At 37.3% G+C, this 72,089-nt stretch overlaps 2 protein-coding genes across 3 annotated transcripts; one reads left to right on the top strand and one right to left on the bottom strand.

Annotated features, from left to right (window-relative positions):
• The first annotated feature begins 11,904 nt into the window (after positions 1 to 11,904).
• LOC124827894 (protein TIC236, chloroplastic-like) lies at positions 11,905 to 68,440 on the top strand. Of its 2 annotated transcripts, XM_088100615.1 has the most exons (23): positions 11,951 to 14,121; positions 16,628 to 16,826; positions 16,924 to 16,983; positions 22,235 to 22,339; positions 23,583 to 23,723; positions 24,537 to 24,599; positions 30,129 to 30,359; positions 30,461 to 30,544; positions 38,646 to 38,803; positions 39,568 to 40,087; positions 49,810 to 49,980; positions 50,131 to 50,190; positions 50,781 to 50,903; positions 51,608 to 51,880; positions 57,988 to 58,053; positions 58,226 to 58,357; positions 58,441 to 59,262; positions 59,341 to 59,621; positions 59,797 to 60,056; positions 61,945 to 62,192; positions 62,332 to 62,523; positions 67,042 to 67,314; positions 67,951 to 68,440. In XM_088100615.1, exons 1-23 carry the CDS (start codon positions 12,179 to 12,181, stop codon positions 68,095 to 68,097), a joined length of 6,552 nt encoding a protein of 2,183 aa, XP_087956741.1. In that variant the 5' UTR covers positions 11,951 to 12,178; the 3' UTR covers positions 68,098 to 68,440. The 2 variants fall into 2 exon arrangements, 1 of the variants encoding a protein (XP_087956741.1); XR_015782628.1 differs by lacking the exons at positions 67,042 to 67,314; positions 67,951 to 68,440 and having other exon boundaries at positions 11,905 to 14,121; positions 61,945 to 62,006; positions 62,087 to 62,192; positions 62,332 to 62,470.
• On the bottom strand, positions 35,772 to 38,636 carry LOC148204924 (uncharacterized). The gene has a single exon (XM_088100629.1). The coding sequence runs from the start codon at positions 37,546 to 37,548 to the stop codon at positions 36,838 to 36,840; it is 711 nt and encodes a 236-aa protein (XP_087956755.1). The 5' UTR covers positions 37,549 to 38,636; the 3' UTR covers positions 35,772 to 36,837.
• Positions 68,441 to 72,089: the final 3,649 nt, after the last annotated feature.

The raw sequence follows: 72,089 nt of genomic DNA, 5'->3' as shown, positions 1-72,089 counted from the left end.
CGTTCTGAAAAGCTTTTTTCCAAATGTATTTCATGTATTGTAGAAAGTTATTTTTGGAACACATTTCGTATTTCTTATAAACATATTTCATAAGATACTATATGCATTTTAGAGAGTTTAATCTGAAAAATCCATTCCAAAATATATTTCATGATTTTCGAAGATTCTGTTCAAACAATAACAATTATATATTTATTATGTTTTTAAGAATTATTTATATTTTTTAATATCCATATATCACATATCATTCTATTATTTTCAAAATAAATGTTATAACATATTAAAATATATGTAGTATTTGATACATTTAGCGTATGTATGCATCATAGATTCTAATACAAAAAATAGATAAATTAAAGAAAAATAATTTTAACAATTTTAAAATGATATTAAAATAATATTTTATTAATAGGTATATGTAGTGTATAGTATAAAATATTAACCGAGTGGTTACAAACAACCAACCGGATATTCAGGTAATCTGTTTATATCTTATTCTGTTTATATTTTATTGGGCTTATATCAGCTCAGGATCCATGAGATAAATTATAAATACAAAGCCAGGGCCAAAAGCCAGGTACGTTCCACTTACGCATTATTTACTCTACGTTACTCTCAAATACTCAATAGTGATAATCATTCACTAAATATTCAACCAAGAGCCGAGGCTCTTCAAATCACATGCCTAACTTGGGCGTCGGAGTACCTTTTGCAGGTACATCCTCCCTCGTCAAGAAGGAGACCGATCGGTTTGTGCCAACACCGATCGGCCAATAGCAGGAGTTTGGAAGCGAGCGAGCGGCCCAGACACGTCAGCAGGTTAGTCTCTCGGTCCCCAAAAGTATCCACCGAAACATTTTGGCGCCCACCGTGGGGCCGAGTGTCAAACCCAATGATGACCACGAGGAGCATGGAGGAACAACAAAGCACCAGAAAGATTATTAGAAACCACAAGAAACCAAGACGAGCGTTCGGTCTCGACATCACTATTTCGGATCAACACGAGAAACTTTCGACAAAGTAAAAACTACACGTGAGACGTCGTCAACAAGATAAGTATTTTTTGAAATATGAATATTTCATAAAATATCTAATTGATAATAGATATTATAACAACTATTTTTATGTTAAATATATAATATAATCCAGAATATATTATATGATATATGATATATAATATAGTACATAACTATAAATATAGTTATCTAATTATTATAACCGAAACATTTTCTGGCATGATTCAAATAGTCAAATAAATTATTGTGTTAGAGATAACTATCAACAACAATATTATAAAATCTCGAAACGGTTTTGATACCTTGTTTATTATCTATGTTATTTATTCGGTGCAATTCATAATATCTGGTAACCGAATCATTTATTATACGGTTATATACCATAATATATATCATCATGAGAATTTCAGCAATGAACATCTTGAACAAATATATATCGAAATCCACGCCATCAACTATGCAAGTGCAGACTAAGATCTAGTCATAAACGAACTTCATGCTTAAAGTATCATGGAATTCAATTAACGAAGGGGAAGTCTCCTATTGCAAACACTGATTGCCAATTTTGTCAGCAAAGTTCATAATTAACGATCAAGTCCAAGACCGAGCGGTAAATCCCTCTCGGGAGAGAGGTAAAGCCCTCTCAAAGCCGAACGGTAAAGCCCATTCCCTAGAAAGCACTCCTAGGTCGAAGACCGAGCGGTAAATCCCCCTCGGGAGAGAGGTAAAGTCCTCTCAAAGACGAACGGTAAATCCCGTTCACTAGGAAACAATCCTAGCTCAAAACAGAGGTAAAACCCTCTCAAAGCCGAACGGTAAAGCCCGTTCCCTAGGAAGCACTCCTAGGTCGAAGACCGAGCGGTAAATCCCCCTCGGAAGAGAGGTAAAGTCCTCTCAAAGACGAACGGTAAATCCCGTTCACTAGGAAACAATCCTAGCTCAAAACAGAGGTAAAACCCTCTCAAAGCCGAACGGTAAAGCCCGTTCCCTAGAAAGCACTCCTAGGTCGAAGACCGAGCGGTAAATCCCTCTCGGGAGAGAGGTAAAACCCTCTCAAAGCCGAACGGTAAAGCCCGTTCCCTAGGAAGCACTCCTAGGTCGAAGACCGAGCGGTAAATCCCCCTCGGAAGAGAGGTAAAGTCCTCTCAAAGACGAACGGTAAATCCCGTTCACTAGGAAACAATCCTAGCTCAAAACAGAGGTAAAACCCTCTCAAAGCCGAACGGTAAAGCCCGTTCCCTAGAAAGCACTCCTAGGTCGAAGACCGAGCGGTAAATCCCTCTCGGGAGAGAGGTAAAACCCTCTCAAAGCCGAACGGTAAAGCCCGTTCCCTAGGAAGCACTCCTAGGTCGAAGACCGAGCGGTAAATCCCCCTCGGAAGAGAGGTAAAGTCCTCTCAAAGACGAACGGTAAATCCCGTTCACTAGGAAACAATCCTAGCTCAAAACAGAGGTAAAACCCTCTCAAAGCCGAACGGTAAAGCCCGTTCCCTAGGAAGCACTCCTAGGTCGAAGACCGAGCGGTAAATCCCTCTCGGGAGAGAGGTAAAACCCTCTCAAAGCTGAACGGTAAAGCCCGTTCCCTAGGAAGCACTCCTAGGTCGAAGACCGAGCGGTAAATCCCCCTCGGAAGAGAGGTAAAGTCCTCTCAAAGACGAACGGTAAATCCCGTTCACTAGGAAACAATCCTAGCTCAAAACAGAGGTAAAACCCTCTCAAAGCCGAACGGTAAAGCCCGTTCCCTAGGAAGCACTCCTAGGTCGAAGACCGAGCGGTAAATCCCTCTCGGGAGAGAGGTAAAGCCCTCTCAAAGACGAACGGTAAGTCCTAGGTTAAAGTTGAAGACCGAGAGATAAATTCCTTTCGGTTCCTGTTGAAGGACGAGCGGTAAATTTCGCTCGGTTAATGTCGAAGGCCGAGAGGTAAATCCCTCTCGGTTCATGTTGAAGGACGAGCGGTAAATTCCGCTCGGTTAATGTCAAAAGCCGAGAGGTAAATCCCTCTCGGTTCATGTTGAAGGTCGAGAGGTAAACCCCTCTCGGTTAAAGTCGAAGGTCGAGAGGTAAATCCCTCTCGGTTAAAGTCGAAGGTCGAGAGGTAAATCCCTCTCGGTTAATGTTGAAGGTCGAGAGGTAAATCCCTCTCGGTTAATGTGGAAGGTCGAGAGGTAAATCCCTCTCGGTTAATGTCGAAGGTCGAGAGGTAAACCCCTCTCGGTAAATGTGGAAGGTCGGGAGGTAAACCCCTCTCGGTTAATGTTGAAGGTCGAGAGGTAAATCCCTTTCGGTTAATGTGGAAGGTCGAGAGGTAAATCCCTCTCGGTTAATGTCGAAGGTCGAGAGGTAAACCCCTCTCGGTAAATGTGGAAGGTCGAGAGGTAAATCCCTCTCAGTTAATGTTGAAGGTCGAGAGGTAAATCCCTCTCGGTTAATGTGGAAGGTCGAGAGGTAAATCCCTCTCGGTTAATGTCGAAGGTCGAGAGGTAAACCCCTCTCGGTAAATGTGGAAGGTCGAGAGGTAAATCCCTCTCGGTTAATGTCGAAGGTCGAGAGGTAAACCCCTCTCGGTTAAAGTCGAAGGTCGAGAGGTAAACCCCTCTCGGTTAAAGTGGAAGGTCGAGAGGTAAATCCCTCTCGGTTAATGTCGAAGGTCGAGAGGTAAACCCCTCTCGGTTAAAGTCGAAGGTCGAGAGGTAAAACCCTCTCGATTAAAGTCGAAGGTCGAGAGGTAAATCCCTCTCGGTTAAAGTAGAAGGTCGAGAGGTAAAGCCCTCTCGGTTAATGTCGAAGACCGAGAGGTAAACTCCTCTCGGTTCCTGTTGAAAGACGAGCTGTAAATCCAGCTCGGTTAGTGTCGATCGTCGAGCGTCGATCGACGAGCTGTAAATCCCGCTCGGTTAATGTTGAAAGACGAGCGGTCAATCCCTCTCGGATAATGTTGAAGACCGAGAGGTAAATTCCTCTCAGTTCATGTTGAAGGACGAGCGGTAAATCCCGCTCGGTTAAAGTCGAAGGCCGAGAGGTAAATCCCTCTCGGTTCATGTTGAAGGACGAGCGGTAAATCCCGCTCGGTTAATGTCGAGGGTCGAGAGGTAAAGCCCTCTCGGTTAACGTAGAAGACCGAGAGGTAAATTCCTCTCGGTTCCTATTGAAGGACGAGCGGTAAATCCCGCTCGGTTAATGTTGAAAGTCGAGCGGTAAAACGCTTTCAATTCCGCCAACACAGCCTCCCTCAAACTCATCAGTCCTATAGTTAACCACGGCTAAAGCCAACCGCTTAACTCGGACTTGGGGAGCATAATGTATAGTATAAAATATTAACCGAGTGGTTACAAACAACCAACCGGATATTCAGGTAATCTGTTTATATCTTATTCTGTTTATATTTTATTGGGCTTATATCAGCTCAGGATCCATGAGATAAATTATAAATACAAAGCCAGGGCCAAAAGCCAGGTACGTTCCACTTACGCATTATTTACTCTACGTTACTCTCAAATACTCAATAGTGATAATCATTCACTAAATATTCAACCAAGAGCCGAGGCTCTTCAAATCACATGCCTAACTTGGGCGTCGGAGTACCTTTTGCAGGTACATCCTCCCTCGTCAAGAAGGAGACCGATCGGTTTGTGCCAACACCGATCGGCCAATAGCAGGAGTTTGGAAGCGAGCGAGCGGCCCAGACACGTCAGCAGGTTAGTCTCTCGGTCCCCAAAAGTATCCACCGAAACATGTAGTAAAAAGAAAGATATGAAGTGTGGTAACTACCACAAAACAGTGGTATATTTCAAAAAAATGGTAAGAATTTAGACAAAGTTTATATTTAGAGTTTAATTTAATATAAATTAGTCATTCTTATGTTATTTTTATTAATTATAAATTTCTTGATAAATTTGTAGAAAAAATAATAATATATTTGTATTAACTTATAAAATTAAAACTTATAAGGACATAGTCAATTATTTAAAAGTAAAAGTGGTATAGAAATATAAATATTTTATTATTTAAGTGCAAGGTTTATAAATAGAAAAAATTAATTACTGAGAAAAATCACCATCATCTATAAAACCTCTTTCTATTTATCTTATATATTTTCTTTCTAGACTTTTTTTATTCTTTCATGAATCGTCTTGCTGATTCTAATAGATAATAAAGCAACGTGTCTGACCAAAATTTGTTTTAGAGGAAGGTTTTCTTTGTACATGTTTTTGGGTTGGTTTATGGTAAAAAGTGGAATTTAAGTCTAAATAAAATGGTTTAATCTCTAGTCGACGTGGGACTTCTAAACATCATTTAAAAAAACACATTTATCTAAAACAATTTCTATTTACCTTATCTTAATGATTATAATAAAGAATAGAGCAAATATGTCTAATCAAAATTTTAGAGGAAGTTTCTCTTTGTACATTGTCGCGGGTTGGTTTAGGATGTTTTGCATGCATGTGACTAGGTGTAAAGACCTGAAAAATAGTATTACAAAGCAGATTGGTGTATTAAAATAATGAGATAGATTATTTACTTTAAAATAATCTTATAATATAAATAGAATTTTTATAAACACTTCTCATTATTCTAAGAACATTCCATCTCTCTAGAACTCTATTCCTCAGAGTTCTCTGAATTCTCTCTACAATTTCTCTCCGCTGAGTTTTCTGTTCAATGATCAGGAGGTGCCTAGGCGATCCTGGCGTTGAGAGCTTCATTTTCGACCGATCAATTTCGTGTTCTTCAGTTGGTAAGTGGTTTCCATTTCTGTTCGTTCTTCTCTAGATTGTGAGCATGCAATGACTCTGTATTGCATGTGGTTAACTGATCCTTTTTCAAATTCTAGCTCAAATTAGGTTCTAAGTGTTGTTCTCTATCACCAATCGGTGAGTTGTAGGTTTCTGTTGAGTTTCCTTGTCGTGCAAGGTACGGTTGGAGAGTTCTGTGTTTGGGGTTGTTTATCTCTGAGGTAAGGGAAGCTAGGTTGTGTTTTAATTATCAATTTGTGCTGTATGTGATGAATTTTGTGATTAAAGTGCTGTGTAGTTAGAATTTCAGCTTGTGAGTGTATGTTCTTGAAATGTTAAGATAGTGGAAATTGTAGAATGTGATTGATGAACTGGTTTGGATGAATCTAAGTGTTGGGGTTGTGCAAATTGGAAGTGATTATTGTATGTAATTTGTTGTGATGGTGATGAAGTAAAGTGTAAAGTGAATTTGAGCTGGTTTAGTGTATTTTAGAGGAAGTGAGGTAGTGAATTTGAGTAGTAGTGGTCAAGGGCTGTTAGTGACTGTTGGGGTAGTGTAGATAGGTCACATGTGACTAGTTGGAATCATCAAAATGGTCAAGAACAGGTTCAAAGTGGTAGAATTGGTTTTGAGTCTATAAGTTGAGGAATTGGAGATTTTAGAGGAGAGTTTGGTGCATAAATACTTTAGATTGGGGTTAGGAAGGTGTAGAATCACTTAGTCTAGTCCAATTAAGTTTATACATCAAATTAGGAGTGTTAGAAGTTGGCCAAGTTGAGTAAAATTGGTAAGGAGTGGTTGAGTTGCATAAGTCTGCAGAATTCGTTCTGCAGATTATGCAGACTCGCTGTGCGAATGGATTCGCACAGCGAGTCACCTTGGCGAGGTGCTCTCTGCCAATGCACTTGCATAGCGAATGGGTGCATTGTGCGAGTGAAGGGAGAGGGTTGCTCTCTGTTTGTACATCCGCATAGTGAATCTAATCGCTATGCGACTGGCTAGAGTCTTGAACTATTATTCATTTTATTCGATTAGCGAGTGGGTCTCACTCTACGAGTGTTTGGGGGGTCAAGTCTCTGGATGAGGTTCTTGCGTAGCAAATTGGGACGCTATGCGAGGGGTTGGGGTCTGTTGTAGTTCACATTTTTATTCGCATAACAAGTTTAGTCGCTATGCGAAAGATCCAGAGTAGTTGGTCTCTGTCTAAGGTTTTCGCAAGGCGATTTAGGTCGCTGTGCGAGAAGCTTATAGCCTCGCTATGCGAAGGTGTGCGCTATGCGAGAGGTACGTTTTAGTTCAAGTCTTGTGTACTCTTATGTTGTTTGATATGAATCAATGAGTGTTGTATGAAGTAAGTTGAAGTTGTATCATGTAATATCTGTGGATTGTGGTATGTTGTATTCAAAAGTGTAAAGTTCAAGTATGGTTTGGACGTAATTCCATGATTCTCAAGGAGAGGAGACATGGTGGTGCCCTTGTTATGATTCAAAGTAAAATCTCTAGTTGAGATTCAAGTAAGTTTAGAATGGATGCAGGAGCTTAGTCTTGGGGGTTATCCTAAAACTCCAATGGTCTTTCATTCTCAAGTATAGAGGATTGATTCATGTCGTGAGGAGTAGCAAGAGGTCCTAGTCTTGGGTGCTTCCAGTATGGCCCAAGGTGAGTGATAACGGACTAACCTCGTGAGTGTGGTAGGGTGAAACCCATTGGCAACGACTTTGCAAAGCATTAGAAGCCACCACGAGTGCACGACCCGCCATAACTCGGCAATCATTCTAAGTCCGGACAGTCAAAGTCAGTGTGATGTTATGTGTGAAAAATTTAAGTGATGTGAATGAATAATATGTTTGTATGAATTTTATTGATTAGATGTATGATTAATTTTGTTTTAAACTAGCTCACCCTGCTGTATGCTTGTGTTTTGTATGTTTCTGTTGTTTTTCTTTTGCGATGACCATCCTTTGGATGTGAGCAGCGGAAGAAGAAGTTTCCCTGGAGCAAGCTTTGGAGGGAGGTGATGTTGCTGAGTAGTTGCCTAGTTCAGTAGAACCTTGTGTATAGTTTTGAGTAGACTTTAGTCTGTGTATAAAGTTTTAAATTTATAGTTGTTTTGGATGACTATAAAGGTATCACTTTATGCTTTAGATGGATAACTGTACTATTTTATCATGCATGTTGCTTCTCTTTAATATAGTTTACACTATATATATTGGGATGTTACAGCATGTGACACCCGGGCACTGACGAGGGCGGGGAGTGATCGTCGGTGCAAGAGGCACGAAATGCCAGGGGCACTGACAAGGAGCGGCTCCTAGCAGGCTTCTAGTGGAAGGGACACATGGATGAATCAAACATACACTGGAATGAGAGGGATCTAGAGACTGTATAGGTATGGGACTATATAGTTGAAGGATAACTTAAAGGGATTGATTTAGCTACTCATATCACCAAATGCATTTGCTTTTCGGTAGCCTAATCCATAAGAACTCCATGGTTAAGCGTGCTTAGCCTGGATTAATTTAGGGATGGGTGACCTTCTAGGAAGTTTTCGCAGAAAGTGTGTGAGTGAGGACAAAGCACATTGAAAATTGAGTTTTTTGTATTCAAGTTTGGTTTTCGTGTGTTATAAGAGAAGTCAGAAGTTCTAATTTAAACAAACAATATTTAATAAGGGAAGTTATTTACGTTTTTCATGAAACCTTATAATAATCTAAATGTCAGAGTACTTGGTCACAAGATTTTGGGTTCTACACAAGTTATTATATTTTATATGAAAATAGTTTGAATATTTGAAATTGAGTGTTATTTGAATTTTTGTTGATATATTAATATTTCATAAAGTTTTGATTTGGATACTAGTTTGAGAAATTGATATAATGGCTAGATTATTCATGTTAAGATATAAAGTTTCTTAAATTGAGTTTTGCATATGTTTAGATGAATGAAGTTAGTTTTTATGACTTTCCACATCTTAGACTACGAGTTTGATATGAATGAGAACATAAATTGAGTTTGAATGATTAAAGTTATATTATAATTTGAAAACAATTTTGGTTTTTCTATCTGAGGTTGATTTTTCAATGTTTTTCACTTAAGTTGAGGATTTTTGCTTAAGTAAAAATATAATTGAAAATCAACCTTGCTTTCAGTCTTATTTTTTCTTAAAACTAAAAAATGCATGTTCTTTTATTGAAATTAAATATAATTGAATGGTTAATGCAATGTTAAGACAATCAAATCATTTTGATAATTGTGAAAAAAGTTATGCCTTAAACAAACGACAAAGGTCAATATTATGAACCACCTAAACTACTGGAATATTAAGTATAAACTTGTTCTAACTATAGGTCTCTAATTAAAGATCTAACCAATCAAAATAAGTAAAAATATATCTAAAACCTACGGTAAAAATTTTAGTTCGATCCGACAGTTAATGAAGTGTAAATCTTCATTTTATCGAGATGGTTCAAAGATAGAACTAAGGTGGTGATCAGGTCCTTCAAAATGCACAACTAATTTCTCTAAGCTCAGGCATCCAATTAATAATCCAAGTGATCAAAGTGAATTAATATGTCTTAGGGTCTATATATCAAAGTTTCAGCTTGATCTGACGGTTAATTATGTGGAAATTGAGGTTTTTCCAAGACAACTTTGAAATAAATAAAGTAATTATCAACTCCCTCCAAAATGTGAAATTAATTTCTCTAATCTCATTCACCCAATTTATAATCCATGCGATTGGAATGAATCAATATATCTTAAGAACTAAATATCAAAATTTCAAGTTGATCTAACGGTTAACTAGGTGAGAAAAGAGATTTTATCAAGAAGACTCAAAAGTAGAAATAAAGTAGTTATCAATTTTCTCAAAATGCAGGATTAATTCCTTTAAGTAAAAACCTCAAATTAATAATTCGAATAGTCAAGGTGAAGTAATATGTCTTAGGAATCATATATCAAAGTTTCAGCTTAATCTATAAGTAAATGAAGTGGAAACGAAGGTTTTACCGAGGTAACTTGGAAAATAGAAAACATGGAAAACATAGTCAAGAAAACCAAAACTCACACAAGTTGATAGATAGCTACCCCTTACTAAAACCCAACATGTTCATATCTAATATAATGAGATTCATGATCCTGAAATATACAATTATCATGCACAAAAAAAAGAGTCAGTGATGAGTGCATATTTATACCTTCATTTAACCTTTAATATTGTATTTTTAATTAGTTTTTGTACTTTGCTGGAATGTGTTAATTAGGATCTGTTATAATTGAGTTTATTTAGCATGAGATAGAAAAACATGTTAAAAATAGATTTTTAGTTGCATAAATGTTCTTTGGATATTTTGATACAATTAAGTTGAACTCATTGAGGTGTTGAAATAAATTAGTTAAAGTTTCATGACACCATAAAAATAAATCCAAAAATAAAAAATAATAAAGATCACAAGAATTCAATCCAAGCATAGCATAAAAAAAAACTGAAGAAATTTGACTAAGTCAAGAAGAGGGACAAACAACAAAAATTGGACTTTGCGATTTTTTCTATTTTTTTCTACAAAAAGAGCTTTGATAATTGATAAATGTTTATGATAAAAGATAATTTGAAAATAATATGTTAAAATATTTTATTTGACATTGTTAAATAGTTACCTTATTTAACTATATTCTTAAATATCACAAGATAATATTTGTCCAATATTTTTGAATCTAGAAAAAAATATTTTTAAATATTTTTAGATCTCCACAATAGTCAACATAACTACCATATGAGCTACCTCAAGAATCATCTGTTTTTGACTCACAAAAAATAGAGTGAGTCCGCAAAGAAACTAGGTAAAAAATTATAACTTACTAAGACGACTTATAAATAAATATTTAATTATATAAATATTTTCTAAGCTTTGGATTGATTAATTAATAATTTTAATTAGATAAATTAAAATAATTATTATTTTACATATTAAATTATTTTATTATAAGTAATAATTGAAATTTAATTTGTAAGTGTTAACTGTTTAAATTATAATAATATTGCATATTTATATCTTTAAAATATATAATATAGAAAATTTATTTATTTTAATTACTTTTATTTTAATTTTTAGTATACTTAAAAAAAAAGCAAAAAGGCTAGCAGGCCCATGGCAGGTTAACCCACCTTTGTCATGCCAATTTGGGGACTAGGCAGACTCATTTTGACACTGTTAGGTAAAATAAAAAAAAGTTTCAATTAACATATACTGAAAATAAAATGCTTTTTTTCTGTCTAAAAAAAGCAGAAGGTTTAATCTAAAATATGAGCCAACAACATTTCTTTATCATTATCAAAATTTTAGTTTCTCATATACAACCACAAACTAATACTTTATTTTTTAGTTTGTAAAGAGAGGACCTTTTTATAAAAGAAAAAAGAAATTGTTATAAAATAAAGTTAACTAGTCTTTCGTAAACATTTTAAAAGACAACAAAAATTAGGATTGTTATTCAATCATATGCTCAATTATTACTCATTTTAAATCCATCCTCTATCATTGTTCGGTCAATTACTGTGTATTTGAAGTAGAAGTTTGAAATTATGTCATAATTTTATTCTTAAAAAGTTTCAGAAAATGAAATGAAAAAAACATATTTAAACTGCTCTTAATCAATACCACAACAACAATAATATTTAAAAAAACATTATATAAAAATGCATTTCACTAAGTAAAAAAAACGCATGAACACATCCTAAACTATTTTTCATGTAAACCATTCGTCTAACCAGTTTACTATACCAATTCAAAATGAACACATTTTAGTTTTCTGAAGATTTTTTTTTTCTAGAATACAAAGCTAAAATACTCACGTTTTGAAGAAAACAAGGGTAAAACTCATTACAATAAAAACATAATACAATCATGTTTTTAGTGCATCGAATAGGGTTTGCTACATAGTTTTTCATTAAAATAAATTACATATTAAATTTGACACATCTTAATTTTATACAAAGAAAACACATAAAATTTGTATTTAGGGGAATTTTGAAGAGACTAAAATTGTATTTTAGGTTTAAATCTCTGTGAGGATCTTCACATAATTGAAGGAATTATAAGTGGGTTTAAACCATGGTAGAAGAGAAATATAGCAATGTAAATACACTTTCTTTCTTGTGGCCTAAAAGTGAAACCCAATTTTTTACTTTCACCTTTCCACCCTCCAAACAGAGCCAAGCAATTTCAACCCTTCTCCCAATCGAAACCATCTGGTGAGTGCCGTAGCCATTCTCAAAACGCAACACAACACAAACCAAGATTCTCAGACTCCATACTCGCTTCGTTTTTCACACTTCCACAGCGTGCCCCTCAAAATTAAACGCGCTGGTGATGAAGGGAGTCGAAATTTGTCTCCATTTTCAATGATTCTTCTGAGATGAGACCCCATAATGAGTCTGAAAAACCATACCTTGTTTCTGGGAACAAGTCTTCATGGCTCTTTGGAAAGTGGCACCAGCAAGAGGAACCCTTTTCTTTTGGAGAGAAGGAAGTTGCCGCAGAAGGGTCTTTGCAATTGCACGTGCTGCGTGTCCCCAAGACGCTGCCGTTTGGTAAGCCAAGCGTTACGGCTTTCAGCTTTTTCTGGGCAAAACGCGGGGTTATTGGGAAAAGACTTGATCTTGAGAGGTGGGTCGAGGTTAGAATGTGCCAGGGAACCTTATTTTAGGAGTGAGGCTTTGGGCAGTTATTTGACACCGTTGTGGAAAGAGGGGCTGCTTTTGATAAGGGCTTCTGTTTGCACTGCTGTTGTATCTGGAGTGTGCATGCTGGTGTGGTATGGCCAGAATAAAGCAAAGGGTTTCATTGAGGCCAATTTGTTGCCTTCTGTTTGTTCAGTAATCAGTGAGTACATTCAGCGTGACCTTGTGTTTGGCAAGGTTCGGCGAATTTCGCCGTTGAGCATTACTTTGGAATCTTGCTCGTTTGGGCCTCACAAGGAGGAGTTTTCGTGTGGCGAGGCTCCCACGGTGAAGCTTCGGCTCCGCCCCTTTGTGAGTTTGAGGAGGGGAAAGTTGGTGATTGATGCGGTTTTGTCGCATCCAAGTCTCTTGGTAGCACAGAAGAAGGACTTTACTTGGTTGGGAATACCCTTCAATGAAGGAGGCATGGGGAGAAGTTTCTCGGCTGAAGAAGGCATAGATTATCGTACAAGAACAAGGAGGCTTGCACGAGAGGAAGCCTTGGCTCATTGGGAAAGAGAAAGGGATGATGCGGCTAAGGAAGCTGCTGAGGTGGGGTACTTTGTTTCTGAGAGGAGTTGTGGTGTGTCCCAAGGTGATGATGGTTTAAAGGAGATGGAAACTCGTTCCGTGGAGTCAACTGCATCTGCGCCCTTTTTCTGCATGAATGATGGGAAGCACGATCATAGGTTGATGGACAAAGGTGTTAATTACGATACGAAGCATGCAGCTTTGGAAAAATCATTTGGAGTGAGATTACCTGCATCGGGACTTCGATTTTGGTCCAGAGTAATATCCGGGCCAAGGAAACACAAGTTTAAGAGGAAGGGTAATGGGGGTAGCATCTTTGCATCCGGTGTTGCTATCAAAAAGAGAATGTTTGAACGTAGTGCATCAGCTGCTCATACATACTTTTGTAATCAATCACAATGGAAATTTGGGGAGCCTTTGTCGCCTTCTGAATGTTATCATTTTATGAGTCATGATATGCATTTGGTGAAAAGTGAGGTTGACAGAAATGCCAAACCTGTTGTTGGTGATGAAAAAAGAAGTGATGATAGCCAAAGTGTAACACAATTCAAAGATCTGGCATTGCCTCCCTCAGTGAATGAAAATATTGGCATTCAATCGGATTACTTAAACTTAGTTTGTGATCCAACATTACACACAAGAGAGGGTGAATTTGAAAATTTGCAATCTAGTGATGATGTTGCAGAACCGGCTAATCCAAATGGTATTAAAGAGAAAAATGAGGAGTTTGTACCATATGTTGCTGCCAGTCATATGGACGATAATGACAGCTCTTCAGGGGGGCAACGAGGTTTGACATCTGAAAATTTGAGTTTTGTGAAGCCTAACTCTCAGTTGGAAACCTATTTTCAAAATCCATTTGAGCTCTTGCTTGTGAAATTTGACTTAACATCAATTTTAAGAAATATGGAAGAGTTGACATCTTGGTTTCTTTCTGGCCCCTTTGCAAAATTGAAGTCTGTCGTGGGTCTGAGAGTTGAAGATATTGTTTCCGAACATGTTGATGGGATAGATTTTGTGCAGTCCGAAGGTGTTACAAAGGTTCTGCCTATTACATTGGATTCAGTTCATTTCAAAGGTGCAACGTTGATGCTGCTTGCATATGGTGACAAGGAAGTTAGGTGAGAGTTGATCTTATCATTACCTCTTAATTTAAAATCAGTCTACAGCTGAAGTAATGGACACACCAGTTCATGAGTCCATGGTTTTAATATTGTGTACATCATTACAAATGTTATGTTGGGCGTTCTTTCAGAAATATATCATCTTGATAGTTAACTTGCTTATATCATTACTTCTGTTTTTTAAGTAGTATGACAATGACAATTCTAGTAACAACATTTTTTACTAATGACAATGACAATTCTAGTAGCTGGACTGGATACCGAACCAGTGAAGGCATGGTTTCAAGGTTCAAAGGTTCTACTAAAGTCAATCCGGTCTCAATAAAATACTATTATTTTAATTTTTATAATACATTAATATAATATAAGAGGAAAAATTAACAAAAATAAATTAGTACACATAAATTTATAAAATTAAAATTATAATTTCGCTTAAAATGGTCACAATTCATAACATATAATAAAAGTAATTCATATATGAAGGTAAACAAAACTAATACATCATGTTCAAGTTCAGATCTCTTAGAAAACCAACTACAAATCTCTTAAAAGAACTAACTACAACAAAAAAACACATGCTTCACTTTTTAACAAATTTTCCCGGGTCATGGCCATTTTTATTTAAGTCCAGTTTTTGGAAGATTTGGACGACTTCTTAGTTCTACCGGTTGAACTGGCCCCGTCCAGTTTTGACAAGTATGTTTAGTAGTGGGATCTCTATTTTGCATATTTAATTAGCCATCTTTGTTTTCAGAAATCTAGAAGAACGAAGAATTAGTGTTTTGTATTGGACAGAACATCCTTAAGTGCTATTTATTGGATGTTCAAAGTCTCTAATTCAAGATTTTGTAGGTCTCTATTCCAGTTATGCATGTGTTTCCTTCAAGCATTTATTAATTATATATTTAGTTTGCTTTTACCTTCTTCTGTGTGTCAATCAAACCAGTGCATATTGCTATATTCTGAAGAATATAATATAATTTTGCTTTTGCTTATTGAGCTCTATACAATAGAAATGCTGCCATTAATAATATGTTATCTAAAGTCTTGATATTTGTTTTTATCAAGTAATTATGGCTCATGATTGTTTTTAGCTCATTAGTTGAGGTTGAGTTTTGGCATTTTATTTTCTTGAGCTTTGACATAATTGTAATTTGTAAAAACAATTTCCTTCTTTGGTGTATACTTGAAACTTTAAAGTTTTGAATTTTGTTTCTAAAAGAGTAAGTTTATGCTCATTTAAAAGGATACTTTTTACATTTATTTTCTGGATACAACAGAAAGGATATTTTAGATGTCATTTTTCAATATTGAGGGATTAAATTGAAGTTCGCTTCTGTTGCAGGACCACATTTATAATCCTTATATCATCACTGAACTAAAATCAGTGTTTAGTTACACTACGTTATTGATCTTGAAAAGTTGAAACTGTAGACTGTTAGTATAACTACATAATAAGGGTTTCCAATTTAGCTTGTCATGTAGATATATATATATATATATATATATATATATATATATATATATATAGTCTAGTTATCTCACTTTCATATTGTTAATTAAACTAACTAAACAGTCTTAATTGATATATATAATCTAGTTATCTCACTTTCAAGCACCTTATAAATTTGTGTATTTTCAATTGAATCTCTATTAATTTTTTTTGTCTATCGAGTATCCAATTTTTATACCTTTTCAATTTTCCATCTGTTTAATTTTTTCATTAATTGGGTGACGTGATTGTTATCTTGTCTTGTCATCTTGCTTCCTTGTCTCCACATATTAAGAAATGTGAGGTTTTGTGATTAATAAACAAAAATTAAAGTAATAAAAGTCATTTGTTGTTTTACATTAACTGTAATATTGTTTTATTAATTACAAAACTTCACATTTTTTAACATGTGAATAAAAGGAAGCGAGATGACAAGACAAGATAACAATCACTCACCCAATTAATGAAAATACATAAATTTATGAGAGATTTAAAACTTCATTAAGTCTTATTTAATATTCTATAAGAGTAGTGTTAATCTTGGTTTTTTAGAATAAACTTGTTTGTTTCGATTTGGATATTTTCAGTATAATGTTTTAGATTATATTGCATAAATTATTGTGAGATGAGTGCCTGTAACATGAATTAGACTTAAAACAGAGAGAAAAGCACAGCAGATGAGCCAGAAACATGCTTGGAAGAGTCTCCCAGCTTTTCATACATATATATCTGTGATAGAGCTGTACAAGAGGATTCCTTTAATCAAGGAAGAATAATGCAAGATCAACACGATATTTAGCCTAATTTCCATAAATTTGCACTGCTAAAGAAAGCGAAAGAGTTATAATGAAATTAATCAATTGTTCTAACCCAATTTCAGTCTTCAATTCATTAAATCTCAATACAATCTTTTTATAATCTCAGCTCTTGTATACTATATAAATGATGCTTTTATATTGTAACCAAATAGTGATGGTCTGTGAATTAAAGATTTTGTACTATTGTTTTTAGGGAGATGGAGAATGTCAATGGACATGTAAAGTTCCAAAATCACTATAGTCGCATACATGTGGATCTGAGTGGAAATTGTAATACTTGGAGATCAGATCTTATATCTGAAGATGGAGGCTGGTTGTCTGCCAATGTTTTTGTTGACACTATTGATCAGAGTTGGCATGCTAATCTAAAAATTGATAATCTTTTTGTCCCGGTAACATTTATAATAGTTAATGGTCCATCATTACTTGCTTTGCCATTTAATTTCTACAATTTGCTTATGTAGTTTGTTTGGCTTGATTTTGGTGCAGCTGTTTGAAAGGATCCTTGAAATTCCAATTATCTGGTCTAAAGGGAGGGCTAGCGGCGAGGTGTTTTTCTAACTTAAGTTCATTTACCTTTCTATTCTATTTTTAGGAAGATTTTTCTTGAGTTAAACACTAATTTTCCTACTTATGATGTTAAATTTCAAACTCAACATCTACATAAATATATTTGGCATGTGTAGTACTTGTGACTAGTTTAGTGGTTATATAGACCTAAGACTTGCCTCCTGACTGGAACAATAGTTTGAGTTAAAGCCAAAGCGACTTGAGCAATGTGAACGATTGGTTGTTGTTTTTCTTCTATAATCAGTATATTGTTTCTTTTTTTCTTCTGTCAAAACAATGCCTAAAACCAATATTGTCAATAGGGGATGATGAAAAGTCATGAAAAGTTGAAATTGTGCTATATCATAGCAGTTGAAATATAACTCCTAGATAACAATCACATATTAAAAAAAATCAGGCTACTTGCAAGTAAAAGTAAGCTCTTAAACATTGGGTAATATTAACTCAAAAGTTAAATTGTGCAAGGCAAAAAGTTGATCAAAGCATATAAAAAAGCTAAAATTTGTATTAGCAGAGAAAAGAGAAGAGAAAAGAAGTTGAAATTTGCAAGAAACTGATGTAAAAGAAAAGAGAGGAACAAATTAAAGGAATTAGGGAAAGATTAAAGGGAAGTAAGAAAAACAAAAAGAGAGTATTGTTACAATGGAAAAACAGATACGATAGTTGAATATAGTGAAAAATTATATGAGATTAATATCCTTGTGCCCTCCAACTAGGGTTTTTTCTCTGTGTTGTGGCCTTCGCTCACTAGGGTTTTCTTCTCCTGTGCCACTGTTGCTACAAACTAGGGTTTTCATCTTCTCCTTTTCTGCGACTCCATTCTGCATGACCTAACCGTGATGCAAAATGGAGTCGTCATGGACCACCAGAAGAAACTCACATTGCCTTCACCATGTTGTGGTGGCAAGCTGCAAAATCACCACCAATTTCTGCCATGGTGCTGCCATAATATTTTCGATACCACTGGACAATAATAAGGGATTTGAGAGGTTGGTAGTACTAATGCCACAAGCTTGTGTTTGTAACCTTTGATAGCAGTTATAAAAGGCAAATTGACAACACTAGTAAAGGAGAAGAAAATAAAACTATTTTTTCTTTTTCTTTTTTTTATAAAAGCTCATACTTTGACATCTTAGTTAGGTTGATACCCAAAGTACATCTATTATTTGTCATCACATGAAAAATATTATTAAAAGAAAAAGATAAAAGAACAAAAAACATGGGGAGGCCGAACTAAATCCGTGAACAAAAAATACAGGACTAAACTTCTCCCATAGCTAAACTTTCCTAAACATAGAAAGTTGATATTTGTTATGAAAAAAATCTAAACTGATAGGAGGAGGCATAACAGGGTACCTGATAGGGTATAAGGTAATAGATAATGTTAGGGTTTGGAAGGTATACGAGAGAAGAAGAAAGTATATGAGAGAAGACGAAGGGCACCAAACGGTGGAAGGCGGGGAGAGGTCGAGTCGAACGGTGGAAGGTGGGGAGAGGTCGAGCCGAACGGTTGAAGGCGGTGAGGGCTCGAGCAGAACGATGGAAAGAGGTGAAGAACTGGAGCCGATCGGTTGAAGAGTTACTATCCTAACTGTTGTAGCAGTTAGGATGAGCAGGAAATATTTGTAGTAAATAGAGCTATATTATAGGGAAATATTCAGTATAAGATACTTATAGTAAATAGAGTTATATTATAGGGAAATATTCAGTATAAGATATTTATAGTAAATAGAGTTATATTCTAGGGAAATATTCAGAATAAGATGGGGGAATATTTAATATAAATAGAGCTAGACTCTATTTGTTAGGGTTATGCTTTTTATTATTGAGTTTGTTAACAGGCGGCTATAGTCCCGTGAGGGAGGTTATGCTCCCAACTATCCTTGTTTAGAGAATTTTATTACCATTAATAAGAGAAAGGCTTAAATGCTTACTTCGTCCGCATGCTAAGAGGTGAATTTCTGTTTAATGCCCGGTTTTAAAAAATGAATCTATTGAGTCCCAAAGTTGTAAAAATTGTATAAATGAAGTCCCCTCCGTTAAATTAGCATAAACTGAGTTAACTCCGTGCTTACCTGGTTGCACTTTTTTTCTCTTTCCTCTGCGGTTGCTGCCATCTTTTTCTCTCTTTCTTTTTCTCTCCCCAATACCCATTCCCTGCCAACCCTTTTGCAAGCCACTATGCCAGAACCAAGCAACCACTTCCAGCCAACCCTTTTCAGCCATGGGCACACCCAATTCCCTCCACCCATTTCTCCCAACATCATATCCCACAAACACTGTACGCTCTGGCCGAGGTTACCCAATACAGTGTTTCTCCAATGCACACATTCTCATTGGGTGTCCACACCGTCAGTCTCACCGCGAATTCCACCGACGGCGACCCCACAATCCGCCACCTGCCACGTAGACTCTAAACGAAGGGAACGAAGTTGAACTCGAAGACTCCGTTTATGCCAATTTAATAAAGATATAGAAAAGAGAGAAAAAGCTGGGACATTGCAGGAAAAGTAGAGGAGAGAGAAGAAAAAGTGCAGATTCTTTTGCCACGTCAGCTGGGAGTTAACTCCGTTTATGCCAATTTAACGGAAGGGATCTAATTGATACAATTTATACTACTTTGGGATAAAATAGATGCATTTTTAAAATCGGATACTAAACAGAAATTTAGCTCTTAACATGGGGACGAAGTAAGCATTTAAGCCTAAGAGTACCATTTAAAAGCTTCTCTATTATTCAAACCTAAATTAGTCAATTTATTAACACAATGACTTCCTTCCCTAAAAATATGGGAAACTCTGAACTCTATATCACTACAAAACTTCAAACATTTGGTTACTAGATATGTGATTAGTTGCACTAAGTTTAGTGACTCAAGGACCAATTGGTGGAGATTGAGAGAGACACGCAGGTGAATTACTAGTGTGTGCCACCAAAGTAGTGTGACTATAGATTGGTGTGTTGCACACCATTTGATAGTCTTTAAATGTTGCTAGAGATAAATCAACTGGTAGCGCAATAACAACAAATGACTGAGTTGTAGATGCTTGGGTGATATTGTGTGAATTAGGGGGTTTCCCTTGCAACTCTCAACACTTATCAATTATATGTATAGTGTGGTGTCAATGTTTGCATTTCAGATGAATTTTAGAATTACGTGTGAGAGCGTCCAAAATTATTACTGTGATGCAAAGGCTGTGTTTTTCATTGCATACGAAGTATGTGATCCTATGTTTATTTTTTGAGTAATATGAAGGAACGGAAATGATGAAAAAGTCATAGTAGGGTTTACTGATGATCCCAAAATCTGATCACAGGTAGCAGTATGGTCTATTGGCAAGCCATACAAGCCCAAGGTCAAAGAACGCATTGTGGTTCGCAAGTTCCTTCTTCACATTTGCAGATGGTGGTAGGAAGTAATCAAAATCATGCAAGGCAGCATGAAGCTGCAATGGTTAGCATACATACAACCTTTGAAATGTTATGGGGCAAGAAGTGCTAAGAGATCTTGGAGATCTTGGTACACACCTTACAAGAATGTAAGAGATCTTGGTACATGCCTTACAGCTCATTGGTATAAGTGGCACAAACATCCCACCAAATTGATGCACACGTCCCTTGGGTACAATAAGTAGGTTTAAGTGAGGTGTTAATAGTTGATTTAATAACATTACAAAGCTGTGGCAAGCAATACAAGCCCAAGATCATAAAGAAGTGGTTTTCATTTTGCTTCTTCACATATGTCGGTGGTGGAAGGAGGTCTTTAAAATTGTGTACGCCAGTAAAATGTTACACACATTGTGCATTATTGGCATATGGGCACAAACTTCTCACCAAATTGATGCACACGTCTCTTGGTAACGAAAGATAGGTTTAAGTGAGTGTGAATACTTGATTTATGTAGGAATGAATTGAACACTGGTAGGTAGATGGGATTTGCTGCCCAACTCACTTAACCATTACCTGATTTTCAAGCCCAAGTGGAATAGTTAGACCCATCTATGTTGTAAATACTAACCATATGGTTAGAAAAGATGAGAGAATCTATTTTGGAGGTTGATGTGGTGTTGGAAGACTTGTTTTGTGGAAGGATGAAAAAATAAAATCCTAAGGAGAGGGAAAAGTAGATTGGACAACTAAACACTGATGGAGCAACCAGCACAAGGGTATGAGGACACGGGAGGCAACCTGGTGAATATTGGTTAGAGAAGAAAGAGTTTGCCAGAGGTGGTGCTGGAACAGTGAATGTGAAGTTGGGAGAAAGGCTGGCAAAAGAAAATCCTTTGAACACGGTGGGTCTAACATGCCAACATGGTTTTGAAAAAGGCTCTAGATATGTTAAACTCTAGGAAAGAAAGAAACATTTAGTTGAAACCTTGTGTTTCTAAGACAGCGTGGGTACTTTATTTATATTGAGAAAAATGAATCAATATAATAAATAGATTAGATTTGATATAATATAATAACAAAGATATAATATCGGAATAAATAAAAAAATTCGGAAAAATACATATATGATCAAGATATTCTTGATTATATTGCGATCAATTTCTTGTTTCTATAATTATAACATAAGAGAAATGATGCATACCCACAAAGTTTGTTGTGATGTTCATATTTGCTTTTAGTAATTTTAAAGTCTATTTCCATGTATCTTTGACAATTTATATTTCCATTTGTGGATATTAGTTTGGATGTGTAAATAGGATCTCCTTTTCTGTCTGTTTTAATGATTCAATTGGTTAATTTTAATATAGGCTTAATTATAATTTGTCTTTGAAATTTGGGATAATTCTGATTTTGGTCCTCTAAAATTAAAAAAATTTGATTTTAGTCCCTCAAAATAAAAGATAATTTTCGCTGCTAGACTCTAAATTTGAGGGATTGAACTAAATTTTTAAATACTGTTTTAGTCCCTCAAATTTAGGATTAAGGGACTTAAACCACATTTTTACTAAATTCAAGGTACTGAAACACTTTTTTTTATTCGGTGGACTGATAACTTATTTAACTCAGATTTTAGGGTCTGAAACATAAATAAACCTTTATCATATTATTTGATGAACTAGCATTTTATTTCATAGGGAGACAAGTCCTACATTTTTTGGTTCAGATTCTGCTGTGGAACTTTATTTGTCATATTACCGCGAGTTCTTCACCCTTATAATTATCTATGTATGATGCTAAGTTTTCTTATAGGGTATGTATTTTTTTGTTACCTTATGTTTAGGTTCACCTGTGCATGTCCAAGGGGGAGACTTTTCCAAATTTTCATGGACAACTTGATGTGATAGGGTTGGATTTCCAGCCATTGGATGCTCCATCATCTTTTTCCGTACAGCTTCCTATACTCTCTTCTTATGACACTTGGAGTTTCTTCTTTTCTATATTTGGTATTCCTTATTCAATGTGATTGGGCTTGGTGTTATTTGAAAAGTACCTGAAGTGTTGCATTTTATATTGTTTACTCAGCATATGCTTTGATGTTGTATGAAAAATTGAAATATGCTATTTATTGGTTAAGTGCCATTACAATACTAAAATTAGAAGGATGATATGATGGACCACATATATCTATCGTGGACCATTATTTACAGCCTATAGATTAATGTAAGCTGGATAATGTTGTTAAAGATATGATTAAATGGCCTATAAATTGGAAACTGTGTATAGCTATTAGTATATACACTATAGTTAACATATATAGTTTTCAAATGTGTTGTACAACTTCTTATTTTCTTTGTACATAGGTAGATTTACCTGTAAACTATGTTACTACTGTGTCTAGCTGTCAGTTCTTATAACAGCTAGTAGTAAGCTACATCTATATAATGTTATACTGTGTCATCAACTGTTTGTTGTAAACATGTCCAGCATGTGGATATGCATACAATATCTACATAATGTTATACAGTTATCCGTGGCTAAATATTCTGTTACACTTCATAGTTGCTTTTAACATGGGAATGGGATCTAGTTCCAGTATTATTGAGTGGAAGACAATAATTGCTTATTTCATAAGGAAACTGTTGCTAGAAAAAATTGGAATTTCCTTTTCAATATGAAAAGTATTTATTTGAGTTACACAAGGGCTCCCTGCTTTGAGTTGGAATGGCAGAAGTAATGTTTAGCGTATCCTTTTTTCTACTTCTAGTTTTCTTTTTCTACCTAAGTTGTATCTTTTCTTCTCAATTTACGTGGTTAACACTTCCTTGGTACTCTTGATAATTTTTGTTTTGTTTTATAGATTGTATTTCGTAAATGATCATACAGGGTCCTTCTTTTTTATCTGTTTATTTACATGTTTGCAATCTTATTAATTTTCTCTCTTTTTTTAAGATTTACTTATATTTGTATTCTCACTTTTGAGAAGTGTCTTTTATCTTCACCTTTGTATTTATCTTAATGAAATAATTCTTTTACCATTATGGATTGCATTGGTATAACTTTTGATGACTTCTGTACCACACACGTGAAGTATTTAGGCATATTGATATGCAAACGGGCTGAGTATTTTTCATGATATGAACTGAAATTTAATTCCCCCCTTTTTGTTCTATTTTTTTATGTCATTGAAGAACATATCAGGGAGTTTATGTTTTCGTGGTCAAAGAATATTTTTACACAATGCAAGTGGCTGGTTTGGCAGTGTTCCTTTAGAAGCATCAGGAGACTTTGGCATTCATCCTGAAGAAGGAGAGTTTCATCTTATGTGTCAGGTACTTTTTTCTCATGCATGCTCACAAACACAAATTGTAGCTTAGTCAAATATAATTTTTGTTTTGTATGAGAGTTCATTTGGAGAAGTTGATATTTTATTTTCTACAAGTTATCCTTTGAAATAGCCAAGCATTTTTCACCGGTGAGTGTACAATTCTCCTATAATCTGCACTCATACTAATATTATTTCCAATTGAGTTTATTTTTGCAAAAATTAACTATTTAGTTATTCTTTCATATGCACCTAACACCAGAAGCTAACACAAAAGTCCTTTGGGCTTGAATTGTGGATTGAGCATAGACCCACCTCATTTTGTGCTAAAGGAATTTTGTTTTAGTGTAATTATAAAAGTGGTACCCTTGACCACCTTTAGATGTTTCTACAGCATGCCACTGCCATGGAACCAACTATAGTTAAAATTTTTGCATTCTCAAATTTAGTTTAGAAATTTGAAAGTATGTATTTCCTGTCGGATTGGGTAAGTCCTTCATATTCCACTCTGTTGCCATTATTAGTAGTACTGACAGCATACCTAATTAGTCTTGCTGCTACTCCAGCCATAGTCCATTAAGCCCTGTGGTATCCAAAGTGTACAACTCTTTGGGGAATAAGAAAATTTGGTTTGTAAACGGGAGAATTTCCAGAGTGCTCTCTGTACAGTTACAGACACTCATACATAATGAGATATTATGATCATAAGAATTCTGTATAGTGAGTTCCTTTTTCATATTTATACCTTATTTAATTTGATGGTAGATAGTTGTGCTTCTTTTCATCTTTTCATTAATGTTTTGTTTGGTCATATATATAGGTTCCTGGTGTTGAAGTGAATGCTTTGATGAGAACCTTTAAGATGAAACCTCTTCTCTTCCCGGTACATTTCTTTAGCTCGGTGCACTAATTTTAGTACTTTAAAGTTTGAATATGCTGGAATTGATAGAGTAAAATCAAAATATTATTTCGGAATAATCTGCATTTGTATTCAACATTATGGCAACAAGCACTATCTACAAATACAACAATTTATCCTGTGAAAATAATAAAATCTGGGTATAGGATTAATTTCCCTTTGTGTTGAAAATACACATAGGGTAATATATTTATAAAGAACAATAGAACAGGAAAATCTGGCTAATCCAAATACACATGATATTGTAACTTATATCTAACATACTGATAGGATATAATGTGTATGATAGGAGAAAACATATTAAGAAGTAGTTGTGAGTTAGGTTGTTAGGTGAGTGAGGTTTCCTTTATATAGTTGGGGGGTCCTGGTATGGAGGGGACTTTTGGATAATTTTGTAGATTGAGCTTTAGCTCTTTGTGAAGGAGAAACCCTTGGAGGAGAGAGTGGTCTCCTATTTTGTGTTCTTTTCAGTTTATACAATAAAGAATATTACTCTTCTTTCTCTTTTCAATTTTGGATTCCTAACAAATTGGTCTGATCTGTCGGATCAATAAGTGGTGGAAGCATGGAAGGAAGAGTCAATACTTTGGAGAGGTGGGTAAGCAAACAGAAAAGGGTGATAGCAGAATGGAGAGGAAATATCCAAGATGTTGAAATGTAATGTATTTTCTAGTGGGCGTTTTAGAGTGGGCTTTTTAGGAGCCTTTTGTTTTTCCTTTTTATGTTGATCTACTATCCCTTAAATAGGGTAGTATGTGTATTAGGGTTAAATGAACAACAATAATAAAAATTTCAATTTCTGGAGAAACATTATGGACAAAACACAGACACCTAAATACACGTGGGGAGACATGGTATAGAGTGTCGTTTGGAAAAATGATAGAGTGAAGAATTTTATTCTCAAGAGAGGAAGAAGGCATCCTATTGATTAGAAAACGGGCAGTGAGGACTGCATCGCCCGAGTGATGCACAGGAATATTTGTATTCAACATTAGGGAGCGTGCAGTTTCAATGAGATGTCTATTCTTTCTCTCTGCAATACGATTTTGTTGTGGAGTGTGAGGACATGTTGACTGATGTAAAATTCCTTGGGAAGATAAGAATGAAGAAAATGCTGCAGAAAAATATTCCTTAGCATTATCACTATGGAGGATTTTAATTGTCTTCCCAAATTGGTTCTTAATTTCATTAAAAAAGGACATAAAATGGACAAAAGTTTAGATCTCTCTTTCATTAAATAAACCCGAGTACATCGAGAGAATTCATCAATGAAGGTTACAAAATAATTAAAACAAAACGAAGTAACACGACTTGGTCCCCAAATATTAGAGTGAATAGTTGAGAAAGGAAAATTACATCGCGTCTCAAACCTTTTAGGATAAGAAGATCTAACATGTTTTCTTAACTGACAAGACCCACAATCGAAGACTTGAATGTTCTTGAGACTCAGAACCATCATCTTCAACGTGGACAAACTTGGATGGCCCAAACGATCATGCAAAAGTTTTGGGGATGAAGTTGTAAAACAGGAAACTAAAGTGCTATGTTTTAAGAAATAAAGTCCTCGAGACTCATGTCCTTCTCCAATCAGACGACCAATACCATGTTGCTGTATAACAAAGGAATTAACAGTAAAGGTTACAGAACAATTTAAGGAATGAGTCAATTGACTTAAGGAGATTAAATTGTAAGGACAATGAGGAATTGGAGGAGATAAGGCAACTTTGTCAATTCCCTGAGATGCCACTTCGGATCCATTGGCAACGGTAATGAAATGAGAGATTTTCGGAGAGTACAAGGAAGAAAATGAAGGAATGTTACCAGAGATATGGTCTGAGGGACCTGAGTCAAGGATTCATGGACTGTGACCTTCCACAGATTGAGATATGCAGGCAGTTGACACATTGGACATGGAGGAGGATTGGCCAGGATTAGAAGATTTTCCAGACTTGTACCTCAAAAATTCTTGGTACTCCATTTGAAATTCTGGATTCTAGATCATCAGATTTAGAAGCATGAGCAACTTTGTCTGGATATCCTTGTAAGGCATAACATTTCTCTTGAGTATGGCCTATTTTCTTACAATATGTGCATTGAGGACGCATACTACAACCACCACGTCCTCCTCGGTTGCTTTTGCGTCCTCCTCTTCCTTGTGGTGCTACCATAACTGATGTTTCAATACCATGAATTAAATATTCGTCTTTAACTAATGAAGGTACCTGAAGAAGTCGAGTAACTAGGCTATCCATTGATGGGACTTGATCACCAGTTAACATTTGATCACGAACATCATCAAAATCTAAGTGTAGACTTCTTAGAATAAAGACCATGTAAACCTTATCAAGCTTCTTGTTTATGCCTTCTAAAGAATTAGCCACAAAGAAATTCTTCAATTCCTCTACGACAACACAAGCCTTTCCTATGTGAGCGACCATATCATGATTGGCTTGTTTGAGGGAAGTCACTCTTTGAGTTGCATCAAAGAGACGTTGCACATCATTAGCAAAGATATCTTGTGCTCTTTTCCAAAACGAGGAGCACGTTTTGTAAGGTCTCAAAATTTCTAAGACCTCTTGTTCGACAGATTGCCATAGGACAAAGAATAATTGAAAATCAAGTTTCTGCCATTGAGATTTCTCTTCATCGGGTATAGTGGAAATATCTTGTTCAAGATGATCATGGTATCCTTGGCCAAGAAACCATAACTCCACGAAAGAAGACCTAGATAGATAGTTTTTCCAACTGAGTTTTGCAGAAGTAATGGTAAGGGTAGCATACATATAATATCTCTTGGTTGAGGGAGAATAACATTTATACCTTTTTTGAAGATGAGAGTAGCCCAAGAAAACACACTTAATAGATAAAAGAAATGATGCGGAAATCCAATAATCATGAAAGGGGCTCAAAAGGAAGTGAGAAATTTGTTTACAGAGCAAGAAAGGGAAGGAGTGAGGAGTTTTTTCAAGACATCATGAAAGGAAAGAAAGTGGTAAAGATGGGTATGTATGCTAAGAAAAAGAGTCTGCAAGACATCAAGAAAGCAAAGAAACCCTTAGATGGAGGAGAAATTTCAATCAATTGGGAGGAGGAAAGAGAAGAGGATACCATTGACAATAATGGAACTAGGAAGGGTGAGGAAGAACCACTTTTCCCGTGGGTTAAAGGAGTGGAGTTGTCCACATTTGAAGGGAATGGCACCCAAGGTCAAACAACAAGGGCAACAAATGTTTTTGAATATAAGAACATCAAAGGATCAACAAAGGTACACCCAACAATCAATAACATGGAAGAAAATGCAGTCCAAGGGTTCAAGATCTGGCAACAAAAATTCAAGAACGTTTCTTGGGAAGATCTTTCTAAAGCCCTCTGTAAGAGCTGTAGGGAAAGAGAATGCAACACCATTTTTTTCGAAAAGTGTGGGGGTAGAAAACAAAGTGCCATTGTTGGAAAATGGGCAACAATTAAACAACAAGAAAGGGTGGAAGATTACATTCAAGGATTTAAAGTGGGAAACAACAATAGGGGTGAATTTTGTTATGCTATTGATGTGCTGCCTAGTAATAATACGCAACATGATGGTTTATGGGTTGTGGATATTCTTTATATCCATAAAGATATTGGCATTCGTGAGGAGGTGGGTTTGATTTCTTGACGCCAACAGTTGGGGGAAATGCACAGAGAGTTTTACTTGAGAGTTTGGCAGCAATAACATGGACTGGGAGTGGGAAAAAATTCATCCAAGAATTCAAGATATTGGTGTCACAAGCAAATAAAACACCAGAAGATCAATTGCAGGGATTATTCTTTGTAGGGCTGCAATCTAACATTCACAACCGGTTCCCACAACAGGATCTAAAGGACTTGATTACAGATTTGCAAAGTGCTCTAATTGTGGGAGAAAAGCCAACAATGAAGAATCACACCCTCTGTTCGGAAGAAAAAACCAAAACATAAGGGAGATTTGTAATAGAAAAATATAGTATGAGGGAAGAGGAAGGGGATGCAACAATAAAGAGAGTTGAAGGTGGAGATGCAGCCAAGCAACAAATTTTCCCAAAATCAGATTTACGTAATCGGAATAAGAATTCATGGTTGAACTTAGATGTGATAATGATGGGAACATCAATGACATTGGAATTTTGGGATTCCAAATTACTGGTTTAGAATTTGGTATACAAAAACCACTGTCATATCGACCACCACCCAAGCCTCTAGGTCTAAAATTGCAGGCAGTAGCAGTGGGTTTCCTTCTGATAATAAGACAATATCACACTCCCATGAGATCGAGCTTCACTCTTCCAACCTTGAGGACAAGGTTGTTCTAACGGTGTGTAGTGATAGGATATAACGTGTATGATAGGAGAAAAAATATTAAGAAGTAGTTGTGAGTTAGGTTGTTAGGGTGAGTGAAGTTTCCTTTATATAGTTGGGGGGTCCTGGTATGGAGGGGACTTTGGGATAATTTTGTAGATTGAGCTTTAGCTCTTTGTGAAGGGGAAACCCTTGGAGGAGAGTGCTCTCCTATTTTGTGTTCTTTTCAGTTTATACAATAAAGAATATTACTCTTCTTTCTCTTTTCAATTCTAGATTCCTAGCACACACCCTACTAGGTGAGGTTGGCTACATGATTCACCAATGTTATTGGGCTCAATCTAAATGTTATCTACTTTACTTGTCAGTGGTATGCTTTCATATGTTCATAGTATTATCCATAGAGGAGCTATTGCTTGTTATGGATCTTCTTCCTTATTGTGTGTCCACACATCCATCTTAACATTGAGACTTATATTCTTGCTTCTTTTTTTCTTATTCCTTTAAAACCCAACATTCACTACCTCATAGTATAGATCTGGAAGGCAAATTGTCACTCCTAGTAAGGGAAGAGAAAAAATAATGATTACTAGATACATGATCAATTGTACCAAAGACAATGGTCTAGGGACTCAGGGAAGGAGATTGAGAAAGACAAACAAAATAATGATTGGTGTGTGCTACCAAAGCAGTGTTACTAGTAAATTGGGGGAGTGTAACACATTTTGTGAAAGTCCTGAGATGTTGTGTTTAGCTCCTTAGTGTTTTTGTTTTCTAACATGTTTAGTTTCTCAAAGAGCATGATGTTAACTTTTTGTTCAATCATGGTAACCCTAGTTTCTCAAAGAGCATGATGTTAATTTTATGTTCAATCATGGTAACCCTAGGCTAGGGGGAGAGGGGGGGGGGGGGGGGGGGGGGTTCACTTAATTGCAACCTCAAGGGTAGTGATTTAATCTTAAAAGTTATATCAATTAGAGATATGTTATTATGTGCATGTTCTTGCAATTTTTAATTATAAATATGAAGAACCAATTTTATGCACACTTAACTTTTGCACATTTGAATATCCCTTATATTATTACTATTGCATATTTGTATGTCATCACAGAAAACCCCAAGATCAATTTTAACTTTTTTCTTCTTCTCTTATCTCAGTCTTTAATTTTTGAATTGCAGCTGGCAGGATCTGTAACTGCTCTATTTAACTGTCAAGGCCCACTGGATACACCTGTATTTGTTGGCACTGGAATGGTTTCAAGGACGTTCTCTTATTTACAAACTGATACTACTGCATCTGTAGCATCTGAAGCACTTGCTACAAGTAAGGAAGCTGGAGCGCTGGCAGCATTTGATCGTGTACCATTTTCATATGTATCTGCTAATTTCACTTTCAACACCGATAACTGTGTAAGTTGTCAAGGATAATAATTTAGCATGGGTATCTTTAGATTAGTGCTTTATTATTAGAGTTTGCTATACTGTGGTAGCACTTACTCTGCATATTGTAGGTTGCTGATTTATATGGAATTAGGGCATGCCTTGTAGATGGTGGTGAAATTCGAGGGGCTGGGAATGCATGGATTTGCCCAGAGGTCAGTTAGAGAGCCTTTTTCTTTTTGTATTTTTTTTAGTCATACTTTTTTTTAAATATGCCGTACTTTAAACAACTAGGAAGCATAGCATCGTCATTTAGGTTATATACACTCACTTTTTGACCATTTTTGTTTTTTCTCCTAGGGTGGTGGGGGTTTGTTAGATCAAGAGAAAGAGAAAGAAGAGACATGTTTAACTAAACTGATTTTATTGAATCGAACTCTTTACATGTATATTTTATACTACAAGATGCAGAGTACAATGGTACAATATGGTCAACTATTGACTATAGTTGACCATTGATTATAGCATAGTTAACCCCTAACTATTAGATGTAAACAACAACTATTAAATGTACACTAACAGCCCCCCTCAAACTCAAGGTGGAGATTTATCAAACAAGAAATTCTTCACATTGAGTTTGACATGAAGTAAAGTAAACCGAGTGGAGGAAAGGGGTTTGGTCAAAACATTTACCCACTGATCAAGGGCAGGAATACGACAAATATGCAGGTACTTGGCCAGGACTTTGTCTCTAACAAAATACATCAATCTCCATATGCAATGGAGACTGCACTTTGATTATCACACAATAGAACAGGAGTGGAAAACTTGACATGCAAATATGGGAGAAGTGCAGAAATCCAGGATAACTCAGCAGAAGTTTAAGCCAAACTTTTGTAGTCAGCCTCCGGACTCGAGCATGCAACAACTTGTTTCTTTCTAGACCACCAAGAGATGAGATTTGGACCGAGGAAAATGGCTGCCCTATATGTAGATCTTCTATCATCAACATCAGAAGCCCAATCAACATCACAATAGGCTTTTAGAAAAAAGGAATAGTGAGGAGAAGCAACTTGAAAATGAAGGCCATGAAAGATGGTACCCGTAAGATACCACAAAATGCGCTTCACAATAGTCCAGTGAGATTCAAGAGGGGAGGCCATGAATTGGCAGACCTTGTTCACAGAAAAGCTAATTTCAGGACGAGTTATGGTTGACATATGGAGAGCACTCACAACTGACCCATATAATGTTGGATCAGAAAACAAATCAACGCCATGTTTATAAACCTTGCAATTGCTAACCATTGGTGAAGAAATAGGATGTGCCTCAATCATATTTGTTTTGATTAGCAAATCTCTATAATTTATTTGGTTTGAGTCATGATAAGAGATGAATCAAACATATATTTGACTTCAAGACCCAGAAAATAATCCAGCTGTCTCCTTTCTTTTAAGGAAAATGCAGCAAGAAATTTTGTTGTTATAGACTGAATAAGAGCCGCAAATGTATCACTGATGATTATATAAAGAATAAAGAAGAGTCACAGGTATTGCTAACAAACCCAAGCTGATGGAGCGTGTGTTGTAATTTATCAAACTACTGATGAGGGGCCTGCTTAAGACCATATAGAGCTTTATTTAATTTACAAACCAGTGATTTATCCTCCACTTCAAAACCAGGTGGCTGAACCATATAAACAATCTCTTCAAGAAAACCATTTAAGAAGGCAATATTAACATCCAACTGAAATAAATTCCAGCCATAGGTGACCCAAGAGTAATAACAATTTTGATGGTGACTGGTTTTACTACGGGTGAGAATGTCTCTTGAAAGTCAAAACCATGTATTTGATGAAAACCCTTGGCCACGAGTCTAGCTTTGTATTTATTAATAGAGCCATATAAACAATCTCTTCAAGAAAACCATTTAAGAAGGCAATATTAACATCCAACTGAAATAAATTCCAGCCATAGGTGACACAAGAGTAATAACAATTTTGATGGTGACTGGTTTTACTACGGGTGAGAATGTCTCTTGAAAGTCAAAACCATGTATTTGATGAAAACCCTTGGCCACGAGTCTAGCTTTGTATTTATTAATAGAGCCATTCCTTAACTTGAAATACCCACTTACACTCAATAGGTTGTCTGTTAAACAGTAAAGGAACTAAATCCGGAGTATGTTGCTTGATAAGAGCATCATATTCTTGTTGCATTGCAGCAGACAAGTCAGCATCTTTAAGAACTTGTTTTACAGTTTTGGGTTCAGAATGAAAAAGTAACATGGAAGGACAAATTCTGCATGAAACAATACTAGACTTAGATAAAGTCTGCATGGGATGAATGTTGAGCAGAACAACATCCTAACAGCTTCAGTATTAGCTGTATGAGGCGCAGTACAAAAAAAAATGCTGAAGATGGAATCTGTGATAGGTAAAACCTTCATAGTAGCTGTATGAGGTGCAGTACAAGAAACAGATTCTGAAGATGTTGAAATCTGTGATGAGTTAACAGCCACCGGAGGAGGTGGCATAGTAGGAGATGAAGGAGTGGGTGTAAGATTGAGATGTAAATTAAAATATTGATCCAAATTTGTAACAATATTGGGAGTATTGGCAAAAATACAAGTGTAAGGAAATTCATCTTCATTGAACCGATCATCCTTGGAAATATAAACTTTACCACAAGAAGACAAGCACTTATAGCCTTTATGGATTTTAGAATAACCTAGAAATATGCATTCCTCAGAATGAAAAACAAGTTTGTGATAGTGATAAGGTTTTAAAAGAGGAAAACAGGTACACCCAAATACTTTAAGAAATGAGACATCTGGATCTTTATTGAAGAGAACGCAATATGGAATAGGAAAATTCAGAGAGGCAGTTGGAAGCCTTTTAATAAGTAAACTGCTGTAGGAAAGGCATAATCCCAAAATTTTAAAGGAAGAGAAGCTTTATGCAATATAGTGAGACCCAAATCAACAATGTGTCCGTGTTCCTTTCAACCACTCCATTTTGATGATGTGTATTGGGAAAAATAAGTCTATGATGAATATCAAAATTAGCTAAGAGCTTAGTGAAGGGTGTTGGAAGTCCCACATCAACTAGAGATGAGACCAATCTAAAATATATAAGTGAGTGAAAACCTCACCTTAGAAGCCGATTTTGTAGAGTTGAGTTTGACTTAAAGTCCACTTCTTAACATGATATCAGAGTCATTGTTAAAGTCTATCTTAGTGAGATTTGTTGTTTGTTGAGTATATTATTCTACCCATTACTTGTTAAAGTCTATCTTAGTGAGATTTGTTGTTTGTCGAGTATATTATTCTACCCATTACGAGGACATAGAATTGAATATATTTGTAACAAGCTTAGTACATACAATATATCTCACAATTTAGGGTAGAATAATCGATATATTAAATTGTGTTGAGAATACAATTCATATATACAAGGCTAGAAAGTTATTTTAGGAAGTATAATAATAGCTCCTAAACAACCAGATCCCTATGATTTAGGGATATTTCCATCATACACTATAATTGTAATATGCTAAACAAGGAAACAATACAACTATTAAAACACAAATTCTAATAGAAATAATACTGCTAACAAAACAGATTCTAACACTCCTCCTTAAGCTGGTGAATAAGTATTTTCCATTCCCAGCTTGGAAACAATCCTCTCGAAGTTGTTGTTGTTCAACCCTTTTGTTAGAATATATGCAAGGTTGTCTTGTGAGGAGATATATGGAGTGCAGATCAAACCACGGTCTAATTTTTCTTTGATAAAATGTTTGTCAACCTCAATATGTTTGGTTCTATCATGCTGCATTATGAGCTATGCTAATAGACGATTTGTTATCACAATAAAATCTTATTGGTTCATCCGATTTTTTCTGAAGTCTTCCAAGATGATCTTCAGCCAGAGTAGTTCACATATCCCTTGTGCCATTACTTTGAACTCTACTTCAGCACTGGATTTGGCTACCACACTTTGTTTTTTACTCTTCCAAGTCACAAGATTTCCTCCAAGGAAAGTGTAATATCCTGTAGTTAACCTGCTATCCACAATTGATCCTGCAGAGTCTGCATCCGTATATGCTTCTAGACTTACATTCTCATTTCGTTTGAACAAAATTCCCTGCTTGGGATCCCTTTCAAATATTGCACAATTCTTAGTGTAGCTTGTAAGCGAATCTTTTTTGGTTGGTGCATGAATTGGCTAACTAGATTCACAGCGAATGCAACATCAGGTCTAGTGAGATAAATATATCAGTCAACCAACTAGCCTTTGATACATTTCCTTGTTAACTGCAGTATCTTCTTCTGCGTTTCCCAGTTACAGGTTTGAATCAATTGGTGTACGTGCAAGCTTGCATATTGTCTTACTAGTCTCTTTCAACAAATCAGTGATGTATTCCTGTTGATATATGAATATTCCCTTTTTAGAATGGGCCACTTGAATTCCCAAAAAATACTCCAATTTTCCCAGGGTCTTAATTTCAACTTCTTTAGCTAGATGTTGGCCTAACAGTTGTTGCTCCTCCTCATCATCACCTGTCACTATAATATTATCCGCATAAACCAATAACATTGTTACTCCCCTTGATTTAGAGTGTTTAATGATCAGAGTGTGGTCTCCTTGACTTTGTTTAAAGCCAGACCTATCATAACTTTATTAAACCTTCCAAACCACGCTTATGGTGAATCTTTCAGCCCATAAAATACCTTTTTTAGCTTGCAAACAGTGTTGGCAGCTTTTCTTTCTCCATATCTAAGGGGCAATTCCATTTAAATCTCCTCTTCAATTTCTCCATGGAGGAAGGCATTTTTAACATCAAATTGTTGCAAGTTCTAACCATAATTAGTCGGTAGGGAGATTAAAGGATCAGGAGTAGTTACCTCATGTAATGTTGGGTTGGATTTTTGGACATGGACAAATTCCATAACGGCCTTTGTCTTCCTTGTATAAACCCGTTTTCTCCCAAATCTTACACCAACTCCATCTTGAGTGGATTTAATGGGTTCCTTCTCAGTTGTTACACTTTTAGTCCCTTATTTTGGTCCTAAACTTAAGTCAGGGAGCATAAGGAATCATCTTCCTTTCTTGCAGTACCCCCTGAAGATAGTGGAAGTAACATTTGTGCTAAAAAAAAGTGACATCTCTGGACACACAATTTTTGGAATTGTGGGTGATAGCATTTATATCCCTTTTGTGTTGATGAGTATCCTATGAAAACACATTTTAAGGGTCTAGGATCAAGTTTACTCTATTACCACTGTGAACATGGACAAAAGATACACACCCAAATATTCTTAGAACAAGTTGGTTGGATGTGGACACATTAGGATAAAAGGAGGACTGAACCTCCGTAGGGCTTTTTGAGGCTAGAATACTAGAAGGTAGTCTATTAATTAGATAACAGGCAGTGAGAACAAGCGCTCCCTAAAACCTTTTAGGAACCTTGTGTTGAAAAATAAGAGCTTGAGTTTGGTCTAGAAGGTGTCCATTTTTCCTCTCAACAATCGCATTTTGCTGAGGTGTTTTGACACATGATGACTCATGAATAATACCTTCCTTTTGACAAAAGGAAATAAGCCCATGATTAAAGTAATCTTTGGCATTATCGGATCTAATAGTCTTAATGCTAACACCAAACTGTTTTTTTAAACATTGAGAAAAAACGTTGAACCACATAGCTGACTTTGGATTTTTGTTTTAGTATGAAAACCCATGTGACTTGAGTACAATCATCTATAAAGGTAAGGAACCAATGGGCACTAGAAACATTTGGGACAATTGAGGTACGCCATACATCAGTATGAATTAAATAGCAGGGACAAGTGCTCATATTATTACTAACTGGAAAAGGTACATGCTTGTGCTTAGAATGCTAACACACTTCACAATGAAGACTTTCCACGTCCAATTTGCTAAAAAGGGAAGGGAATAACGATTTTATGACTCTAAAAGAAGGATGTCCATGGCGACAGTGATGTAGGAAGAGATTCTCCCTGTTAGTCTTTATTGAATTAGAGAAAAAAGAGTTGCTATTTTCTAGGTGTGGTGGCTGATTCGGATTGTCCAAGTAATATAAGACATTCCATTCTCTAGCATGTCCTAGCATCCTCCCGAAGTACTTGTTCTGTAGTATACAAACATTGTCATAAAAAATAGCATTACATGATAGGTCTTTTATGAGTTTTTTTATGGAAATCAAGCTGACAATTTAGGAATATGAAGGACAATTTTAAGGGTTATGGATGGGCTTATTTGTACTTCTACTTGACCTGTTACAGTCATCAGAGAGTCATCTGCAATGGATATTTTCTTGTTGCTAGGGCAAAGGGTGTAAGAAGAGAAATGTTTAGGTAGGGGTGTCATGTGGTCGGTAGCCCTAGAATCCGATATGGGTTATAGTTTTTTTCTGAGGTAGTAAGTTCGAAAGAAAAAAGAAACCCACCAAAAGTACCTGAATGCACTAGAGAACAACTACCTGTTGACTTATCCAACTTTCAACTTATTGAGGAATGATCTCATCTTCTCTACTTCATCCTGGTTAAGTTGAATCACTCCTCCTTTGTTTTCTTCACTGGTTACAACTGCTATGTGTGCTTGTCCTCCCTTTCTGGTGTTGTCTCCTTGTTTTTCCCCACTCCTTGTCTCGGTTTTGGGACCCCAATCTCTACAAGGTGGCTTTCCATGCAGCTTCCAATATTTATCACGAGTATGGCAAGGCTTGTTACACAAGGTACGCCACATTCCATCACCTTTCTTCTCCATATTGGCTATTCCCTCCTTTTTCTGGTCTACCATCATGGCCGATTCGAAAGCTACCATGGCTGAATTTTCCATGGTTGGGGTTTCTAGTATTATTCCCCTTCTGCTTTCTTCACTTCTGACCATAGCTACTACTTCATTAATTCCTGACATTTTTTCTTTTCCAAGGATATGGACTCTTACTTGATCAAAATCAGAGTTAAGCCCCACCAAGAAATCATAGACTCTATCTTGCTCAATATACTCTTTGAGCATTTTTGAATCATCTGAGCACTTGGCTTTTATGACCCTGTAATGGTCTAACTCCATCCATAGTGATTTGAGTTGATTGGCGTACTCTGTAACAGTCTTGTTTCCCTGTTTTGCAGTCACAATCTTCACCTTGACATCATATATTTGAGCAACATCTTTAGCTTTGGAGTCTGTCTGCTCCATGGCATTCCAATCTCCTTTGCAGAATTAAGAAACATGCAAGGATCAATGATTTCTGGGATCATTGAGTTCCGTAGCCATTCCATGATCATAGAGTCCTCTTCATACCATTTTGTAAATTTGGGATCTTCTTCTTTGGGTGTATCTTCAGTCAAGTGGTTAGCTTTCCCTTTACCTTTAAAAGTTCTGCAAACAAGTTGGGCCCATGTCAAGTAATTATTCCCATTCAATCGGTAGGCAGTATTAAGGTTCTACTGTTATTCCTGAGTGTTATGTGACTCAGTATTCACCACTTCAGCAATTGGGTCTACCATGTCCATTGCAGTACAACGACCATAACGTAATGAGTATGTATTTGATTTTTGCAACAACAACTAAGAAACAACACTGCAAATCATAGTAGCAATGAAGGTTGGCTATCTTAAAAAAAAACTATTGACAACAATGAAGGCTGCTAGCTAGGGTTTTGGTTTGCATAGTCAGAGCCAGCTCACAATTTAGGGTAGAATAATTGATATATTAAATTATGCTGAGAATACAATTCATATATACAAGGCTAGAAAACAATTTTAGGAAGTATAATAATAGCACCTAGACAACCAGATCTCTATGATTCAGGGATATTCCCATCATACCCTATAATTGTAATCTCCTAAATAAGGAAACAACACAACTGATAAAACACAGATTCTGACAGAAATAATTCAGCTAATAAAACAGATTCTAACAATTTATATGCAACAACTTGAGAGGGAGTGTTAGATGTAATAGGCTTAGGCCCATCTCTTTGTATTTTTCTATTTATAAATGGATAACCCTATGTGCTCTATACACATTCAGCCTGTGTTGTTTTCTCTTTTATTTCAACTGTTACAATGTTAGATTTTCGTAATTTATTTAAAATACACCATATATACATATTGATGAAATATTCAAAAGTATCAAATATCGGATAAGTGAGGCAAATGAAAGTATTGTTATTTCATTATACTAATATGGAAATTAGGTTTTTTTTATTTGGTTAAAAGCTAGTGTGTAGATATCTGGTCTCTAGAATTTCTATAACCTACTTCTACTAATATGTAATCTTTTGTTCTCAGGGTGAGGAGGATGAGACAGCGATAGACGTCAATTTTTCTGGAAGTTTGGCCTTTGATAACATCGTGCTCCGTTATATACCAAGTTATTATCATCAGATGCCACTTAAATTAGGAGTGTTAAATGGTGAAACAAAACTTTCAGGATCCCTTTTACGACCGTAAGATGAACCATTCCAGTTTTTTAGTAATTCGGTTCATCAGCTAAAATTTGGCATTATTGTTGCTTGTGATGATAACTGATATCATCTTCTTGGGAGGTTGCACGTTGCACATTGGGAAATCTTAGCCTTTAAAACAAACCTCTAAAGCCTTAGGTATAGTAATGATAGAACCAAAATGTATGCAATACCTGAGGGAAGTGATTTTTGTCTGTTTGGGGAGCATCTATAGTATTTTTGATGGTATAGCGTGGATTGTCTTCAAAGAAGGTGGCATTTCTGATGATATAGAACCTATGTAGTTTCCCGAGGGTATTGAGGCATGGTTTCTGCATTTGTTGGTTTTTTTCTCTCTCACCACACATTATTATTGATAATGGTAACTACGGAGGACAACCAGAAATGACCCTATACGAACTAGGAGGCATAGTCAAATAGATTGTCATAGTCTTGATTTGTAGGAAATTTTACATCATAGTATATTCCTATCTGGTGATTTGTGATCGTATCATTAATTATTTTATTTTGTCTGTATGCATTGTTTTCTCTCTGATGCAGTTGCACGAGTTTGTTATACTTGATAATTTTTATATGCTACATAATGTTTCAATTATGCTTGTTATTTAGTTTTGCTATTCTCACCAAATTCTATCACAGATTTTCTGCTTTCCTCAATGGGCTAGCATTCACCATTAATAACACTTGGTGCCAATTCTGTTATTCTTACACAATTTCTCTTAAATTTTAAAAAAATAATAATGCAGAAGGTTTGATATAAAGTGGACTGCACCTACAGCTGAAGGGTCTTTCAGTGATGCTCGAGGAGACATCATAATCTCACATGATTTTATTACTGTGAATTCTGCTTCAGCTGCATTTGATCTGTATACTCGAGTTCAAACATCTTATCCTGATGATTTTCATCATAAAAAAGAGTTCAATATTCCAAGAGCCATCCCATTTACAATTGATGGAGTTGAGTTGGATTTACGTATGCGTGGGTTTGAATTCTTCAGCTTGGTTTCTGCATACACTATGGATTCCCCAAGGCCTTTGCATTTGAAAGTGGCTGGAAGAATAAAGTTTCAGGGAAAGGTTTTAAAACCAATTGGCAATATTACAGAACAAAATCTTGAGATGACAAGGCAGAATGTACAAATGTTAGATAAAGGAATTGTAGATAGTCTTGTTGGCGAGGTTTCAATCTCTGGTCTCAAACTGAATCAACTTATGCTTGCCCCTCAGTTGTCTGGGTTGTTGAGAGTTTCTCCCAAGTGTATTAAGGTGATGCATAAAATTCTCTCTTACAAAAATGGTTTTAATTGTGAGCTATTGTGGATTTATTGAAGTTTATTCTCACTGCTCAGCCATATTGGATCACATTTTTATCATTGTTCATGGACATGGTTTCTAGTGAAGATGTTTGAATTTAATGTTTGAAAATCACAAAAAAAGAATTCTTAGTAAAATATTTCTTGTTCAATGATAATTAATCACTCAATTGGTAGTTGTTTTCAAAGAATTGATTTTGAACAATCACTTATTTACATAATTGACCTCCTGAACAGGTTTATTTGTTTATTTCATGAAATCCTTTTCCTAATTTCCACTATACTATTATCGTATGACATCTTTTAATGTTGTCATGTTTGTGTTAAGCACCTGATAGCTGGCATTTTTTTGTAGCCAGGGTCAAACTGTTAAAATTCATTTTGTGTTAGACTAGTTTATATTATCTTCTGAGCAAAAGCTGTTTTGTGTTGTATCTATCTGTAACCTAGAATTCTAGGGGTAAACTGTTACCCTCCAAATCCTATGATAAACTCTATTATGTTTTTCTCTTGTTACGATATTTATCCTATTTTATCGTCATTATAGTGTGTCAAGGGTTACCCTATTTATCATGATTATATTGTGTCTAGGATTACTCTATTTATCATGATTATGTTGTGTCTAGGGTTACCCTATTTATCATGTACTTGTGTATCAATTTATTCTTATAAATAGAAGATTGTGAGAGGGATCAATTAAGCCCTCTAGAATTATTTTACAGTTTCTATCTTAAGTTCTCTTTTTCCGTAAGCCACTGATCCTTATATATACATATTTATGTAAATATATATCTATTTCCACACAAACACACATAGATAGATCTGAGAAAACTATCGACATGTACAGAGTAGGATCTGAGAAAACATCAGCACCATGTTTGGATTGTTTATCATTGGAAACAATTGGAGAAGATATAGCACGAGCTTCAACCATGTGAGTTTTGTGAAGTAAATCACGTATGTACTTGGTTTGAGTCATGGGAACAGAATTGTCATGTAAATATTTGTCTCAAGATCAAGAAAATAGTCTAATTGACCAAGCTGCTTCAGAGAGAAAGTAGAATGAAGCTTTTCAGTAACACTCTGAATTAGACTAGGAGAACTGCTAGTTATGATAATATCATCAACATAAACTAGAAAAAAAATAACCTCAGTTTCCTTTTTATATATGAACAAAGAAGTATCAAAAGTACTAGTAAGAAACCCAAGCTCGTGAAGAGTAGTCTGCAGACGAGTAAACCACTGTCTTGGGGCTTCCTTCAGCCCATGAAGTGTCTTGTTCAACTTCCAAAAAACAAGTGACTTATCAGATACCTCAAATCCAAGAGGTTGCTGCATATATACAGTCTAATCCAGAAAACCATTTAAAAAAGCATTATTAACATCAAGTTAAAACACTTTCCACCCATGAGAAATAACAACAGTAAGAACAACTCTAATTGTAACTGGTTTCACCACTGGAGAAAAGGTTTTATGAAAGTCAAAACCTTGAATTTGAGGAAAGCTTTTAGCAACAAGACAAGCTTTACATTTATTGATTGAGCCATCAACATTTTCCTTGATTCTAAACACCTCTTTACTACCAATAGCTTTTTTGTTAGAAGGTAAAGAAACCAGATCCCAAGTCTTTTGATTGATTAAGGCCTCATACTCTTGCTGCATTGTAGCCTGCCTGTTTTTATCTCAAGAACTTGTTTAACACTAGTATGTTCAGAATGAGATAACGATAGAGATGGATGAATTGTGTTGAAGGATGCCAGAATTGGACCGATTTTGCATTGGATGATAGTTCAGAACAGGTGTAGAAGGAGAATCTGACACAGAAGATGATGGAACACCTGGACTAAAACCAGAAGGGGAAACATTTGGTGTTGAATCACTGTCACATGACATGGAAGTGCTAGGTACTGAATTTTCAGGCTGTTGAGGTGGTGAAAACTTTGAACTTAATGTGAAGTACTGACTAAGATCTTTAATAGAATTTGGTGATTTAGGAAATAAATCAGAATAAGGAAACCGATGCTCATCAAATGAAACATCCTTTGAAATAAATATTTGACCACTAGAAGATAAGCATTTATAACTTTTATGTGTCAATGTTTACATTCAATAACTCCATTTTGATGATGAGTATGAAGACAAATTAGTCTATGAACAATGCCATGATGACCTAAAAAGTTTGTAAAAGGACATTATTCACCACCCCAATCAGACTGAACATTTTTAATTTTCGAATTCAATTGCATCTCAACCATGTTCTTAAAATTTTGAAAAACAGTTAAGGTTTCGACTTTAGTTTTTGTTGGCAAAATCCAAGTATATCTAGAAAAGGCATCAACAAAAGAAACGTAATACTTGTATCCTGCATGAGAAGTAATGTGTGCAGGGCCCCACATATCAGTAAAATTGAGTTCTAGTGGAGAATACTCAGAATTAGATTCATGAAAGGGCAGTCTATGAGATTTTCCAGCACAACAGGATTTACATAAACCAGAGTCAATTGTGTTGTACGCTGGAATATTACAATGTTTGAAGACAATATTCACAATATGATTACTGGGATGACCTAATCTTTTTTCCACCAATCAAACGCATTAGTGTCAGAAATAGACTTATTAACAGTGTTTATTACAAAGGAAACTGGAGCCGAATGAGGAGTGGACACAAAAGTGGACTGCAGCTGAGATGGTTGATTGAAAAGATGAACATTGGTGAAAGAATACAATCCATTAGCTCCAACAACTCCATTGCAAACTGACTGACACTTAACAAGTTTTTAGTAATAGAAGGAACATGCAGCAAATGCTATAATTGAAACAAGACTCTGGAATCATAAGGTGATAGAAAAGAAGATGAACCAACCCAAGAGATACTCAAACTTGCACCATTTCCAATGAAAACATGATTTGGTCTTTCAAACTGTTGGAGTTGTTTAATGTTTAGAGGTTCACTTGTGACATGAAAACTGCCACCAAAATTTTAGTATCCAAGAAGTATTGGCATTACTTGGTGTTTCAGACTTCATGATCATTGCACTAGGTTGACCAGTGGTATTAGATTTGTTGTTTGGATTCAGCCTAGTATTTGAAGTCTTACAAGAGCCAGCTGAGTAAGGAATTAATTGTTGTGTGGCTGGATCAGTGAAACACAGATTATGTGGCTGAAATGAGACATCATACCGGAAGTGACAAAATTAGCTGTATGACCAAATTTTCCTGGCAAATTGGGCACTGAAAATTAGTGAACTTGCCACCACGTCCTCTAAAAGAACCACCGCCACCACTAGGGGATCCTTGAAACCTCCGCTTGGAGTAACACCTCTAGAGGAAGAGCCTTGAGTATAATTCAATGAAGGTTGAACCATGGTTTGAGACTCTTGCACATAACAAGTAATGTTTCATGACCATACAATAAAGCTTCAATCTCATCAATAGAAGGTGTGTGTTTCTCTTACTTTCAGTTACAGACACAACATGAGCATAATCTGATGGCAATCCTACCATAATAGCATGTACATGTTCTTCATGTTGGACAAGAACTCCAACTGCCACAAGCTCATCCACATAATTCTTGAATTTCAGTAAGTAGTCTTCCATGGATTTGGAATCAAGTTTGACAGCTCTCATAGAAAGCTCGAAGCTTTCTAGCAGGAGAGTTAGTTTGAAGACTAAAATATTCATGGATCTTCTCCCAAATATCATAGGAATGAGTAATCAAGAACACGACATAAAACTGATTTGAAAAATAATGACTTATTTATTGATATCAATCGCACAAATTACATTCTAGTTGGAAATAAGACTGATTTATTATTCTCATTTATGAAAAATACATTCTCATATCCTCTATGAGAAATAGAGAAGATTGGGAGAAAAGATCCCTTGTGTGTTTTGCATACACATAGGGTAATTTATTTATATTGTAAGATATGGGCCAATGCCCTTAATACAGAATAGACTAAGCCCAAATAACAGAAACACACATCTTAACATCTAACACTCCCCCTCAAGCTGGAGCATATAAATCATATGTTCCAAGCTTGTTACAAAGATAATCAATTCTAGGTCCTCATAAGGACTTAGTGAATATGTCTGCCAACTGGTTGCTTGAGTTAACAAACTCAGTCTTGATATCTCCGGATATGATTTTTTCTCGAATGAAATGACAATCAACTTCAATGTGTTTGGTTCTCTCATGGAAGACAGGGTTAGAGCTAATATGGAGAGCAGCTTGATTATCACATATAAGTATCATGTGAGTGACATCTCCAAATTTCAATTCACTAAGCAATTGTTTAAGCCACACAAGCTCGCAAGTAGCTGATGCCATAGCTCTATATTCTGCTTCTGCACTGGACCTTGCCACAACACTTTGCTTCTTACTTTTCCAAGATATCAGGTTGCTACCAATAGAGACACAATATCCAGAAGTAGACCTCCTATCAGAAGGGGAACCAGCCCAATCAGCATCTGAATAACAAACAATTTTTGTATCGTTGTTAGGGCCATATAGCAAACCTTTTCCAGGTGATCTTTTAATATACTTCAGTATGCGAACAACTGCATCCCAATGGTCTTCACATGGGGAGTTTAGAAATTGACTCACCACACTAACTGCGAAGGAAATGTCAGGACGCGTAACAGTAAGATAGTTTAATTTACCAACTAGTCTTCTGTACCGTTCAGGATCTGAGAAAGGCTCCCCCTGATTTGGTAGGAGTTTGATGTTAGGGTCCATAGGTGTCTCAACAGATTTACAGTTCATTAACCCTGTTTCCTCCAAGATGTCTAACGCATACTTCCTCTGAGATATGACAATACCATCATTGGATTGTGCTACTTCAATACCCAAAAAGTACCGGAGTTTGCTAAGATCTTTGGTTTGAAAATGATGACAAAGGTGTTGTTTCATCTGAGAGATGCCAAGATAGTCGCTTCCTGTGAGAACAATATCATCGACATACACTATTAAGTAGATACATCCAGCACTCGAGTGGCGATAGAATACTGAATGATCCGCTTCACTGCGAGACATACCAAATTGTTGAACAACACAACTGAATTTACCAAACCAGGCCCGAGGAGACTGTTTTAGGCCATATAAGGATTTGCGAAGACGACATACCAATCCAGATGACTCCCCTGAGCAACAAAGCCAGGCGGTTGCTCCATATAAATTTCTTCATGCAAATCACCATTGAGGAAAGCATTTTCGACATCAAGTTGGTAAAGAGGCCATTGTCAAAGAGCGGCCATGGCAATGAAGAGGCGAACAGAGGTCATTTTTGCCACTGGAGAAAAAGTATCACCATAATCCAAACCAAAAATCTGTGTGTAGCCTTTGGCAACCAGTCGAGCTTTCAGACGATCAATCGTGCCATCAGGACCAACCTTGATAGCATACACCCACCTGCAACCAACAACAGACTTTCCAGATGGTAATTGGACCAGCTCCCAAGTTCCACTTTCCTGTAAAGCACTTAATTCATCCATCATAGCTTGACGCCAACCAGGATGAGTTAAGGCATCACTCACAGATTTGGGAATTGACACAGAAGAAATGGATGAGAGACAAGTATAAAAAGATGGAGATAATCTGTGGTAATTAAGAACAGTATAATGGGGGGAAGGATTACGGGTAGAGCGTATACCTTTACTGAGGGCAATAGGCAAGTCAGACTCAGTTGCTGGAGCCGGAGGAGACACATGAGGCGGCACCGGAAGTGAGTCATGAGGGAGACGATTACGGCGACTATAAACCTGAAGGGGTGGAGGTGAAGGATGATCCTGTGGTGAATGAGAGTCTAAAGAAGAAGACAAAATGGGTGGAGCATCACCAGGAGGATCACATATAAGAGGAATATCAACAGTAACAGGGAGAGGTACAGAACTAGAAGATAGATGTGAAAAGTAAAAAGAAGACTCATCAAAAGTGACATCAGCAGAGATAAAATGACGATTGAGGGAAGGGGAAAAACACTTATAGCCCTTTTGTGACCGTGGAAATCCTAAGAAGACACATTTGTGAGACCTAGGAGATAACTTATCAAGACCAGGACTAAAATCATGAACAAAACATGTAGACCCAAAAACTCGAAGAGGTAATGGATGCAGAGGGTCTTGAGGAAATAAGATAGAATGAGGGATTTTTTTATCTAGGACGGAAGATGGCATGCGGTTGATAAGATAACATGCTGTGAGAACTGCATCTCCCCAAAAACGTGAGGGTACTTGACCATGAATAAGAAGTGTACGAGTTGTTTCAATAAGGTGTTTATTCTTGCGCTCAGCCACCCCATTTTGTTGAGGGGTATAAGCACATGAGGTTTGGTGAAGAATGCCATGAGAAGCCATAAACTGTTTAAACGGTTGAGAAAGGTATTCACGGCCATTATCACTACGTAAATTTCGAATAGAAACCCCAAACTGTGTTTTTATTTCATTGAAAAAAGATTGAAAAATAGAAAACAACTCAGAACGATTCTTCATTAAAAACAACCAAGTACATCTGGAATAGTCATCAATAAAGGTAACAAAATACTGAAAACCTAAAATGGACTTAACACGACTAGGTCCCCAAATGTCAGAATGAACCAATGAAAAAGGAGACGACACCCGTTGTGAGACACTACGAGGAAAGGAACTACGAGTATGCTTCCCTAACTGACAAGACTCACACGACAAACTTGATAATGTGGACAACCTCGGGACAAGTTGTTGTAGTTTGGCAAGACTGGGATGACCGAACTGAGCATGAAGAAGGGATGGTGACTCCATGACAACGTCAACATGTGGAGAAGGGCGGAGATGATAAAGACCATGAGACTCACATCCTGTGCCAATCATGTGTTTCGAACTCCGGTCCTGCAACCAAACAGAATCTTTAGTAAATGAAATAACACAATTAAGAGTACGAGTTAAACGACTAATGGACAATAAGTTGAAGGGAGACCCAGGGACATAAAGTACATGATCAATTGATATGGATGGAAAAATATTAACAGTACCAATACCATGAGATGAGACTCTAGACCCATCAGCCATTGTTACTGAGGGTAAATTATTCGGACATGACAAGGAAGAAAACAAGGACTTGTTACCAGTGATATGATCGGTGGCGCCTGAGTCAAGGACCCAAGGTCCGAGGGAGTGAGTTAGACCAACAAAAGGTGTACCTGTACGTGCAACAGATGCAGATGTAGTGGAACCAGAGTGCTGATGATCCTCATACCATTTGAGAAATTCGTTAAAGATTGCAGGTTTGTCTACGATATTAGATGAAGTAGGATGGTCTGCAGACGGTGATCGGGGAGGTGGATCTGAATTTGCCATTGCTACAGGTCGAGGAGGACGTCCATGGAGAGCATAACATCTATCAATTTTGTGGCCTAACTTGCCATAATGGTCACATTTTGGACGTCCTTTACTTGGTTTGCGAGACCGACTTCGATCATCACGTTGAGCAGCCATAACAGAGGAATCATCAGTATGAGGGGATGTCTCAGTGACGGGTTTGCTCGGTATACGCAAAAGAGCAGAACAAGTAGAAGTAAAGTTGGGTATGACAGGAGAACCCAAAATCTGATCACGGACATGAGAAACATCATCAGAGAGTCCGTATAATGCCAACAACATGAAGAACTTTGATCGTTGTTCCAATTCTTCAGCAGGAGTGGAAGCAGGAGGTAATATATCATTAAAGTCATGAAGAAGGGCATGAATTTTACCCAAATATTTTGCCATAGGACCAGGATTGCGCGGACCAATAACAGTTAATAGGTCCTGACAAACACCATAAAGACGCTGAGTGTCATTTGTGTATAACAACTTCGCTTGTGCCCATACTTCTGAACATGTTTCATAGGATCGAAACATTTGTTTCAGTGAGGAGTGAATGGTGGACTTTATAACAATGCATAACTGAGCATCAATTTTCATCCAGCGGGAAGTGTCATCTATGGGAGCAGTAGTCACATTTTGAGTAAGATGATCTAAGTACCCTTGACTCTTCAACCAAAGTTTGATGTCGGACGCCCATGTTGCATAATTTGTGCCATCTAACTTGTCAATGGACAAGTGTACATTCACATAATTGGTATATATTGAAGGATCAGAAGATGAGCCGCCAATAGAAGTGTTTGTAGACGAGGAAGACGCCCTAGAGAGGGAGAAACCCTAAAAATTCAAAGTGCTCCGATTGACGCAACGACCACAGATCCAGAAAGAGGGCGAGGAGGCGATCACGGCGGTGCTGATCGGCGGCGGAAAGCTCCGGCGACGCGCCGGCACGCGCGGCGGCAGCGGCGGCAGCGGCGACTCTTGCGGCGGCGCGTGGAGGCGCGTGGGAGGTCCGTTCGCCGCGATCTTCGTACGACGGTGGTTGCCCGGCAGAGACGATTCCGATGGTGTGGTCGGCGGTCGATTCTGGAACTCCGGCGATGGCGGCAGCGGCGACGGCAGCGACAGCGGCAGTGATGGGTGCCGGAGACCGTGGAGTTGACTGGAACTATTCCTGTGCTCTAGATACCATATGAGAAATAGAGAAGATTGGGAGAAAAGATCCCTTGTGTGTTTTGCATACACATAGGGTAATTTATTTATATGGTAAGATATGGGCCAATGCCCTTAATACAGAATAGACTAAGCCCAAATAACAGAAACACACATCTTAACATCTAACATCCTCTATTTGTAATAATCTAATTCTCCTAAAAAGGGAAATAGGGAAACTAGAAAAACAAAATAAAATAAAAGATTATGTATCTATTTCTTCTAATTAGGAAGATTCTAAAGATATTTTCTCTAATTACACCAATTCTTACCATCTCTATTTGTAATAGCCAAAACTTCTAGAAAAAGTAATAAATATATGCTGAAATAAATAAGAAGTTTCTGAATATAATTTTTCCTAATTACTATGGAGATATTTAGAATATCTTTTATGCAAATAATCTGCACTGGACAACACATGGGCAGACAGCTTCTAATTTTTTGTGGGCCGTTCATCCCATTATGACATTGCTTGAGTACTGAGTTTATTCATCCACTTGTGGATCTTGTTATATGACCATCACTCCTTTGTACAATATATACAGTTCAATCCAAAACCAGTAGAATAGACCCCCTCTACCAGGATATATTATAACTAACTATTCATTTCAGTTTTTTTACGTGAGATGTGCTTCTTTATGTTGTCAGTCATTTTGTTGTGCTTCTATCTGACGGTTCCTGATGGAAATCCTACATCAATTAGAGATAAGATCAATTTATATATAAGTAGGTACAAACCTTAATTTGCAAGCTGATTTTGTGAGATTGAGTTAGGCTTAAAGTTCACTTCTTAACATGGTATTAAAGTCATTGTTAGAGCCCATTCTAGTGAGATTTGTTATTTGTTGGACATATTGTTCCACCCGCTATCAGACCTATATCGGATCACCCATTAATGTTTAATCTCACGCTCAAGATGTGTGTACCTGAGCGTGAGGGAGTGTGTTGAAAGTCCCACATTGATTAGAAATAAAGTTAATTTATAGTATATAAGTAAGTGCAAACCTTATTTTACAAACCGGTTTTATGGGATTGAGTTAGACTTAAAGTTTATTTCATACATTCAGATTATCTAGCTCTATTTAATATATAGTGGTTGTAACTGTCAATTATTTGTGAAATACAGTTGGATGCATCTGGTAGACCAGATGAAAGTCTTGCAGTTGAGTTTGTTGGGCCACTACAGCCCAGTAGTGAAGATGGTCTGCAAAGTGGGAAATTGTTGTCCATTTCCCTTCAGAAAGGGCAATTGAGGGCTAACATTTGTTTCCAACCATTTCATTCTGCCAACTTGGAGGTAACTAAATTTAAATTTCAGGAGTGCTGTTTGATTCTAGATCTGTTTGTTTGTCTGCTTGAAAGATTTAGTTCACTTAGTAATTAGACCAAAAGTTGGTATTGAAACTTTTGCTTGAATTTTTTCAAATTAGCTGGAGCTGACTTGTAGGTACGGCATTTTCCACTTGATGAATTGGAGCTTGCTTCTCTTAGGGGAACCATACAGAGGGTAAGTCATCATACCAGCATGTTTGGATTTATTTTTCAGCATCTTCCTTGCTCTTTGTTGTACTTCTATTTGACATATCTGGATCCTTTCAAATTTGATCCAATTATACCAGGGAGAGTATCTGCGTGAACAATCTATCCTGACATTTGAACCCTGATTCCAATTTTAGAGAAACAAATTCTGTTAATGAAAAAAATGGCATATGATTATTGATTTTAGTTATTGTTTGGTTTATCATTTACCATACCTGAACAAGGGTTGTCCATGATTTCCAACTTTGGTTAATTTTTCATAAATTGAGACTATGTTTGCGAAGATTTCCGAAATTGTTATTCTTCTATGCTTTTTGTTGTGTCTCATTCTTAGAATTTGGAATTGAGACCTAACTTGATTCTACATAGTATAGTAGTTGATAGGAACTTGGGTATTTTGAGATAACTAAGTCCAAAATCAAGTAGTATGAGGTATTATTCCTTCATCTGTCATCCCAAGTTTTTTTCCAGTTCTACTTGAATGATAACTTGCATGAGGTATTATTTAATGGTCATGTCACAGAAACAAGTTTGAATTGTCTGCTTCTTTGATATCAGGCAGAAATTCAGCTTAATCTTCAAAAGAGAAGAGGACATGGAGTCCTGTCTGTACTTCGGCCAAAATTCAGTGGTGTGCTTGGTGAAGCCCTAGATGTGGCAGCTAGGTGGAGTGGAGACGTTGTGAGTGCGCTAAACCATCTTCGTATATGTTTGCACATAAATTTCGGTTACATGCTAGTTTCCTTATTGCTGTCTGGGTAAAATAAAATCGTATCATATCTGGGTAATGCTCATTACTTTGGTTCTGTTAGTTTATGTTCATTTTTTTAATTTAAATATGACTTACACAAAGTTAAATCTAAAGTAGTATCTCTTTATGCTTTCCCTTGGTGATTGTCAGTAATAGATCAATATCCTTTTAACATAAAAAATACAGGTTTTCAGTTGATTATCTGATTAAAATGTGTATAGGCAATGTGTTGAGTGAGGGCTATTTTTATGAGAGCGTGATGAACAAATTTCAACCACATATTCACCATCCATCAATGAGGATTAAAAAGTTACTTAATTGTTGCATGACCACAAAAAAGTCATATGATTAATGTAACTCACTTCGTCCCTTACTATATAAGAAATAAGAAATACATTAGAGTGACAGGATATGATAAGTGAAAAGATAACACCACCATATCATGTTGCTACAAACAAAATTACCGATCACATTTAGGATAGTTATCCTATCCTATTCTATCATATCATGTCCAGCAATTGGAGTCTAAAGATTTTATTTTGTTTACCTTAGAATTCAAAGAGCATCATCTATTGAATTCAATACTCATTCTTTTTTGTAATACTGATCCCCCAATTGGTGCATTATTATTCAGATCACTATTGAAAAAACTGTTTTGCAACAAAACTACAGTTATTATGAACTTCAAGGTGAATATGTGTTGCCTGGTACCCGAGATCGTAGTTCTGTTGACAGAGAAGGTGGCCTTATAAAAAGGTTAATGTCTGGTCATATTGGCAATGCTATATCCTCTATGGGCAGGTGGAGAATGAAACTTGAAGTTCCTAGAGCAGAGGTTGCCGAGATGCTTCCCCTTGCAAGGCTTCTTTCTCGAAGTTTGGATCCTGCTGTTCGTTCAAGATCTAAGGTTGCATCACTATCATTATTTATGCATTGGAAGTTACATATATTCATTATCAACCCTCTAAATATAGCATATTAATATGCTTTGCTAATGCCATAATTTTGGCAACTTATGGAAATGTATATCGTATATCTAGATTTTGTGTCTAGGCCTTTTTTTAGTTGTGTAAATATATTAATTTTGAATTTATTGTGCTCACTACATATGTAAATAAATATATCAAATTCATGATTTTCATTCTGCATATAGTTTACTACACGTGCTTGTTTATTTTCTCTCTGCCTATTGGCTTGCACATAAAGAGAGGAAAATCAAAACCAGGCATGGCTGATGGACCCATTGTTGACTTTTATTGTGGAAAAATAAGACTCATTTATTATTCTCAATCATAAAAAATACATTCTGATACTTTCTATTTGTAATAATCTAATTCTCCTAAAAAGGGAAATAGGGAAACTAGGAAAGTAAAATAAAGGGAAATAGGGAAACTAGGAAAGTAAAATAAAATAAAGATTATATATCTATTTCCTCTAATTAGGAAGATTCTAAATATATTATCTCAAATTACAACACTCCCCCTCAAGATGGATCATACAAAATTGTATGAACCAAGCTTGGAATAGTCAAACTCAATTGTAGAGAACGCCAATAAACCAAATTGGACAACAATGGACAAGGGCGAACTAGCACCATGAAACTTCAACTTGGACAGCAATGGACGAGGGAGATTTCCATCAAAAATGAATGATGACTTGCAGCAGCAAACAACAACAAACTACAAGAACAGATGAAGGGCCTCCAGCGGCGAACAACAAACTGTAGGGACTGGATTGCCATCAATAGTGGCAAACAACAACAAAACTTCAAGAACATGATTTCCATGAGTAACATATGGAGGCCTTCAAAACAATCACAAACCTGTAGGGACTTAACTACCATAAACAACAACAAACCTTCAGGGACTTAACTGTCCTAAATAGCAACAGACCTGCAAGGATTACACTACCCTGCAGCGGCACTAAAAGGCTAACTTAACAGCCACAAACCTGTAGGGACTTTAACCACCTTGAACAACAACAAACCTTAAGGGACTTAACTGCCCTAACAACAACGAACCTTTAGGGACTTAACTGCCCTGAACAACAACAAACCTGCAGGAACTGAACTGTCTGCAGTGGCTAACAGCAGCAAACCTATAGGGACTTAACCACCTTACAGCAGTTGAAACAACAACAAACCTTCAGGGACTAACTACCCTGTGGAGGCTGAAACTTTTCTTCCCCTCACGACTAAACGACATATGCACGTCAATGACAGAACGTGAAGGTGGAAGAACTGGTGAGAACCGATCCGTACTTGGGGACAAATCTGAAACCCCTAACATCGAACGAGCCAAATTAGCGGACGGTCTCATAGAACAACTCTCAGTGAGCTGTTACAACAAGGCATTAGAACAACTCTCAGTGAGCTGATACAACAAGACATTGGCAGAAACCAAAAACACCAAAGATTGGGACTTATGATGGCATCAAAAGGCCAAAGACAGGGTGGAGGTCCAAAGTTCTCTGCAGGACTACTCCTAAATGCTTAGCTTTGTATCACACATGGACATACTAAACTTGAGCCCAAGAAGGAGGGTGCATGGATTCCAACTCCTCCAAGTTGGATTAGAGGCGGAACACCCAAAGATCAAAAGACTGTTCAAGGGTTGTAGAGAGATTGACACTAGCTCGCAAAGCGGCGAGACTCCTGTTTGTGGCGGCAGCGACTGACTGCAGCAGCAGTTGACTGTGCCGGCACCGACCGTGGCATCAACGGCATCAAAGCAGCGGAGACGACGGCAAGAAGCACCAATCAGTGCTGCACAAGAAAGGGAAGAAAAGGCAAGAACAACAACATAGCACGGCGCGAGGCGAAACCCATTGGTGGAGGCAGAGAGCCCTTCGCAATGGAGAAGAAAGAAGTGACGAAGTGACGTCAAAAGCGGACTAGGCATCGAAAGAGGTCTCCCTGGTCATTAAACGTGAGGCGAAACCCATTGGTGGGGGCAGAAACTAAAACGCAGTAACGAGATGGAGGACCGACGATGCAGAAGCGTGCGGTCAAGAAGACGAAGATGCTATGAAGATAATGAAGATGGCAGCAATGGCTGCTCTGGAGGGTTAGAGCATAGAGATGAAGGTCTGGCAAGACGACCGGCAGCGGCGCGGTGTGATTTCGACACCGAGACGACGGTGCGTGACAAACACGCACCCGAGACCAGCTGAAGAAAGGCGGCGCGTGGAGGTGCGTTGCGAGGAGTCTGGTTCTGACTCTGGCGGGGTGGACTGTCGCTCGAGGAGACGATCCAGATCTGCTGGTCACCGTTGAAACTGTGACAGTGGCCGGCGACGGACAGTGGCTGGCGGCGGACAATGGCCGGAGGCGGATGGAGGACGAAAGTGGTGCACAACGTAATTATCAATGAAGGCAATGGCCTTTCATGGTTCCCTGAAGAAGAGACTTTCACTCTTTGATTGGCAGGCAATGAGAATGCCAAAAAAGATTGGGCATCACTTAAATTACCCATTATGAGATAAATTCTGGAAGTATAGCATATAGCTAGATCAAATTAAAATCTGGAAGTATAGCTTATAGCTAGGTCAGATTTTAACTGGAAGTATAGCTTATAGCTAGGCCAGATTATGGAAGCACAACACAACTTTGTGGAGCTGTTATCAGAAAAAAAAAAAAACAAATGTATTTGGTAATATTGGAGACAAAGCTAGAATTCTAAGGTAGAACTTGACTAAGGCAATTGGAGCCCATTAAAAACATATGTTAAAGAGGAGACTTTTAGGGGGCCGGCCGCCGGTAGACAGCAAAGACAGCGGAGGCGGATTAGACAAGCTCTGATACCATGTGGAAAAATAAGACTGATTTATTATTCTCAATCATAAAAAATACATTCTGATACTTTCTATTTGTAATAATCTAATTCTCCTAAAAAGGGAAATAGGGAAACTAGGAAAGTAAAATAAAGGGAAATAGGAAAACTAGGAAAGTAAAATAAAATAAAGATTATATATCTATTTCCTCTCACTAGGCAGATTCTAAAGATATTATCTCAAATTACAACATTTACCAACTACTTTGTTGACCTCTATGATGTATCCGTTTCCTGTGCATAGTCTTAGAAATTAGGATAGAATAAATTGATTTCACACATACAATGCTGGAAAGCTAATTTAGGGAATACAATAACAACACTAATTTAATCAAATCCCTATGATTCAGGATATTTTCCTTTTTCATTTTAATTGTAATTTGCTAAATAAGGAAATAATAATTGCAGTTGCTTCGAGAAAACTACCTCTGCCCACTGTCAATACCTTTGTTTTCTTGGTCATTCACTAGAGACCCAGCCACTGTGCCACACAACAAGCTCTAGTGTATCATTGTTACTGTTGCACATGGTAGTGGATCTGGCTGCTAGCTTTACTACTCTCACCTTTATATCCCCTCTTCAGATGTGGCCTCACCTCCATTGTGCCTTGAGTTTTTCAACGCATTTGCTCAGAACCATTGCAGTTACCTTGAGGCATTAACCTTTTGGATTTTGTGAGCTAAAACATGGCTTTTTGAGATCCAGATATGTTAGGTTTCTGTAATTGGAAACCTAATTCTCTCCTCTCTCAATTCACAACAGCAATACCAAAACAGAAGAATGAATCGTATTTCTTTATTTGCACACTAACAATGTCAAGAATCAATGTACACTTATGGGTAAATGCGGGAGACTAATCCCCCTCCTTAGTCTTATGTCCTGAGTATACAAGTAAACTATTCACACCTTAACCAACTAACAATTATTCTATTTATAATGTGTTCTTCCCTCCAACTAACTGTTATTACAGTTATGCTTCCTAACCAAATACAACCCCCTTTTTCCCCCTTATCCCACTCTATTCTTCTTTCTTCTTTCATATACTTTCCAGCCCCTATCATTGTCCTCCGCCTAAAAATTAACCTTGTCCTCAGGGTTAAATTCTTGAAATTGATCTTGTATTGCCACCGAGTCTTCCCAAGTAGCCCCATCAGCTCCACCCTCCTACCACTCAACCAATATCTGTTCCACTAAATTCTCGCCCTGTTGCTTCTGTCTCCTGCCCAACACATGCTTCGGCCAAAATGAGGGCCCTTCTGCCTGCAAGCCCTCGGGTAACTCCTTTTCCACCTTCTTTGTTCCCACAACCAATTTTAACTGCGATACATGAAACACAGGGTGGATTCGTGCTGTATCTGGTAATAACAGCTTGAAAGCCACCTTTCCCACTTGTTGCACCACCTTAAAAGGTTCAAAATACCTGGCCGAAAGCTTAGGGTGTAACCTCACTGGCATGGAGGATTGCCTATGGGGTTTAATCTTCAAGTAGACCCAGTCATCAACCTTGATCTCTGCTGGCTTTCTCTTGTGGTTAGCATGCTTGGCCATTAAATCTTGAGCTCTCATCAAATGAAATCTGAGCTGCTACAATGCCTCATCCCTGGTTTGCAATTCCTGCACCACAACTTCCACCAAAGTTTCTCCTGGAATGAACCTTGTCAATGTTGGGGGAGCTCGTCCATATACAATCTCATAGGGTGTACACCTAGCTGCCCCTTGATAACTGGTGTTGTACCAATATTCGGCCCAAGGAAGAACGGAACACCAGCTCCTGGGCTGCTCTGAACATAAACATCTTAAGTATCCTTCTAACACCCTGTTTAAAACCTCCGTTTGGCCATCTGACTCTGGATGATATGTTGACTCATTTGGAGTTAGGTGCCTTGTATTTTGAACAACTCCTTCCAGAACAAGCTCAAAAATAGGGGATCCTTGTCACTCACTATCGTCATCGGTATGCCATGTAACCTCACCACTTCCTTCACGAAGATTTCTGCCATTGTGCGAGCCGTGTAGGGGTGTTTCAAGGGAATAAAGTGCCCGTACTTACTCAATCGATCTATCACAACCAACACAGCGTCATAGCCCTACGATTTGGGAAGCTTTACTATGAAATCCATACTAATCTCTTCCCAAATTGCTTGGGGAATTGGTAAGAGCTGCAACAACCCTTGAGGTGAGGAGGCCAGATATTTGTGTTGCTGGCAAATTGGACATTGGGCCACGAAATCTGTAACCACCTTCTTCATCCCTACCCAGTATAATGACTGGGGCACCCTGCGGTATGTGTGGTATACTCCCGAATGACCCCAGTAGCAGTAGTATGGAACTCAGCTAATATCTTAGGTATCCATGCTGACTTGGCTGAAATAACCAATCTACCCTTGTAGTGGAGCCTGCCTCTTTCCAGGGTATAAGCTGAATTAGACTCAGAATCCTCATTCAATTTCTCCACTATCTTCCTCAATTGATCGTCCTCCTCTACCTCCCCCAAAACCTCCTGAAAATCCTGCTAATAGGGCCGAGCCACTATCCTCAACTCCTCCTCCTCTGCTTCTTCCCTTTTTCTGGATAGGGCGTCTGCCACCCGGTTTGTCGCCCCTGCCTTATACATTATTTCGAAATCATACCCAAGGTGTTTAGCTATCCAATTCTGTTGATTTTGCATAGTAATCCTTTGCTCCAGTAGATATCTCAGACTCCTCTGGTCTGTATGCACCACAAACTTCTGTCCAAGGAGATAGGGTCTCCAATGCTGGATAGCTAATACCAAGGCCATGAGCTCCTTCTCATAAATGGACCTGCTCAGTGTTCCCTCTGATAACGCCTTGCTAAAGAATGCAATGGGCCTCTTGTTCTGGGTGAGAACAGCCCCCTCCTCCACCAGAGGCATCACACTCAATATGAAACTGCTGGGTGAAATCAGGCAAGGCCAAAACTGGTGCAGTAGTCACTGCTATCTTCAACTGCTCCAGTGCAACAGACCTTTTAACTCTCCTTACGTACACTCAATTAATCTTGGGCCTAGGGGCTACATCATTCTGACCTCAAATCATGTAGAGAATGTTTTTAGCTAGTCTGGTTCCTTTACTGTCTCCTTCACCGAAATTTACTATTCATCTGTATATTCTGTTTCTTCTCTTAAGGAAAACTGATTATGCATGTTTCTACATTGTGTATGCAGGATTTCTTCATTCAAAATTTGCAGTCAGTGGGATTATACACTGAAAGCCTTCAACAACTGCTTGAGGTATTATCAAAAGATTGCCATATGTTGTTTTCCTTTCTAGAGATGCAATATTTGAGTCCTGATTTTGCCATGTCTTTTGAATTATTATTTATTGATAATATAATTAGTCGAATAAAATTTATTGAACAAGTTAATTTTTCTGGCTATTTTCAATGATATACACGACATTCAGACAGTGAGGGGGCTTCATGCTCCATCAAATGATGTCGTTCTTGAAGATTTAAGTCTGCCTGGTTTATCTGAACTCAAAGGTCACTGGCATGGATCTCTTGATGCCAGCGGTGGGGGAAATGGAGATACCCTGGTAAAATGTTCAGTTTTTTTGTATTCTTCTAGTAGTATAAATAGTGTATTTTGAATATTAACAGTCTTATTCTTTTATTTCAGGCAGAATTTGATTTTCATGGAGAGGATTGGGAGTGGGGAGACTACAAAACTCAGCGTGTGTTGGCAGTGGGTGCTTACAGTAATGATGACGGCATGCACCTGGAGAAAATTCTTATCCAGAAGGATAATGCCACCATCCATGCAGATGGAACATTGCTAGGGCCTAAAACCAACCTCCATTTTGCAGTCTTGAATTTTCCTGTTAGTCTTGTTCCAACTGTAGTTCAGATCATTGAATCTACAGCAATGGATGTTGTTCATTCTCTACGGCAGTTATTGGCACCCATTAAGGGTATATTGCACATGGAAGGAGATCTTAGAGGAAGTTTAGCAAAACCAGAATGTGATGTGCAAGTAAGACTACTTGATGGTTCTGTTGGTGGTGTTGATCTTGGAAGAGCTGAAGTTGTTGCCTCTCTAACCTCAACCAGTCGTTTTCTTTTCAATGCCAAATTTGAACCTATAACCCAAAATGGGCATGTACTTGTTCAGGGTAGTATTCCTGTTGCGTTTGTACAAAATAACACATTACAGGAAGATGTAGAATTAGATAAGAATCAGATTACTTGGATTCCTGATTGGGTGAAGGAGAAAAATAGAGGGAACGCTGATGATGCTGGTGACAAGAAGGTTAGTAGAGATAGAAATGAAGAAAGTTGGAATACTCAACTAGCAGAAAGCCTTAAAGGACTAAATTGGCAAATTTTGGATGTTGGAGAAGTCAGGATTGATGCTGATATAAAAGACGGGGGAATGACATTGGTTACAGCTTTATCTCCACATGCCAATTGGCTTCATGGAAATGCGGATTTGAAGCTTGAGGTTGGTAAAATGAATATAATTTTTCCCAAATATTGATATTTACTTCTCTGAATCTTGTCACATGGCTTGACTTAATAGGTCAGAGGTACAGTTGATCAGCCGGTACTTAATGGACACGCATCATTCCACAGGGCATCTATTTCTTCACCAGTGCTACGAAAACCACTTACCAACTTTGGTGGAAATGTTCACGTGCAATCAAACAGGTTATGCATCACCTCACTTGAGAGTAGGGTAAGCAGAAAAGGAAAGCTTCTTGTAAAAGGGAATCTGCCACTCAGAGCAAGTGAAGCAGCCCCAGATGACAAGATTGAATTGAAGTGCGAAGTTTTAGAAGTACGGGCACAAAAAATATTAAGGTTACTTTCATACCTTCTTTGAATTTCTTAAGTTTACTTCTAGACTTGATAATGGATGCAGAGGGGCTCAAGTGACGACTAAATCATAAATATTATTGATTTTTTGAACTGCATCCTCCACCTCCGGCCTTGTTACATATAGTCTCTTTTTAACACAATGCTATTCATTTGACAGTGGTCAGGTTGATTCTCAGTTGCAAATAACTGGTTCAATATTGCAACCGAACATATCTGGGAACATAAAAATAAGTCAGGGAGAAGCATATTTGCCACATGATAAAGGTGGTACTCCTGCTTCTAATAGATTTCCGTCCAATCATTCTGGGCCTCCTACTGCTGGTGTCAGTCGTGTGTTTGCTTCAAGATATGTATCACGATTTCTCAACTCAGAATCTGCTTCTTCAAGGACGACAGTGTCTCAGTCCTCTGGCTCTGGTATTATTATACAGTTTAGCCTGAGTTTTTTCTAATCATTTGGTGATGAATGTTCTGAAATCAGAATGGATTCTCTTGTTATTAATTCAAACTGAGAGGGTCTTGCTTCCATTTCTATATCATTATATTTACCTTGTGAAGTGTGCCCCCACCCCAATGTTTGAAATGTATATATCTCATTGTGAGAGAGGGGGCGTTGGAAGTCCCACATTGACTAGATATAAGGTCAATTTATAGTATATAAGTGAATGCAAATCTCATCTTAAAAACCAGTTTTGTGGGGTTGATTTAAGCTTAAAGTCTACTTCTTAACACAGTAATGAAGGTTGCATTTTAGGACTTACATAGCAATGAAGGCTGTAAAAAAAATCACACAATTAGAGGCTCCCAAGGATCAAGAGGCATTTTAGGGCTTACATAGTGATGAAGGCTGTAAAAAAAATCACACAATTAGAAGCTCCCAAGGATCAAGAGCTCTAATATCTTCTGAAGTTTAAAAGAAAATAATTTCTTTCTTATTCGATCTCATTACATATGTCTAATATACATATACATACATTAATTGGATAAATTTGGAAATAAATGTTAAGAAGTAGACTTTAAGCCTAACTCAACCCCATAAAACCGGCTTGTAAGGTGAGATTTATTATAAATTAGTCTTATCTCTAGTCGATGTGAGACTTCCAACACATCCCCTCACGCCGAGGTAGACATCATCTTGAGCGTGAGACAAAATGGGTGGTCCGATAACGGCCCGATAGCGAGTGGAACAACATGTCCAACAAACAACAAATATCGCTAGGATAGGCTCTAACCATAGCTCTGATACCATGTTAAGGAGTTGACTTTAAGCCTAACTCAACCCCACAAAACCGGCTTCTAAGGTAAGGTTTGCACCCACTTATATATTATAAATTGGCCTTATCTCTAGTCGATGTGGAACTTCCAACACACCCCCTCATGCTGAGGTATAGACATCATCTCGAGCGTGAGATTAGACATTAATGGGTAGTCCGATAATGGCCCGATAGCGTGTGGAACAACATGCCCGACAAACAACAAATATCGCTAGGATAGGCTCTAACCATAGCTCTGATACCATGTTAAGAAGTGGACTTTAAACCTAACTCAATCCCACAAAACAAGCTTGTAAGGTGAGGTTTGCACCCACTTATATATTATAAATTGGCCTTATCTCTAATCGATGTGGGACTTCCAACAATAAGCATTGCCTATTCTAGGTAACAGATCCCAAAGATTGTGGACTTGAAATGCTAGCAATAAAATCAAGATACAACCAATATACGAAATTAAAAATAAAAATAATAGGAATCTATTAAGAAGTGGAACTAGACTTGTGAGTGGTCTTATAGCAGTCCAATAGTGGGTTGAATGATATACCCAACAAACAACAAATATCACTAGGATATGTTCTAACTTAGCTCTGGTACCATGTTAAGAAGTAGATTTTAAGTCTGACTCAACCCCAAAAAACTGGCTTGTACGGTGAGGTTCGTACTCACTTTATATACTATAAATTGGCTTTTAGTCGATGAGGACTTCCAACAGAATCAAATCTAAAACTACCTAAAATATCAATCAACACAAAGTCACTATTGCTGCAACGAATCAAATGTGCTAATCATATGTATTGCTGAGTCAGCTGAATCATGACAAGGGCTAAATAATTTATAAATGACATTTTACACTTTACCATCTCACATATTTCATAATTTGTATCAGGAGAGACCTCAATCATTAATTTGATTCCTTGATCTTCTAGTTTTGCTTATGCTATTCATAATTTTAGTTTAGTTCATTATGTTATATTATTCACAATGGCTGATAGTACATGGATTCATACCTTTCTTTCCTTCAAAAACAACAGTGACGGCTAACAAGTCAACTCAGGTTGAAAAACAGATGGAGCAAGTGCAGATTAAACCAAATGTAGAAATCTGTCTCAATGATTTGAAGCTTGTTCTTGGACCAGAGTTGAAGATAGTTTATCCTTTGATTCTTAATTTCAGTGTAAGTGGAGAGCTTGAGTTAAATGGTCGGGCCCATCCCAAATGGATAAAACCTAGAGGCATACTAACATTTGAGAATGGTGAAGTCGATCTAGTTGCAACACAGGTATATGTAACATTTTCTTTTTGCAACTCGTGCAAATTGTGCACTTCGGTGTGGTTTCTTTGAGGCTAGTTTTCTTTTGGTTTGTCTTGGGTATTTATTAACACATTCTTCACGTTCATACTATCCTTTTGAAATGCAGGTGAGACTAAATCGAGAGCACTTAAACATTGCAAAATTTGAGCCTGAGTATGGACTAGATCCTATGCTTGATTTAGCTTTGGTGGGATCTGAGTGGCAGTTCAGAATTCAAGGTAGAGCTAGCAATTGGCAGGACAAACTTGTGGTGACCTCAACTCGTTCTATGGAACAGGATGCACTCTCACCCACTGAGGTAAACATGCTGTTGTAAATAGAAAACTATTAGGGTAAAAATATCCCCAATATCTCCATTGTGATTAGGTGAAAATATCTTTAGAATCTTCCAATTCATTCAACATTCTTTTATTTCCTTATTTTAAAGAGATTGATTATGACAGATTGATGTGATGAGAATGTAATTGGTTGTGATTTTTCTCTATAAAATAATTAATTGTTTCCTTGTATAGTTAAAGTTGGTATTAGAGCCTTCAATCTTTTGAAGGTACGACGCTGTTTGCCATCACTGTTGTCACTGTTTGCCATCACTGTTGTGGTAATAGATGTGCCAGAAAGGTACAACCCACATTGGCAATCACAATGCCAATAGTTGTGTTATCACACTAAGTCCCACACCACCAATAGTGTTGGTGTGTGCGGCCCATGTGCCTTACTTTGATGAAGCCCACTTGCTGCCCCCACAACAAATAGGGTTGTTCAGACTCTTGAGCCCATTTCAAGGACTAGTAGCATTTCATTTGACTTCGATTTGAGTATATTATTTAGTTTTCTTTGTTTCAAGAGAGTAACACCGGTACCCTTTTTGAAGTCATGAATAACCTAAGAAGACACATTTGATAACATGAGCAAAAAGTTTGTCTAACCCTAGAGACATGTCATGAACAAAGTATACACAACCAAAAACTCAAGGAGAAATGTGAAAGAGAGGATCATTTGGAAACAGAATGGAGAAAGGAACGTTATGATTGAGAGAGGATGGCATCCTATTAAGAAGAAAACATGCAATTAAGATGACATCCCCTAGTGATGGACGGGAATATGGGCACCAAGCAAAAGCGTAGGAGCAGTTTCAGTCAAGTATCTATTTTTTCTTTTTGCTATACAATTTTTGTTATAGTGTATGAGGACAAGTGGACTGATGTAATATACCATGTGAACTCAAAACTATAGAAAAAGTGGATGAGAAGTACTCTTTGGCATTGTCATTTAAGATTTTGATTACTTGACCAATTTGATTTTATATTTTTGATTTCATTCAAAAAGAGATGTGAAGATGGGTAACAATTCAACACAATCTTTCATAAGATAAACCCAAGTACATCTCAAATATTCATCAATAAACATGACAAAATACCTAAAACCAAAATGAGACACAACTAGGTCCCTAGATATTAGAATGGATAATAGAGAAACTATAATTAATAGAGAAACAAAATTGAGAACCACAAATGAAATGAAAACATGAGGAACCTACCCCTCAAATGGTTTTATTCAGCTATGAAGTTTGTCAGACTCCTTTCTCCTACAATATCAAATCCTTACTCTTTCTGTTCTAAGTGAATCCTTGATCATTAGTTCTGAAATAAAAATGTGGTTTCTTTTATTATTGTTATTATTATTTGACTTTCCAAATTCATATTTCTTTAACATTAATATTAGTAAATCAAATATATTCAACTATAAGAAAACAATTTAATTTATCTCAGAAATTGCTAACATAATGGAATCATGTAATGTGTTGGTCATTTTCATGATATAGGAACTAACTTTTGGATATTCAATCTATTTCATATCTGATCATCTAAGAGAAATACATAATTTGAAATCTTAAAAGTTCATATCCTTACTTGTATTATGTTAGTATTAGATTAGGTCCTTAAGCTGATTTATGTCTCAATCTTCTGTTGGTAGAGAACACTTGGAGCCTAGGATTGTTATGTGGATTGTTAGAGATTTGTGAGTGTTAATGTGAATTATTTCTGTTGTAATTTGAGATAATATCTTTAGAATCTTCCTAATTAGAGAAAATAGATATATAATCTTTTATTTTATTTTATTTTCCTAGTTTCCTATTTCCCTTTTTTTGGAGAATTAGATTATTACAAATAGAGGGTATCAGAATGTATTTTTTATGATTAAGAATAATAAATCAGTCTTATTTTCAACTTGGTATCAGAGCCTATCTGATCTGTTTCCGCTGTCTTTGCTATTTGTCGGCGGTCGGCCGCCATGGCCACCGGCGGCCCCCTAAAAGTCTCTTCTTTAACATGTGTTTTTAATGGGCTCCAATTGTCCTAGTCAAGTTCTGCCTTAGAATTCTGGCCTTTTTTCCAATATTACCAAATACAGAGATTGTTTGAGTATGATCAGAATGGGATTCAAACTCATTCCCTCTCGGACCAGTAGCTGAAACTGGTGATTTAGATTTGTTGATGCCCAATCAATTTTGGCTCCTTTTGGCATTCTTGTTGACCGAAAGTCTCTTCTTCGAAAAACCCAAGAAAGGCCATTGCCTTCGCTGCTTACTCCGCTGTGCACCACCGCTCTCCGTGGCCGGTCACCATCCGCTGTCGACCTCCGTACATCGCCGGCTACTGTCCGCCGCCGGTCACCATCGCAGTTCCGACCGATGACCAGCGGATCTGGATCGTCTCTTCGAGCACGACCTAACCCTGGTGGTCGACGTCTCAGACTCCTCCGCACATGCCGTCACGCGCCTTCTCTCTCCGTCAAATCTCGTGTGTGTTTGTCACGCGCCGCTGTTCCGTTGTCGGAATAACACTACTCCGCTTCCGTTGTTCTGTTCTTACTATTCGCTGCAAGCTTCATTCGTTTTTTGTTTCTCGAGCAACAGTGCTTTGTCTCCGCTGCTGATGTCACTAATGCGCCAACTCCTAGTACTACTTCTCCCGCTTTCGTCATCTTCTTCTCCATTGAGAAGGGTTCTCTGCCTTCACGAGCTTTCTGCCACCACCAATGGGTTTCTTTTTCCTCTTTCTTTTTTGGCACTGATTGGTCCTTCTTGCCGACATCTCCTCCGCTTGTGCCGCCGAATGCACCGGCACTTGTGGCCAAGCCTGTCTCCACCATCTGGTTACAATTTCGTGATTCTCTCTTGCAAGTGTGATGTCCCCATTGGCCTATGGCATGAAGGAGAGTCTATTTCTGTAGCTGTGATGTTCCATTCAACAATTCATTAGCCTTGTTGGCGGGTGCTTTAATGTCGTTGTTCCTGCAGTCAGTTGTTGTAACCTCTGCAGATTGTCACTGCTGCCTCAATAAGCTGCCGCAATAAGCTGTCGCATTTTCTTTGGTCAAAATTAAGAGTGTCTCGTGAAGTGCATTAGTCGTCGTTTTTGCTGTTTGCCGTGAGGGGAAATATTTTTCAGCCCCTGCAGAGAACTTTCTTATTGGGCTAGAGTTTAGCTCGTACTTTTGTGATACAGTGTAAGTATCACCATTTGGGAGTAGTCCAGTAGAGAACTTAGGACCTCCAAAGTGTCTTCGATATTTGGTGTTTCTTGGTTTCTACCATCACTAATGTGAAAGGCTTTCTTCATCATCAATGCTTTGTTATAACAGCTCATTGAGAGTTGTTCTTTGAGACCGCCCGCTGAATTGACTCTTTCGAAGTTATGGGATTCAGATTTGTCCATTGTACGGATCGGTTCTCACCAGTTGTGCCACCTACATGTTCTGTTGTTCAGTCATGAGGAGGAGAAAGTTCCAGCCACTACAGGGTAGTGTAGTCCCTGCAGGTCTGTTGTTGTTAGCCTCTGCAGGACAGATGTTTCCTGAAGGCTTCTTGTTGTTCAGGGCAGTTAAGTCCCTGAAGGTTTGTTGTTGTTTAGGGTAGTTAAGTCCCTACAGGTTTATGGCTGCTAGCCTTTTAGTTCCCGCCGCTGCAGGGTAGTGTAGTCCCTGCAGGTTTGTTGTTGTTAGCCTCTGTAGGACAGTTGTTTCCTGAAGGCTTGTTTTTGTTCAGGGCAGTTAAGTCCCTGAAGGTTTGTTTCTGTTTAGGGTAGTTAAGTCCCTACATATTTGTGGTTGTTAGCCTTTGAAGGTCTCCCATATGTTACTCATGGAAATCATGTTCTTTAAGTTTTGTTGTTGTTTGCCACTATTAGGCAATCCAGTTCCTGCAGTTTGTTGTTGTTCGCCATTGGAGGCCCTTCATCTGTTCTTGTAGTTTGTTGTTGTTTGTTGTTGCAAGTCATCATCCATTTTTTATGGAAATCTCTCTTGTCCATTGCTGTCCAAGTTGAAGTTTCATGGTGCTAGTTCGCCCTCGTCCATTGCTGTCTAAGTTGAAGTTTCATGGTGCTAGTTCGCCCTCGTCCATTGTTGTCCAAGTTGAAGTTTCATTGTGCTAGTTCGCTTTTGTCCATTGTAGTCCAATTTGGTTTATTGACGTTCTCTACAATTGAGTTTGACTACTATTCCAAGCTTGGTTCATACAATCTTGTATGATCCAGCTTGAGGGGGAGTGTTGTAATTTGAGATAATATCTTTAGAATCTTCCTAATTAGAGGAAATAGATATATAATCTTTTATTTTATTTTATTTTCCTAGTTTCCCTATTTTTCTTTTTAGGAGAATTAGATTATTACAAATAGACGGTATTAGAATGTATTTTTTATGATCGAGAATAATAAATGAGTCTTATCTTCAACTATTTCATCTGTGAAAATCAGCATCTTTGTGATTTGATTTTCAGGAAGACTGGTTCTATTAATTGTTTTTAACTATACAGGCTGCCAGAAGGTTTGAGAGTCAGTTGGCTGAATCCATTTTGGAAGGCAATGGTCAGCTTGCTTTTGAAAAGCTTGCAACTGCAACTCTGGAAAAATTAATGCCACGAATAGAAGGGAAGGGCGAGTTTGGCCAGGCTAGGTGGAGACTAGTATATGCACCTCAGATACCCAGTTTAGTTTCTGTTGATCCTACAGCAGATCCTCTCAAGTCACTTGCCAGTAATATATCGTTTGGTACAGAAGTTGAAGTTCAGCTTGGTAAACGTCTTCAGGTAATCATAAGAAAACAAGTTAACTCTCAAATCCTTGCTTCCCATCACCATTTTTACAGTTAATTATAATTTACTTGTGTAAATCAATTGAAAATCTGTATTAAATATCAATAGAGGGGGAAAATTAGCTTTGACATTCTTTAATATATATATATATATATATATATATATATATATATATATATATATATATATATAGCAATAGATGATACCTTTAAATGGGTTTCAGATGACAACTCTTTTCTAACCGTGATGAAATTATAAGTACAAAACAACAAATGTCATTTTATGAATAACAAATGCTTAGTTACTCGTTAATCACTCTGAACATTGTTAATGCTAAGTGGTTTCTGCATTGTTCACTTTATTGTTTCTAAACTAAATACCTTTTTGCAACATTTATTTTTACAATCTAAATATAATAATAATTCGATTAGGGAGATGTTTGATTTCCATTAAGTACACATTCTAAAGTAGAAGCATATCATTCAAATTAGGGAGATGTATTTGTTAGTTTCTACATCATATAGAAGCATCTATTATTTGTTTTATGGTGAAATCTTAAATACTTTAATTTTCACTAAGAACCTGTGCCAATGTTAAAGCTGAAGGTTCCTGCTATCATTTTTCTTTCAGGCCACCATTGTTAGGCAAATGAAGGAGTCTGAGATGGCAATGCAATGGACACTGAGCTATCTTCTTACAAGTCGTTTGCGAGTGCTCCTCCAATCTGCTCCATCTAAACGCCTTCTCTTTGAATACTCTGCTACATCCCAAGATTGAGCTGCATCCAATTAATATTTGCAACTACATCCCTCACACCAACCCATCCACCCACCCAACCACAGAACTGCATCACTGTTAATAGTAGAAAAGAGGAAATGTGTTCTGAAACCATTGTTAAAAAGAACAGCTTAAACACACTTCAAATTTTTTCCCTTGCATATTATGTGAGGGAAGGGGGTCTTTGGGATGCTTTTTGAATGTGAAAAAGGTAGTATAGATGCATATTTTTTGCTCAAATTGAGCCTGTTTATATGTAGATGCTTAATTCATGAATATTTCAGCCAGTAGTTTTGTACATAAATTCAACTTCAATGAAAGTATTATAGCATATTGTTTGACACATGAAGCTAAGAAGCATGCTTTTGCTTTGCTTTCTGTATCCGAATCATCAAACTAACTTGCATCCCTAATTGTCCAATTTATTCTCTCGATTGCGTTAGCTGGTAGATTTGATAATTTCACAATGAGTTTGTTTGAGAGTGTGTAAGCAGTGTCAATCTATGCAAGTATTATCGCTGTTAGTCTCAATGGTAGACACTGGTAAAAAACTGTTACTATTGGAGAGTAATATTAAAAGATTCGGTACTATTATTTGGATACTTAACAAATTTTTAAACACACTTTACAGCTACTATTTTTCCTCTTAACTCTCTTTCTTTACAAATACATCAATTAACTTTTCTAATGACCAAAAGATTCTTAAAAATGAGTTATTAACTAGTGCCAGAGGTGTCAAAAAAACATTTTCCGTTACTTTTGTTATAACATCTTTTATGGAAAGTTAGTGCGTCAGAAATAGTTTTGCAATATGTCGTTTTGTACCGGGGTGGGGATAATAGAATTACTTTTATGGAAATGAGTGAAGAAAAGTAGAATTGAAAGAAAAAATAAAATTGGGAAATTGGTAACTTAGAAATAGGGATGGCAAAAAGGTTGAATTCAACAATCCGGTCAAAAAAAAGCAGGTTGGGACGACTTCTTCACAGTCCGACACAGTCTGTCTCGACCAATTCGACAGGCTAATTTGACAATCCAGCATCATTAAAAAAACTAAGGTAAAGAACTCGTCCTCACTTAACCTAGCATGTCAGTATTAAAAAAACTAAATATAAAGAACTCGCACAGCCTGACAGGGATGTTATATTCAAATAAGTGATAAATTATATAATGTATGAATATATTTTGATATTATGGAAAATTCAAATGCATGCATGGATGTTATATTAAAAAAAGTGATAGATTATTCAAATGTAATATGACATCAGCCCAACAATTCATCTGACAACTCGGCATAAATCCATTATTAAGTGGCAGACTAGTCCAATTCAACCCACTTTCTACATATCAAAGTCAAGTCAGACTTAAACAAGGTTAATCTGTGTCGCCACCCCTACTTAGAAACTGAGTTATCGCTTATCGAGGTACTGAGAAAGAACCGTGACCTCTTCTCTGGACTACGACGGACATGCTGTGAATTCACCATTTCGTCATGTCGCACAAACTGGCGCTCTTCAAGGAGGTACCACTGGTCGCACAGAAAAAGCGACGGCTAAGGGAAGAAAAGCAAAAGAGTTTAAAGGCATAAGTCAACAAGCTAAAGGAAGCGGGAATTGTGCGAGAGATCACGTATACCATATGGATGACTAACATGGTTATGATAAAGAAACTGGCCAGACAATTGCAAATGTGCAGCGATTACACAGATCTTATTCAAGCCAGTCCCAAAGACACCTACCCGTTACCCAACATGGATGGTCTAGTTGACAGAGCCTCGGAACAAAAAATCCTGAGTTTTCTGGATGTTTATTCAAGATACAATCAAATCACAATATACCAGTCGGACCAGGCCAAGACTGTCTTTATCATCGAGCGGTCTAATTTCTGCTGCGAAGTTATGTCGTTTAGCTTAGGCTTAATACTCTGTTTTATCCCCAGTTTCGCTCAAAAATGTCAAATTAGTCCATCCTTTAAAAAATGTGTCAATTACGTCCTCACTTAATAAAATTTGCATGAATGAAATCTCTTCCGTTAAATCCGTAAAAACGACGTTAATTATTTTTCTCTCTTATTAAGTAACGCCGTTTGTACGGATTTAACGGAAGGGATTTCATTGATGCAAATTTTATTAAGTGAGGACGTAATTGACGCATTTTTTAAAGGATGGACTAATTTGACATTTTCGAGTGAAACTGGGGACAAAATAGGGTATTAAGCCTTTAGCTTAAAACATGCAGGAGCAACATATTAGAGGCTTATGGACAAAGTCTTTCGCGAGCAGATCGGGCAGTTCATGGAGGTATATGTGGACTATATATTAGTACGCTCTAAGTCCACCAAGGACCACGTGAAGGACTTGGAAGAGGTATTCGGCCAAGTCAGACGATTCAACATGAGGTTAAACCCGTCCAAGTACACGTTCGGTGTGGGAGTGGGTAAGTTCTTGGGTTTCATGCTAACTTCCCGAGGAATTGAGGCAAACCTGGACAAGTGCGCAACCATCCAAGAGATGCGAAGCCCACAAACCCTGAAGGAAGCCAGTGTCTGGTTAGACGGATGACTTCACTCTCCCGATTCATTCCTAAGTTGGTTGAACGCATTGCGCCTATTTTGAATAAGATGAAGAAGGATTCTACCGAGAAGTGGGACGAACAATGTGAAGCTCTGTTCGTAGAGGTCAAAGCCATCCTGGCTAGCCCACCAGTCATGGTCTGCTCAGTCAAGAATCAAGAGTTATAGCTCTACCTAACGGTAGCCGAAGAGGCCGTCAACGCAGCTTTAGTCCAAGAAAACCTAGACCCTAAGCTTATTTACGTCATCAGTAGAGTTCTTCAAGGTCCGAAGACCAGGTATCAACAAGTGGAGAAGGTAGCCTTAGCGCTACTCACCGTAGCCAGGCGTCTAAGGCCACACTTTCAAAGTCATCAAGTGGTCGTCTACATAGACCACCTCATCGCAAAAATCTTTCGTAAGCCAGACCTAACCGAACAGATGGTGGGATGGGCAGTAACGTTATCGAAGTTCGATCTGCGATTCGAGTTAAGAGGCTCAGTCAAAGGACAACAACTAGCGAAGTTCGCTGAACTGACTTTACTAAGTGACCTTTCCAACTTTGTTTGGAAGTTATTTGTTGACGAATCATTCGATAAGAGGGGGGAGGAGCTAATGTGGTCTTAGAAGGCCCGAATGGTCTAACAATCGAACACTCCCTCATTTTCAAGTTTAAAGTTTCAAATAAACAAGCGGAGTATGGGGCCTTGGTGGTTGGCCTAGACCTCACCAGAGATGCCGGAGCAAAGTATATCGTGTGTCGGATGGACTCCCAATTGGTTGCAGGCCAGATGAATGGGAAGTTTCAGGTCAAGGACGACCAGTTACTGCAATACTTTCACAAAGCTATTGGCCTTGTCAAGGCATTTAACTTTGTGGAAATCAAACACATCCCAAAGGAGGAGAATACACGGGCGGACTCGTTGTTCAAACTAACATCCAACAAAGAGAAAGGACAGTTGTCCACTGTGATTAGGCATGTGTTGTTAAAGCCATCGATGGAATGCATGATGACGACCGCTCTCAAAAGAGAAGACTAGAGGATGAAAATAAAGGAATGAATGAGAAAACAAGATGGTGGCGAGGCAATACGCCCAACAGAGGCAAAGAAAATCGCACGGTTTGTTCTCATAGGAGAGCAACTGTATTGAAGAGGCTTCTCATCCCCACTCCTCAAGTGCCTCTCAAGAGAAGAGGCTCAATACATGCTTGACTAATTGCATAATGTTGTTTGTGAATTCCACATTGGTCGCCGCACGCTCAAGGCCCGAGCAATCTGCACAATGTACAATTGGCCCACAATGTCAGCCTTACCAGACAAACACTCGCACTTGAAAATAAATCTAACAACAAATCAATTAGTGGGAACGAAATTGCATGGTTAATAACCACGTCGAACGAAAGTAACTTGCAAAAGTAATAAATATTGGACAACCTAGAAT

The sequence above is a fragment of the Vigna umbellata genome, chromosome 1 (genome assembly GCF_029865625.1).
Source record: "Vigna umbellata cultivar VRB3 chromosome 1, Vumbellata_1.0, whole genome shotgun sequence".
NCBI classification, from domain to species: domain Eukaryota; kingdom Viridiplantae; phylum Streptophyta; class Magnoliopsida; order Fabales; family Fabaceae; genus Vigna; species Vigna umbellata.
This window is presented reverse-complemented; position numbering and strand designations above follow the sequence as displayed.

Excerpts from the sequence above, each read along its gene's own strand:
- LOC124827894 (XM_088100615.1), top strand. The coding sequence starts at position 12,179 with ATGAGTCTGAAAAACCATACCTTGTTTCTGGGAACAAGTCTTCATGGC. Across the intron at positions 40,088-49,809 it reads TTTCTCCCAAGTGTATTAAG|TTGGATGCATCTGGTAGACC; the intron begins GTGATGCATAAA and ends TGTGAAATACAG. Across the intron at positions 67,315-67,950 it reads AGCTTGGTAAACGTCTTCAG|GCCACCATTGTTAGGCAAAT; the intron begins GTAATCATAAGA and ends TTTTTCTTTCAG.
- LOC148204924 (XM_088100629.1), bottom strand. The coding sequence starts at position 37,548 with ATGGAGCAGACAGACTCCAAAGCTAAAGATGTTGCTCAAATATATGAT.